Here is a 72,089-nt window from a genome sequence, read left to right on the forward strand (position 1 = left end):
AAATTTCATTGAAATCCGTTCAGTCGGGTAGGCTACAAACTCTAACAAACATCCATCTATCCATCCATCTAAACTTTTGCATTTATAATATTAGTATTGATTGTAATCAAACAGAAGCCTTTGAAGTTATTTTATAGACGAAGAAGACAGTGTACTATAATCTACATTTGTATAGAGAAATTTAAAAAATACATTTAAAATAGCCAAGTATTTAAAATACATATTTTGGTAAATAAATGACAAATACTTACTAATTCGATATGAGATCGAAAAATGTGTTTGATGAATGTAAAACCGCAGATTTTTGGCATGCACAATTTTATTAAAATTGTTTCCACGTTTTTATGACTATGACTATTAAATTATAATGTACCAATAAATACATGAAGATGTGTATTTATAATGCCGACTATTATTAATATATAATAAGTCTTGAAATGGTAAAATAATAAACGTATTATTACTTTTAAATGTTAGAAAGGAGTAATTGTAAATGCACTAAATCGATTGACATGCATTTTTTTGTTTTAAAGCATGATTAATAGCTAATCGAAACTTATTATAGAAAACAATTTATGTCAGGCAGCTTGTAAAAAAGAACATCACAAGAATATGAATAATCATTTTCTAATTTAAATAAATTCCTAAGGTTATATTACAATGTGAAAAATTGCAAACAATAAACAATCGGCGAATGGGAATCTAACTAACACTAGTTGAACAAGCAGAAATAGTTGAGCATCAGATTTATGTTACATTTTTTTTAATTCCTCACCACTTACTTTACCACATGAACTATATTAATTTGAAACGAAAGTATCCGATCGGTATTGCAAATAGAAGTAAAACGAACTTTACGCTTTCACAATTCATCCATTTTATAATGTGCATACATTTTTTAATAATTCATTCATTAACTATGTTATTAAAATGAAGTATGCAAATGTAAATTCTATCGTGGAATTAAAAATTAAGTTAAATTTTCATTCATTAAAATTTAATAGTATTACCAGATTTAATATTTAAATCGGAACACTTGTTTCAAATTAATATGTTATTAAGCGAGGTGGAAAAATAAGTGGATATGTAGTTTCCCCCTCTATTTATCCTCTTCCAGAAGAACCAAGTCGTCAGCCACGACGTCTGACACGTGCAGGTAAATAATCCAATACATAAGATTAAAGCAAACGAAACAAACTGGGAACACGATGCGTGAGTATTTGTCGATGTCTGATGGTGTCATTCCCAGAAGTTTGCTTATATCCTGTAAGAAGATAAGTCAAAATGTCAAAATTCCTTTATTATTTATTCAATTATTATCGCAGCCATAGGCATAGAAACCTTGTATATTTATAATTAATGAAGAAAACAAATAAAATGATGAATAAATAATAAATGAACAACACTGTAAATATTTAGAGTAAAACTTTTGCGCACGCAAAGCTGACACAAATTCATCGCGGGCACATGTTTTTCGCTTACAATTACTATTTCAGTTAAGTATTTTTTACCTTGCCAGGATGAAGAATATGAGGAGGCGGCCCTGGATTGTCCTCTTCGTTAGTTCTGCCTCCGTTAATTGTATTTTCCAATGTACCGCCTTTCGAGTGAACCTTAGGATCGTGGACTTTGAAACGTACCTCCTGAAATTACATGTCAAATGTTTTGGATGGACATGATCTGGGATTTCTTATTCCGCCTTATTTTTATACTTACCGATGGCCGTCCCGGAGGACATCTACTGATTGTACTCATTTTAGAAAGCGTATGCGGATCCCCTACTGGAGGACAATCAACGGGTAATTTTTTTTCTGAAGCAATTTTTTGTATCGCAACAAATCTTTGCTTTCTCATTTGTATTCTTTTCGCCATGTATCCCACTGTTGCGTATTCTGCAAAGAATTATAGTATCATATAACAGAAGCCCTACAGCGATTTAAAACTTACTGAGAAATAAACTGGTATATTTAATTTCGCTTTGCATTAAATAATGCTTTATAATGACGAAATCGCACTGGCATTTAAATACATCGTTAGTTTCGCTTTGCATTATAATAAAATAGATAACTTATAAACAGATATTTACCTAATAAACTGGCGAAGACCATGACGAAACACGTTCCCAGATATACGTCGATAGATTTGACGTAAGATATTTTCGGCAAAGCTGCGTTGGTCGAGGACATTAGCGTGGTCATTGTCAACACGGTGGTCACACCTAAAGCTACTCTCGCTGGAGTTGCGTTACGATTCAACCAAAACGATACCCAAGATATGATAACTATCAAACCAGATGGAATATAGATTTGAATAAGGTAATAGCCCATGGATCGAACAAATTGTATTTCACAAGCTAATCTTGAATAGTTTCCTGTAAGATATTTATATTGTTAAAATATTCACGTCGTTCAAAATTAACTTAAAGGAAAAATCAAAACTCTGGAGTACAAAAGTCATGTAATGTTACTTTTTTTAAAATAAATTTTACTTCTATTTACGTATAGTACTATATTAAATTGAAAGTAACTGGGGTCTATTGTTACCTAAATTTAAGGTACTGGAATTGATTTTACACACCACTCAGTGTTTAGTGCAAAAGTACAAAAGCAGGATGTGAAAAGAATAGTGACTGTTTCTGTCCAGTGTTTCACGTAATATTAATTTCAACAAGTACTATTAATCTCTCGTCGTGGTAATTGAATCCCCCTTAATTGAAATACCTGTTGTGAGTGAGATCTCCATTGCCCGTTGTCGATGACCGAGCACCTTGAATTGCGGCAGCGACACCTCATTCGAAACACCCACAGAGTTGGGCCCCTCGTTCCATTTGTATCGGATGTCTCGCATGGTGTAGCCGACTGTGCGCAGCGGACACATAAATAAAATACCCCAGGCCCATCGCAATGGGTTTTGTAACTCGAGTCGTCATTCGGTCGGGGTTTGTCTATATAATCGCGAAGATCGCTTACCGCGCTTTTTGGTGCGATTTTTGTATTGTGTTTTAGCGTGTGTGCTAGTGCCGCGGTATCTACCATCCGCACACGGGCTGAGGGAGACGGGGTCGGTGGCGGAGCAATAGATGGATGGTGCTAGGTAGGCGGACTATGCGATTCGTTACCTGTGGTGAGAGTTACGACCGTGGCTCGCTGCCGATGACCGAGTACTCGGAACTGCGGTAGTTGCACTTCATTACTCATGCCGACACTTGATAGCCCGTCTTTCCAATGGTATCGAATATCTCTCATTGTGTACCCGACTCCGGAGACATGCCAAACACACAAAACGCTATCACTTACGCTGAGAAGCACCGCGCATCCCGCGCTCTTGCAGCCGCGGCCCCCGCGTGAATCGCGGGCGAGATAACGAGCAGAATCGAGGTCCGGCCAAATGTTGATCGAAAACCTCGAGCCGGCTCATAGTGGATGATAGAAAAATATAAATCTACTTAGTCTACCTACTGAAATAAGGAAATTAAAATAAAACTCTTACTTTATGATAAGTACTATATATGGTATTTAAAGTTAAAAAGCACAGAAAAGTTGTTATATTACACAGTGAAATGCTACATGCAAGTGCGGTTAATAAGTATGCGGTAGGAAGCGAAGCAGCGGTAGTAATGCGGGATGAAAGGGTGTGTGTGGGCGCAAGGGCGCGCCAGCGGCGGCGGCTAGGCCCACGGGCGCCGCACAACCCCGCCTCCGTCGGCCCGCTCAGCTATCACAGCATCGATGTCTCACAATCCTTTCTGTAGCTTTATGCTCGTGAGGACAAAGGCTTACTATTTACGAGTCTGCCTTCTGCGGGTGCTGTATGCGAGAAGGAGACGTTCCAACTTATGACAACACGAGGGAAACCACAGCACGTGTCGGCCATTAAATTGTACGCATGTGCTCACAGGTTACCCTGAGTAGCATCTGTGATACAAACAAGTGATCACAACACAATATCATTAAGCCTAGTGATAAGTTGCATTGTGATAATAATTAAATCAATGGTGGCTTTGAGTGAGCACACATAAATACATATCATCAAATTACTGTTCATTATTTTTCTATCATCGTAATAACATTATTTGGGTATACATTACTATTATATAATATTAGACTAAAATTTAAACTGGATGACTATTCTCTAAAACAATTAAATTCTTGCACAGTACAATACATAACATATAAAGCTGTAAGTGCTCTCTTGGTAAATATTTCTGAGTAATTTCAAGTAGCACGGAAGATTGTAAACAAAATTGTCATTAATTTACTCGAAGGATCAACGGTTGAAGTTATATTTCCACTGAAACCTATGGGAAAATACTTACAACTCTCGATTTCTATATGACATAGTTGTCTATCCATTGGAAAATATTGAAGATTCATTGGACATGAAGCTGTGATTGTTAATCTGAAATATGTCATAAAAATAATATTTTCCAATTAACACAATCCCGAGAAATGCTTATTATACTTTTAAAATTACCTTATACTTCTCGTAATAGAACCAGAATGATGGATACGAATAAATTCATTACTAGTCGTTGCTATGTGAAAGTAAGATTGTTTTTCATTAACAAAGAACGTGTCAGGTACCCAAATATTCTTAATAAATTCAGAGCCCACTGATAAAGTTTCAACTCCGGGCCTTTTCTTGTAAGCCAATCGTGGATCTGTCCAAAATTGTCTGAAGTAAAAATCCAACGTGAAGTCCTGAGAAAGAAATTTACAGATTGAAATTTGATTTTTAACATTTAAACCTTCGTTGAATAACGTTTAAGTTCTTTCAAATATTGGAAACGTAACCTCGTTGTTTTAAGTTCAATTAATTATACAATAAAATCTATTAACTATAAAAGTACACGTCAACATCTAACATTGGCATGCTTTTTTTATCAGATCGTGAAATTAATTTCAATTTGGCTTTAGCAATACCTCGCATAACAATAACATTGGATGTTTTGGATCTTGAGACATTTTCTCGTTTATTATAGACAATTATGATATAAAACACAGTACTACATTTAATAGATAATTTAAACAGTAAGCGTGAAGTATCAAAAATGTGCATAGTGTGTTGTATGGCGATCTAATAAACACATGTGAATTCTATTTATGATGGGGAAGTTATGTGCTTCGGTGATAGGTTAGGACAATGTGAGCGGGCGACAGTACAGGTGGGCACCCACGGCTCGACTTGGAAGGCAGACCTCACCTACAAGAAGCTGGTAAGCGGGTACGAATTGCTTGCCCGAATAATGCTCGGATCAGGTTTGTGGATTATGATTGCGACCCGATCGCAATTTTGCGACTTGCGAATTCGACAATTATTATCCTCATGGGTTATGGGTCACGTCTCATTGTGACCTTCCCAACCTCGATTTGGTTTCCACTTCGGGGTCCTTCACCCAAACGTCTAGTAGCTCACACAGAATCCACTTTGGAAAACCGGATATTATGTCACCACGAATTTTAATCAATTGTAACTTTAATAATATAGATTTTCAATAGTTTTATATGAAACCGGTGTTCCAAGTTACTGGAGAGTATAGAAATTTGGCAATGTTAATAGATACACAAATACGTACAAACACAACAAGCTACAAATGATTCACAATAAAAAGAACAGTCGTCGCAAATCCATAGATTTTAATAGGTGTTAACTGTTCATAGTTCTCTCCTGTTATGTTACTTGGTGACAAGTTAAGTTGAAATTGTTATAAATCACGGTAATTATAATACTATAATAAATTCAAAGCGTTTTACGATATTAAATTAAAGTAAATTTTATTGGCTACGTTTTTTTTTTCTCGAAAAATTATAATTTGAATTAAATCGTATTTATCAAGCAATAAATTTCCGTCGCCTATATCCCAACAATTTATCTTTGGACTTACGAAAACTGCTAAACACACAAGAAACTGTAAATTTTAACATATTGCAATCCTTATTATGAATTGATTAAATCAGACGAACTAATCACACTGAGTGCGTAAACTAAAAGTCATAATAAGAAGGCAATTGGGCGGACGACAATAGGGCGTTTTGCTCCACCAAACGCGGACATGCTCGCAGCCTCGTGTCTGGGGCTGCTCGGTCGCGGCGGCGCCGGCGGCGGCGGCGCGCGGCGGACACCGCAGCGACCGAGACAAGCGTGAGCTGACAGTGGCGAGTACCATGAGCACTTCGGAGACGGAGCTGATAGAGAGCACATACATGGTGACGCCCACCTCCACTGGCGGACCTGCAATCAAGCCCAATTGTGAGTCGCGCACGCGCCTCGCGCCGTGAAAACCAAACCATAGGATGGTGACGTTACCCATCCCCGGAGGGCAATAGAGGGGGGCACGGGGGCGCGGAGTGCGTGCGGGTCGCGTAACGTTTCGCGGCCGTGTTACCGCCACACAATGTCGCACTCACACATCCACGCAGATCGTAACGATGCGATCGTCAGGTACAACTACATTGACACATCGCATCGAGCCTATTACTAAAATTGCGATCGAACCGTGGACACGGGTGCTACAATGAACGGTAAAATGCTGGTGATTGCACTAAGGGACAGAATCTTGCTATGTATGCGCTGTGTCTTTGATATTGCTTTGAAAATAAGATACCATTTTCACTTCAGATAGAGAGCTGATGGAGAGCACGTACATCGTTACCCCTACTTCCACGGGTGGTCCTGAAAATGACATAACACATACACACAACATGGTGGATGTTACACGTTTCCACGATCAACTGTCAAGTGTTACAATGAAACAATGTTGTTAATTACACGGGTCATCATAAATGAATCCTTTAAGGATCATATTTAGTTATTGGATAAAACATGTTTTAAAACATTTCGTCTGTTTGGATATAAAATGAATCCAGTTTCACGTCATCTTCGTCTTTAGAACGTGGAGTAACGTAAATTAATGGCGGCAAGTTACGACTTCATCCTTTTTATGGCCTTTATTTAATATTAAAAGCGGGATGAGATCAAAAAGGTACAATAGTTATTACTTGTATAACTTTATTAAATAATTAAATTTTACTTTATATCAAAATTTTGTTGTTGGAATAAAACATCATCTTAGTTTCGTTTCTAAATATTTTAAACTACGCCATTATTGTTAACATCAAAGCTATAGATAACAATGATCGCTATTGATAAAAACACCTTTTGATTTCGTAAATGTACTTTAAATTTATCAAGCAAATTCTAGACAAAGAAATTCCAGTAAGAAGTACTCGAAGTTTAGTTCCTTCTTATCGCGAGCGCTGAATCTTAACGTAGTTTAACTAATAATGAGTTAAATAATTTATTTAACCCCGGGCTACCCTATTTAACTTGGGTTCCTTTCAGTCTTGCCGACTTTGCACCTCGATGAAAGATCGTCTAACGCGTCAAAAGAATCTTGCTGCAGGAATATAAAATATTTAAAATGAATAATTTTAACACTCTTTAAATATTTACTTCAAAAACATTTTCTCTCGTATACAATCTATTTGTAAATATTATTTGTTTGTTTAAATTTGAATTAGATTTAAAACATTTGAGTTATTTCACATTCAGTTCTGATCTAATATGTACATATGCTTCAATATTTTATTTCCAACTAGCTGTTGCTCGCGACTTTGTTCACGCAATATTAAGATAAAAAGTAGCCTATAATATGCCCCTCTATTTCAGCTACCTTCAGTGAAAGTCCGGTCGAAATCAGTACATTCGTTTCGGACATTAACCGAAACAAACGCGGCTTGCGGATAGACAGACAGACAGACGAAAAAAAAAATAAATGCGATTTCTGTTATCAGCAACGCATATACATGATCTTCACGAAATCTGTAAATTTTCTTCTGATATTACAAACAGACACTCCAATTTTATTATATGTACATAGTTAGGTATATACCCTCTTAGCTTTGCTCGTTATCGCGTTTATTGTTAATATCTAAAAACAGCATTTTCGGAACAGAATAAAAAATAATTAGTTATTTATTTTAAGGTAGTTTTTTTTTTATTATTTGTTAAGCTAGCACTTGACCACGATCCCACCTGAAGGAGGTGACGATGCAGTCGAAAGATGGTACGAGCTAGCTTAATAGGTAGCTGTTCACTCTCCTTTTGTCATTTTTAATGTCGATATAAGTTTTAGTAATGCATTTACTTACCGAGATCGTATTCGTAAATGAAAAGATTATAAAACATTAAAATGGTTGATAGAAACGGTGAAGTTCTGTTTACTGATGCTGATGTAAAAATCATTATAATAACCAACGTCGACTTTATTTTCACACTTTAAATAATCAATGTTTATTTTAGCCTCTTTCAGGATAAAGAGCGATTGTAATTAGTTTTTTATTTCGTAAACAATTATTAACAACGCGGATTGATTCATGAAGTTAATTACCAGGCAATAATTGGAAGTAAAATGCCATTTTCATGAACGATAAACAAAAACATACGCTGTGGTTATTTTTCAATTTTGCTTCAACTTTCCTATTTGAAAATTGTCATGTCATTATTGTAAAATCGAATGCAACATTGTCAATCAAAAACTTAATTTAACTGTTACAACTGTCTTGTTTTTTCCTACATATTTTTTTTATGTAAATTATATCCATCGTTAGCTCTTAGCTCTTTGGTATTCGATACTGGACTGCTTAACTCAGTTTATGTAGAACCACGAAAACCGGTACTCAATCCGTATCCTTTAAAAGAGCAGCAGTGTTGGTGTTTTGTTTTAAAATATCGTAATAAATTAATTCACTAACCTCCATAGTTTGGTCTTACTCTTTTGTCGTAACTTATACTAAATGAGTCCAAAATGGCTGATATATTGACGTCTCCAAACATGCCACCCCCGCCGCCGGCGCCCCTGTGAAAGAAAATATGACATTAAAGCAAACACTAAAAAGTTGGAAGACGGTAAAGTAACATTATGTAATCTATACTCTATACTAAAATCATAAAGATTTGGATTTTTGTATGTATTTTATTCACGCAAAAACTAGTGGACCTATTTTAAAAATACTTCCACCATTACGAAGGTAATTTATTTATAAGTAACATAGGCTATATTAGATAATTACTAATGTTTCGGAGTCATCATTAAAGAGCGTTTTTTTGGGACCACAGCGTTAAAAATTCACTTAATTATAACTTCGGCTAACGCTGCCTAAGCCGTTAGAGGTATATAAAATTAATGTATCAAATATTTGTAGACCTCAAAAAGAAAAACTCAAAAATTAAAGATTGCGATAAATATTTTTAACTTAGAGAACCTTAGTTTTATTAGTTTTAGTTTCATTTTGCATATCTTGCTTCAGAACAAGATTATAAAGTAATTTCAACAGTAGGTACGTACGTTATATTCATTTTCTATCTGTTATGTAGTTAAAAAAAGGGTTTTTGAATTCATAGGAAATGTAAGCGTAATTTTAAGATGTCCAAAAAAAAAACCGCATTTACTCATGTATTAAATAAAATTAATGTTCCCATTGTTAGTTTTAAATAACGTATAATAACGGACTTATACCGTTTAAATTGATTAAATTCTTAATAGCATTTGAAAACGTGAATGTATCTGTAGATGTATGGATGGAGAAGAAACGGAGGCATATGTTTACCACAGCCGAGATCAGTGGTTTCTGCCTACCCTTCTGTGTTGGGATGAGTTGTAGTTTCAAAGATAATAAATATGTTACCACAAGTAGCAATCACGTCATCGGGTAAATTTCCACGTCAAATGTTTCAATAGTTACCGATACGTTTCCGTCTTAATTATAGGTACTATTTTGCTAACATGATGACAACTGTCAATTATTCTTCAACACTTTAACACATTCAGTGCTATTACAATGAAAGTCAACTCTCAAGGACAAACGGTAGCACTGAACGTGTTAAAAACACATTACACTTTAAGTTACTTCTTACATTAAATAAGTAACGTAGATTTTTAACAAAACCAAATTAAATAAAGTCAAAATGCAACATGTAAAAGGGTTAAATCAAAATATTTAAAAGATGCAAATTTAAAAAGTAAACCTTAAAGTTGAAAATTGAAAAATACTTCTGTGAATAAAGTTGTCCAGCTTTGTGAGTTGGTCGTTTTTCTCCGTATTTTACTAATGCTTTTCGTGCTTTTCCGAAGCCCGTTGAGAGACGGTTGGTCGGATTATAGCGGCCGGTGAAACGCCAGAAGCATCTCCTTTGTTCGCTTTATCTCGTTTTATTTATTTCGTACGAATTGTAACAGTCTTTAAAACGTTGCCAATTATTGGAGATGTAACTAAACGGTTGCTATTGACGGAACAAATGGTACTTGTTTTACACAAAGACATAAAGTGGAACTCGACGGACGGAATGAAATTCTATTTCTTATTCGTAACAATTTAAAATAAATAGTTCTTGACAGTTCGACTTCCAGCTACCATCAGAACTACCTCCATTATTCTCTGTTTCAATTTATTTTTCATTATTAGTATAAACTGGTTCTTGAATTTAAAGAAACAGGGATCAAGTCAGACGTATCTCAAAATCAGCCCATTTGTTGATGGTCATCACAGTAGAAATGACATAAATGCAAATAAAAGCCTACGAAAAAATTAAAACGCTTTTGTAGTTCATTAATTGTCTGATTACTGTCGGATTAACTGAGATTATGGTAGTAGGTTTTCACGTAATTACGCTATCTAATTCGACAATGTTAAATTTGTGTAAAAAATATATAAATTTAAATATTTTGCACTATACGGTATGACTCATTTAAAGTAACATATAACCTTTGCTTTACAGATTAGTAATCTTTTTGAGATAACTGGACTGCATTGAAACGCGGAGACATAATTTGAAAAACGTTAAGCTACATGACGTAAATTCTATTTCTTCTTTAATCATTATGTTAATGGCTTTCTAATCTAACTTATGAAAGATGAAATGATATGTGACGCGCAAACATTTGGTACCTGTTTTAAATTATGCAAACGTGTAAATGTGAAATTTGTCACAAATAAAGTTATCGTTAAGAAGACATGAATCAAGCTATTGTTAACAAAAATTGTTCATGAATTATCGTCGAATTTTGACCAATGGTCGACTAGTATTTGTATAACAATTTTCAAAACAACACACAATCGGTGGTTGCTTATTTTCAAAGCGTGAATTAATATAATATGATACATGTTTCATGTATATCATGTATCAATAAACAATCTCTCGAAAAGCAAAGCAAATAGTTCTGGATAAGTGAAATCCGAAACCATTGAATCTCTAAATAGTTGCATCAAGATATTTCTACGACGTTCAGAGTCAAAGGCCAAGTTTTAGTAAAACAACTTCTAGCATTAAATACAAGTAAAGTATCGAATTATTAATACAGAAGTAATTAAACGCAAAATATAAATTGCAAGTAAAGTACATATCACTAATATTAGACGAGACTAGTTTGAGAAATTAGTTTATTAACTAATTAGAGACTGCATTTCGAATGGAACTGAATGTACGAGTTAAACGCTAAAACATCCCCTCTATCAAAACAATTAGCAAGTTTTGCTTTGGTTTCGTGTATTACTTCCGGCGCAGTATTGCATGAAATTGAGTACTAAAGTGGAATACCTTGTCTAGTAATTCTATTACCTATATTGCTATTAGAAACCTACATATACACACGCTAATGGCCATCTAAAATGTTCAATACTAGATGCCATAACCTAAAGACATGACGAACAACAGACAGTCAATAACAAGACAAAAAATTTGTACATGTTATACAAGCTGATGATGTCCAACCTAGATGTATGCCTTTATAGGGCAATATTTTTATTCGTCTTCAGACAAAACTCTTTTATTTTTTACCCTCTCCTCTCAATACTCTGTAATTTAAAAATGCTTTTTAAAACTTGGTAAAATTAGTTAAAGTTTTAAATAAAAACGAGAATGAGAGAACCTTAAAAGGAAAAAAATTCAAAAGTTTAAAATCACCATTTCGAAACTCAGACATTATAAAAAGATTTTACTATTTAAATATGAAAGATGAGAAGAACTTCTACAGTAACTTAACTGCACTTCAAATATTTTCCATTAATCATTGGACTTTATTCAAGTGATAATTAAACTTTCCTATGCCCCGGAGCTTCCGCTTTTCTAAGTTCAGTTTCAACTTGATAGTTCAAAACAAACATTTGCTTCAAAGAAGGGGCCACTTACGAAACACTTTATACGTGGAGTAAAATGTAGGGTTTCTATTTGACATTTTCTTTTTCGACTTACTCCTATTTATTTATGGTATCAATTCAATTAAAAAAATAATGAATTTATATCTGTTTTTTATTTCTATTTAGCAAAACCTTTTTTTGAAAGCCCATAAGTTGTATTTTTTTTGTCTAATTTCTGAGATATCATTGTCCGGTAAAAACTGAACGTACCCAAAACTTTATCTCCGTCTGTGACTAAAAAAGGCTACAAAGTATAAGATCATTAAAAATAATAATTTTATTAAGCCTTTGAGTAAAATCCCTTTATTTACGTGTCTTACATTATTAGAAGTAATATTTTAGACTTACAACGCAACATATAGAAGTAAAATTTCTTGATGCTAAGTATTCATAGATTACTTTAGTAGTCAACTAGCTGTCGCCAGCGACTCCGTCCGCGTGACACAAAAAAAACAACAGTGGTAGAGCCCGCTTTAACATCTTCGCACGAATAGGCCAGCTCGCCCGTACCACGACCTCACAGAAAACAGGCGTGAAGTGGAAGCAATTCCGCGTTTCGTGTGCTAAGTGTGGTGCCGATGCCGGAGGCCTAATTTCAGTCCCTTTCCCTTTCCACCCTTTTATTAAGAGGAAAGGATGGGAATGAAAAGTGTATTTTACATTGGAAATGTCCTCTTTATGTGCGTCTCCTCCTCCGTCAATTAAGGGCTGACAACGCATCTGCAATTTGGATGTTTATAGCCAGCAATTGCTTTCCGTTACGGTGGATCCAGGTGGCCGCTTGCTCATTTGCCACTTTATATTACAAAAAAAAATTGTATATCTGCACGTACGTTTGAGATGAACTTAAAATGTACAACGTATGAGTTTAAAACCATTAAAAATGTCGTCTCAACTGGTAACTGGTTGACTCTAAAGCTCTTTACTTGTCGAAATGGCAGTTGAATTTCCATCCGCAAAATACTCAATAAATATTTTACTCTGGAAATTGAAGAAAAATATTTTCAAGCTAAATCTCTGATCGTACTTTAAAGAAGCTTTCGATTTTTGTGATTTTAGTAGCATCCATTATTAAGAAAATGAATTTTCTAATGGGTGGTATTTAAGTAACTTTAAAATAAACTTACTATCTTACTAATGTTATAAATGTGAAAGTTTGTAGCCTAAACTAAAGAGTTTAAAAGTTAAAGAACGTATCTCGATGAAATTTGGCATAGATGTAGAGGATAGACTAGAAACACATAGGATATGTACTTTGGTTTTTTTATTACACGTGGACGGAGTCGAGGGCAGAAGTTAGGCATAGAGTAAGATAAAACTAAAATTAATATATCAAAGTGATTATATTAAAACAAATTAAAAAAGCTGATTTTTTTTATTACGTAGCTTTGATTATATATTTCAGGTACAAGTTCTGTTAACTACTACATCCATTCAGAATGAATATAGAGTGAAAAAATTAAATTGAAAATTTACCACTTAAGTCGATAATTACAAAGCGTTTGAGAAAGTCGAGTGTTGCCTTACAGACTGATTTGTTGTTGAAGTGGCATGCCGTGAAACTTTTCCTTATTTGTAAAGATTATTTATGTTGTGTGTTCACCCACCTCGGTTCAGACGAGGTATTTTTAAAATTAACTTCAAGTGCCTTTTGAACACGCGTTCAACTTTTATTGAATAGAAAAATTTTATTGGCTTCTTATCTAAATATAAAATTGAATAATCGCAAATACCATACATATACTAAATAAGTTTATGAACCAAACAACACATTTTTATTAAATTGTTTTAATTTTTTAGATTTCTAAGACTCTAAAAAAACTGTACTTGCTTATTTTATAGTTACATGTGTAAACAAGGGGAAAGTGGCATTTTAAAATTAAATATAACACGCTCTATTGGAAAATATCCTGACGTGGATTATAAAATGAGCGCCGGAGGTCAGAGAGGCTAATAATAGTAAGACTTCGTATTAAAATGCTGAAGATATTTTCCCCGTACATGCCTCCGGCCACTTTATTAAGTCATTTTCCACACTTATAAAACGCTTTAGTGTATAACCGGGTTTATATAAAAGGAATTTATCTTTTCTACTTCACAGGTACATTTTAGTAAAGCTAAAAAGGTAATCTTGTAACGATCGAGATATGATTCTGTCTTTTATTTGACTTAAAAAACTCTGTTCTGGTATTTAAAAAACAAATACTAATTTTGTTATTAGGGTTTTTTTTCTCTTAAATTCAATAAACTGTTTTGTTAAAGTAATGTCTTTAAAATTAAAAGATCACTTTTAAAAATGTACGTTTCAAATAACATGAAATTTACATAAATAAATACTTTACTAGCAGAAAATAAGCGTCCATTTATCGAAATAACATTATTTCAAAAGGTAATTTAACCCGCGTTTAACGCAAACTGTCCGTGGCTCGACTAAAATGTTCTCAATAACAGTTCCTGGAAACGGTATTTCGCAGTGTTATTATTTTGAAAGCTTAATAACTTTGGTAATTGACTTTGTTCACACGTTTAATTTAAGTTATTAATTGTCCATTTAATTTTATAGTTTATAGTTAATATTTTACACATTTTGAAATACTAGCTTTTGCCTGAGACTCCGTCTGCGTGGAATTAAAAAAACAATAAAAGCGAGTAGCCCATGTGTTCTTCCAGATTATCCCTTACATCTATACTAAATTACATCGAAATCCGTTAAGGCATTTAGGCTACAAACTCTAACAAACATCCATCCATCTAAACTTTCGCATTGATAATATTAGTGTGATTATTTATAAAATTATGAGCAATTACAGTAAATAGAATAAAGACAGGGAAAGGGATATGTCCTCTTTATGTACATGTTCTTCTCCGACGATTAAGGGTAGGCATCTGGAATTGGAAATGTCTATGGGCAGTGGTCGCTTAGCCATTTTGACGGATTGCTCGCTTGCTCGTTCGCCATCTTACAATATATAAAACAAAAACGAAAGGACGGGGAAAGTCCCTAAAAAAAAAAAGGCTTATCAATATATCTGTTGCTCACTAGTCTTCTGTATTTATCGATGAAGACGTAAATTCGCTAGTTTAATCGTAGAAGACACTTCAGAACATTAGTGAAGGAATTAAGAAAATTCATAAATACATAAAGCAGATAATTCGATTCAAACTATTGAAAACTAAATGTCAATTCAATCAGGTCAAATATGGGGATCAAAAACTAACTACATCGTATAAACCTGACGAAGGCAGCGTATAAACAACTTTCACTTTCAGCAGATCCGTTAGAGAACCGACGTCAAAAGTTTTATCCCGATGTTCAGTTGGTTTTCCAATGGCCACTGCAATGTGAGAGTTTGGACAGCGCCTAAAAAAGATTACACAGAACTTTTGCATAGCGCCAACACAAACGAATCAACACTCAAAGGATTGATTTATTGGGAGGTTAATTGAATTGCTTTCGATTTCGTTCGGTTTTATTTCGAGTTTGTATTTTCAGATAGTTTAACTCGATGACCAAGCCGAGAAAGGTATAAATATTTTAAATCGAAATAAACGTGTGCATTTCCTAAAGTATGAGTATTAAACTCTGAAGATTTGAGTATATATTTATGATTTTATCCACCGTCGCTATTTTGCGAAATTGCAGAATTCATTTGGCCACGCAGTCTCATTGAAATTTCAGAGTGGTCCTAATTGCACCGCCGTTTCGCTATGAATAAAATGCAAAATATTCATCGTAAGATTATAACGCTATTTAAAATTTTAAATTCTGGAGCAAAAAGTATCTTTTTCTCTATCTTATTTTGTCACTTAATGTTGGAAATAAATCTAAATTAATATAAATCGTGGTTAGTTTTAAAGAGCATTTTAACCGTTTGTCTTTTAATTAATCTCAAAACTAATTTATCAATAAAAATCGGTTCGGCTTTTTAAAATTAATAAACAATAAGTAAATAAACATGTAAATGCAAATAAAAATATTTACAACATCATCCCATCATCTGCCTCCTTATCCTATTCCCGTAGCGGCGGCGCAACAGGTTTTTGTCCTCCGCATAACTATCATACATCATCTCAAAATTAAAAATAAAAATATTTACATACCCACAAAATGTAATGCACTCCTGTAAATCGGGTATAATATTTATGTACCCTATTCACAACACTTATACACTTAAGTTGCGTAGCGAGCTAAGATGTTAACGCTGTCTCGAGAACCTTACTTCAACTTAAGCTTACATTACCTTTAGTAGGGAATAGATTTCCAAACTAAATTTACTTTATAATGAAAGCTACGAGCTATTAAAAATTAAACTAACGGTAACATTTTATGTAAACATAACTGTAATCATGTAGATAATGCATTCTTAATATAAAAAAAAATTGTAACAATAGAAATATGTAGTTTTATTTTGCTTTTGTTTATGATTGAGAATAAATGTAAAAACAATGAACGAACGTGTGGAAAAAATAATTTAAATATACGAAAATAAACGAAGTAAATAAAAGCTTTAGTATGACTGTTCAACACAATGACATATAATTTCGAATGGATAATTTTGTACAGCAAAACGCACACATGTCATAAAATTGGATTGAACGAAAAATTAAAACGAAAATTCTCTTACAAGTTTTCAACGTGCTTTAATTTTAATAACATTTAGTTATGTTGTCGTTTACTGCTGAAACTCACATGTTTTAGCATAAGTTTGAGACTAAAAACTATTAAACAGAAGTTTTTGCATTATTTACGAGTGCTTTATTAAATCTTGTTGAATTAATAAAGTCATTAAAAACTATTTTAACGCCTTATTAATAAATCTATTTACATGTACAATGGTAGAGTCCGCTTTAACATCTTCGCATGAATGCGCCGGCTCGCCAGCTGCAATACCACGACCACACAGAGAACAGGTGAAGTGAAAAGGAGTGTGCGTTTCGGAGGTCTCAAAATGGTCCCTTTCTCTTCTCACAAAGGATGTAAAACTGGATTTTTGGGGTTGGAAGCGCATATACAGGTGTCGCATATGCGTCCCATCCTCCGTCAATTAAGGGTAGGCAACGCATCTGCAATTGCGGATGTCTATGGGCAGCGGTCTCTTCGCTTTTTCAGAAAGTATAGATGGCCGCTCGCTCTTTTGTAACTTAATTATTAAAAAAAAAATATCTATAAATTACTCACTACTGGTTTTGTGGCGCAATCCGTTAGGTTGAATTCACAAAGTAAGTGTATATTCACATTTATTTGTAGAAATGTGTACAATACCAAGATGATACCAAAGAAATGCCTAAACTATATTTTGTGAAGAGCTCGTGTGAGCAGTGAGTTTCAGTTTGACTAATGACTTTTTCAGTTGTATCATAAAAAGCTCCGTATTTATAAAGCTTCGCGCTATTGTATTTCGTTCTCGGTACCAAAGTGTAGCGTAGTATTTTTTTTGAGTCGTTGCCTATTTCGTACACGTAAGGTACACAATAAGTTGTATTTGTATGGTTTTCATCGTGATAAATAATCATTCTTGTAACTTAAGGCTACAGTTTTAGATACTAGGAGTAGAATATTTTCGTCTTCATTTTTAAATCAACGTTCTTTTGTTTTCACAACACATAGGCTATTATGAGTCAGAATTTGCCTTTTAATAAAAATATATATAAATACATTAAGAATATCTAATATTCATGTTCATTTGACGATCTACAAAAATTATTACGTACGCATAAAATAACTAATTGTTATTTGAATTAAACCTCTGAATTTCTAAAGGGATTGAAAATTTGTTTAAATTTTTTTTTTCAATAATGAGAAACTTGGCTTATAATTTTCATTACAAAATAACGCCACGTCAAAAGTACTTTTATATAAATTAAATAAACTACCTTCAGTATCCGAAAACAAAACACCAGGATACGTATTTAACATGAGATAATACACTTGACGCGAATTTCGTGTTTCTAAAAATAGACACGACCCTAAAGCAAGGGCGTAGCTCGCTACCGCGCAGGGCAGTCCCTGGAATTGGCATCTCAGGGAATTTTTGCACTTATTGTAGTCAAGATGCGGTCCAAAATTCCACGAATCGGGTAAAGATAGCCCAGCTCTTTAGAATCCACGGATCCCTTAACAACACCTCTATGAACGTACGTATAAACTTAAGTTATTAAATCAAACGCGTTTTGCAGTTTACGCTACTCTAAGATAAAAAGTTAACTATGAACGTACTGACACAAAAGCCAGAAACGTTTTGCGCAACTCGGATGAGCATAATACGCTAACGTAGTTATTTTAATCGATCCTTCACCCAATGCTATGCGGGCCGTGTGAACATCCGAGAGATTGGGACATACAATTGAAAGGGAATCTTACGAATTATTGAAGAAGCTAACTTGTCCTAAAGTACCTAGATTAAATATATTATATTTGCATTTTAAAATAACAGCAATGTTGAATAATAATATTTCAAAGTAAGGTATATTTTGCCATTTTGTATTCTGCAACTGCGTGTTAATATTTTAAGTAATATAAAAATTTCTAAATATTCAAATTAATATAAAAAAATGTTGTATTTAAAAAGATCACAATGCTATTTATAACTATGTTTGGATTATAAAATTGGAGTGTCTGTGTAATATCAAAAGAAAAATTCCAGATTTCTCGAATATGACGCATTTGCGTTGCTGATAACGAAAATCTCATTTAAAATTCCTCTGTCTGTCTGCGCGGCTTGCGGACCCAAGCCGCGATTGTTCCGGGTGACCTCCGAAACGGCTCTGTCGATTTCGACGGGACTTTCACTGGAAGGTAACTGACATAGACGGGCATATTATAGGCTACTTCTTTTAAATTCCGTGTTGTCAAAATGGCGTAACGGGTGGCTCAAATTTAACTAACGAAGTTTGCGGACGACAGTCCGCAAGACAATATTTATGTAACTGTTTGTGTTATGTCATTTTTATGAGTTACTAGCTTTCGCCCGCGACTACATCCGCGTGGAATTAAAAAAAAGTGAGTAGCCTATGTGTTCTTCCATAGTATCCTCTACATCTATGCGAAATTTCATCAAGATCCGTTCAGCCGTTTTGGCTACAAACTCTAACAAACATCCATCCATCCATCCATCCATCCATATAAACTTTCGCTTTATAATATTAGTAATAATTATGTACGTAGTCACAGTGGAATTAACTTCTAAACCTGCATAAAACATTATCTTCAAGCGAGTGTATCGAATTTAAAAAATGCTACATGAATTAAAAACGTTAAAGCAAAGGGCTTAAAATGTAATCCTCCACTCGCCCACTTCGACCGACTTTGAATTCAACAAAATTACCGACGAATTGATTCCCGCAACCTGTTCATTTCTCGCGAAGGCTTGAAAATCCGATCCAATTTCAATATAAATTTCTCATATTTAATATATAACAGTAATTTTGTAACTTGGTTATGGAATATAAACTATTAACACCCTGTAATATTTGTCACAATCTCAATCAATATGACATTAAAAAAATCAAACTTTAAGCACTTTGTTTTAATCGCCTATACCCCATTTCAGACTCCATGGGAGAATAATTCTCCAAAGTATCGTTTATCTCGTTAATGTTTTATTGTAAAATGATTAGGTGATTTATTAATAATTTTCGTGTTAATAAACAATGTTTGTCAGGAAATATGACAATATTTCGTAAGTTACTTTATAAATTTAACTTTTCAATTTTTCTCACTTGAACGTCTCGAGTCCTCGGTGTGTTAGTGCCCTTGAGGTAACTTTAAAGAAGTTAGGTTATACAGTAAAACTTTATCTTGCGTATAAAATTTTCAACCGGTTTTGAGGTAGTTTCGTCCCAAAAACTTCTCGAAATCAATGTAAAACAAACCATATATTAAAACGATATTTTTTAACGTTCAAATGATATTTTATGTTTTTTTTCGTTACGTAAAATTGAATAAATACATCATCATTTTTCCTTCCAGTAACTACTTTCAATGTCGGAACCATTTCAACAACAACCCATTTCGGTTTTAAAAAAGCATTAGCCTTTTTCCTTACCTAAGCGGTTTTGTCGCGAAGCGACAATAACGCCCCATAAGTCTAAGACTTACAAAACTCAGTTATCCAACTGCTTTCTTAAACAGATGTCGGCCAACTTAAACACTATCCCGGCCACGTCCGTAGACGGGTAAGCCAGGATAGTGTTTAAATGACCGATATTACATCCATAATGCTTAAAATAATTATGTCTAATGCCCTCGGTCCGAACACACTCCAATACAGGCATTAGCCTTATTACGCAAAAAGTATTACTAATATGAAATAATATTGTAAAATCTTTTAGCTATTAGACAAAAATCAGAAAATAATGATAGCAAAAGCCGATAAAAACAGGCAACAGAATATTGACTTTAAAATCAAACGTATACTTAAAAGCAATTGAAGTAAACAGTAAAACAAATGCTTGCGATTCCCCGTGTTCTGGCCGCCGAAGGCTATTTGATTGTTTTTGCGAGCAAATAAGACAGCACTCGACCACAACTGTGGTTAGAGATTGAATCGAAAAATAATCGGCTTAAAGTCTTAAGTTGAATAACGTTGTGATTTTTTTTAAATGAAATAAACTATGAAACTCGTGTGAGAAAATATATTTACTGCAGGCTTTTTCTAAGCAATGTGAATAAATAAAGAAAGTATTTATTATTCATAATGTGTATCATACTTTTCGAGCTCAATACAAATATGATTCTTGTGTAAAAGAATAATAATAGACTTATTCAAGGCATTAAAATTGAACGAATATATTCTAGAAATAGATTTTTAAATTCATCATTTGTGAACCATATTGCCTAGTAAATATAGAGTAGGATAGTTAATCTGTGAATACCAACTACAGACTAGTTATGTATGCAATTAAGCTAAGAGAATAATGCATATACTGAGTACCTAAAATTAACCTATGTGTACAGGTCTTATGTACACACAGAGCAATCAGATTACCACAGTAGCCCGAGCATTGCAAGACCGCTTACTGTATTAGCACATGTGAATAGTCAATATTTTGAACGCTAATGGCGTAGTGGAAATTACTGTTTAAATAGACCATTGAACTAATTTACGGGTAATTTTGCATTTAAACTCAATGTTGATGCATTAACAATTAATTTGTGTATCTATCCGCATCATATAAAAAAAAAGTAAGTAACCTATGTGTTCTCCTTTAAACTTTCCCTATAAATCGGAACGATAGTATACATTCAGTAAACATAGGATTTATAATAGAAACTACATATACAAGCTCGGATTTAGTTTGTCTGTCTTTTGAATGTTTGACGAGATTGTTACTAAAATTGAAACTAGCGGAGTATAAGTCTGCAGTGCTGGATATTTGATGTATTCTATCAATATGAATTTGAAATATCCTGCTTTTGTTTATAACAAGTCTATGTGTTCTTCCAGACTATGTTCTATATCTATGCCTAATTTTAACGAGATTACTTTAAGTATACCGAAGTTGTATAGTAAAAAACGTCCATCCATCCAAACTTTTTTAATACTAGCTAGGTTAAAAATCCATCGTACATTGAGATGTTCGGAAATTCCTATCAGAATTAAAAAAAATACTTCCCGCTCAAATACTGCAGCCAATCGAATGTGTTTAATTTGAATTTCGAATTAGTACGACATGAACAATTTATTTTAATTAGAGATATTTTGGAAATTATCATCTAACAGTAATTTTCGGTAATTACAAAAATGTTAAATAAATGTTGATATTGATTTTATGAGAAACTAGCTGTTGCCTTCGACATTGTAACCGTGGAATTAAAAAAAAAAGGAATTAGCCTATGTGTTACTGCAGACTATCGTCCAAATTACACCGCGATCCGTGCAGCAGTTTGTACTACAAACTCTAACAAACTCTAATAATTAGTACTTTTTTTTTTTTTTTGACTGATTTGTCCCTGTTTGCCTTGAAGAGGCATTTACAGATTCACCGGGCTTGAGGTGGCCCAAACCTCTTTTATGAGTAACTAGGCTCGAGGGCTCCCTCAGGAGCCTCGGCTCGGGCCTTACTTCGTTATTATTACCGGATTGGGAGGCCACCGAGCTCTTAGATCGCTTCGGTGGTCGCTCCATGGAGTGACTTAGCACAAGGGTCCCCGAGAGGGGACCTCGGCTTGGGCTGTCACTCAATACGCGTTTAGCATTCCGATTCAAGGGCGCCCGAGAGGGCCGAACCTCGACTTGGTCGGTTGCTGCTATCTGATTAATATTAATACATCTAACATTACTACCACTTCGGAAAGCGTTAGCGCTGGGAGAAGAAGTGGCGGAAGAAACTCCAGCAACGCTTCTATCATTGATAGGAGAGAACCTGCCTGCTATTAGGCCGTATCGCGGGAATGATTGCCGTAGTCGACAGCGACTACGGCGTTTTGTCTGTCGTAGTTGTTTAATCCTAGCCTGAGCGATTGTTGTTGCATCGTCTTGAAAGTCAAGAACGTGCTTAGGTCTGCGATGATCACGTCGAAATTAACCGAGCGCGATTGGGTTGTAGGTGGCGGCACCTACAACTAACGAATTAGGATGACCGACGGCAGAGTCAAAATAACGACGCGACGCCTGCTTCAGGTGTTGGGCTATGGTGGGTAAGTCCAAGTCGATGTGAAGATCACTATTGCGCATGTACCACGGGGCCCCCGTGGCTCTGCGCATGAATCTATTTTGAATCACCTGAAGTCGGTGTATTTGTTTCGGCGAGATGTGCGCGAATACCGGGCTAGCATACGTCATGACGGGACGCACTACAGATTTATAGAGTGTCACCTTATTCCGAAGGGACATTTTGCTCTTTTTATTAATTAACGCGGAAAGACGACCTAAGATGAAAGCCGCGCGGTTCCTAACCCGGGTCACGTGTGCGGAGAAGTTGAGTCTTGTGTCAAGGATAACACCTAAGTATTTAACTTGGTCTTCCCAGGGTATTGGGCTGTCCAAAAGCTTAACAGACGTGAGACGAGGTTCTTTGCTGCGTGAAAAGTATAGAGCCGCGCTTTTGGTAGGATTGATTTCTATCCTCCATTTCCTAAACCAGGCACCAAGGGTGTTTGCTGCAGTCTGTAGACGTCGGCATATGGCATCAGGCTTACGGCCTGATGTAAAAATGCAGGTGTCATCGGCAAATAACGCTAGTTCCACACCGTGTACGCGCGGAATATCGTTGGTATATAGTGTAAATAGGACTGGCCCTAACACCGACCCTTGGGGCACCCAGGCTCGAACGGGATGTGAACTAGAGCAAACTCCCTCGACGCGGTAGCGAAACGTGCGACTACTTAGGAAGTCTCGTATTATGCATACGAGACGATCGGGTACTCCGTACTCATATAGCTTGTATATGAGTCCGTTGTGCCATACTTTGTCGAACGCTTTCGCTACGTCGAGAAAGAGAGCTCCGGTGTTAAGGCCGCGTTGACGTTTAGCTAGTATGTGTTCCGTGATGCGGTGCACTTGATGAGTGCAAGAATGTTTGGCGCGAAATCCAAACTGTTCGGCGATAGGCATACCTTTCGTGGTCATAAAAGTACGTAAGCGGGCTAGTATTAGGCGTTCATAAATCTTCCCAAACGTTTTGAGAAGACTTATTGGACGATATGATGTGGGATTTGTCGGCGGCTTGGATGGTTTGAGGAACCCTATGACATCAGCGTCCTTCCACTCGCGGGGAAAGACACCTTGAGTCATTGCTATGTTAAATATGGTTACGAGAAGCTGTATAATAGCAGCAGGAAATAGTTTGACCACCCTATTGGTGATGCCGTCTGAACCGGGCGCTTTGCGGGGGCGTAAGTTTTTAATTAATTCCTCAACTTCATCGCTAGTTACCGGAGGAATGGAATCGAGAAGGGGTACGTTACTCCTCCGCTCGACCTCTCTGTCCACCTTTCGGAGGTGTTCAGGGTCGACCGGTAGGCTACTAGGGGAGCATTGGGCCTCGAGACTGTCAGCCAGGCATTCGGCTTTCTCATCGTCCAGCATGGCTGGTATCATATTTGGACGTGAGAGTGGCGGCATCGTAGGGCACGAGTCGCCTTTAAGTGATTTAGGGAGTTTCCAGAAAGCTAAATGCGATGGTTTTAAATTACTGAGATCTGAATCCCACCTTTCGTTCCTGAATGCAGCTATGCGTGTTCTTACCTCACGCTGTAGTTTACGTAGCTGTTTTCGGTTCAATTCGGTGGGATACATATCGTGGGCACGGGTAGCCGCGTTCTTGCGCCTCAATAAGTCTCTAATGTCTGGTGGTAGTGACCAACGATGGTTATTCATCTCTGGGATCTGCCTTGAGCAGTCCTTTATGACGTTTTGGACATGACTTGTTAGAGAGCCGATCGCAACACCCATGTCTTGTTCAGTATTTAACTGATCGGGGATGAGTAAAATAACTCTGTAAATAGTGTCTTTTATACTAATATAAATGGGAAAGTTTATATGGATGGATGTTTGTTAGACTTTGTACCCTAAACGGTTGAATGGTTTTCGATGAAAATTGGCATAGATGTAGAGGATAGTCTGGAAGAACACATAGGCTACTTGCATTTGTATATTTTATTTCCGTGCGGACGAAGTCGCGGGCGATACCTAGTTATTTATAAAGTTGTCGCATAATTTGAGAACACTAGACTACACCCCAAGTGAATATTTATTCAAATAAAGTTTCTAAGTACATACACGGTCTTGTTTCCAACGGTTGCATCTGAAATTTAAAACAAAAGTGTTTCGCTGGCAGCTTTAAATATTTGTTCTGTACACAAATTTAGATTTGAAGCAGTGTGGTGGAAAAGTGGACTTTATAAATGTACAGACAGACATTTCACGTTCAGACTAAAAACAAACTCGTTGTCTGCCTATTTCACATAAATGTTTGTAATAGATTTTTATTTATCTACAGAACTCCAGTACATATTTATATTGTAAACTAAATTAATGAACAGAGTATTTTTATGTTTTTGTGGTATTCATTACTAGGTGTTGCTACAACTTCGTCCGCGTGTTATTAAAACAAAGTGTAAGTAGTTAGCTTAAGTTACTCACTGATAACGTAGCTTTGTAATTGTAAAAGAATTTAAATCGACTACTGGGTTGATTTCAAAATTTTTGGAGTCACTTTAATACATACAAAAATCCAAAAATACAAATCTCTCCTTTTTATAATATTAGTTTATTCATTATTAGCCGTTTTATTTAACAAAGATAAATTACTATTCTAACAATGCAAGAAGTTTTAAAATCGGCCCTATATTTATTGAGTTATTATTACACAATTCTTACAAAAATACAAATGTTTCCTCTTTATAATATTAGTATAGATATTGATAAATCAGTTATATTTAAAACAGTTTAAAAAAGTTATTATTTCACACGCAACTTAAAAAGTAAAATCGAAAACAAAGTAATACAAACTCTCGGTTTCCCCTTTTTCAGGTTAGCTTCACACAAAAATGACCAAATTAAACTTCTTTCCTTTTAACTCTGTTAAAACATGACAAAATAATTAACTAACAATATTAAGCGTTGTCGCTACGAAATTTCATCGCACCATTGATAATTATACCCGTTAGAGAAACGTGTGAGCACACAAGATAATAGCTACTCACTTTGCATACTACACTTCAGAGCACAAAGGAAATCGATTGGCTAATAAGTGACAGATTGTAATGTCGAACTGTCTATCAATGTTCTCAGAATATATTGTATAGAAGGCGCATTTTATGAGTATATTGAAAACATTATGAATTAAAAAAAAACATCACATTTTTTAGAGAACTTTCATTTGCGATTATTTAAATTTTTACATTCCATATATCTTTATTTCTTATTCTCTATATAATACATTTTACAAGATTTGTATAAAAATAAAATAAAATATGTTATATAAAAAATAGAGCACCACCGGCTGCGGAATCCGATAACTCAAGCAACCAGTGGTCAGGGCTGCAGAGACAGGAACCTCCTCACTATGCGTGCGGTTTCTAAAATAACCGCCTTTGAATAGGGCCCTTAAGCCAACTGTCTAGCGAGAGCTTCTTAAGATGTTTGTCGAAGCTCTTCGCTAGCCTGTGCACCGAAACGACTATCGGAATAATGGTAGTCGATTTCATACGGCACATGGCGGTAACCTATTGAGCCAGATCTAAATATTTTAATATATTTTCATTTTCGGCTTTCACGAGATTCTCGTCATGTGGGATTAATTATTTAAATTATACATAGTAAATATGATCTCGTAAAAACGATAATTAAGGGTCGGTACATACCAAACAAAATACATATTTTGTTATTTCATTTCTAGTTTAATAATCAGAAATTAATTTCAATAGAGACAAAAAAGTCTAATATTAAGTTATGAAGCCCATTTCTTAAATACATTCGTAATTATTTCTTATCTTATTTTAAACATAATTTATTTTACATGATTTAGAAAAATGATTTTTTTTTTCATTTTTCTTCTAATTCCAATTTGTAACTACAATTATTCCAAAAAGTTATCGTTCTTTTGTAGATTACTATCGGAGTCCAATTAATTGTACACGTATATTAAAGTAGCACATAAAATGGTTCCAAGTTATTATAATAAAAGCTTGAGTGGTGTCATACAAACGCGATTTATGAACGTTAGTCATCAAAGGATTTTCCAGAATTTTAATACCACTTTTATGTAACATTGACAAATTTCGTTTCAACACGATAATCTGTAATAATCTTTTGAGTTTTATAAATAGGATATGTTAAATTGTTTTCATAAACTATTCACTAAAAGTAAGCGACAATAAGCTTAAATGTGTTAATACAGAAAGTATTTTTAGCAAGAATTTAAAAATCATTGTATAATCTAACATTCTTTTGGGTGCATTCATTAACATTTAAGTTCATCTAAAACCCTCCGTTAGAGTTGGAGAGCTGATATTATTATTACAAGTTATTCCTTGTTATTCGAGCTTAGTGACATTTAAAGCTTACTAAATCGAGGTTACGTAATACCATCGAGGTACCAAAACAAATCGCAAATAACGAAAGGAAAGTTTTCGCTTAATGCAACTTTTTAACTGTGAATACATTGTGGTAAACATCTAGATATAGGAGAATACCGCTTTGTTAGCCATGAGTGCTGGACGCCATTTTCTTTTAAAAGTAATAATACCAGTGTGCTTTGAGTACGCTAATGAAAAGCCGCTCCCATACCAAAAGCACTATGTAGGGCACGACCGCTTATGCCTCCAATGTGTTCTTACACTTAAATAGAACTTTGCGTGATTCGATGAGGCTGGTCGCGTGAGCGCGTACCCTAGTTGTACCCTGTATGCAAATACGAATAGTCAACTATTGGAGCAGACCTTCGAGCACCTAGAAAAACAAAAAATGCTGGTTGATTTTTTTATTCAGCAACGGGGTTTTAGAATCGCATGCGAAGGAAAATTGCTCTTTGATTTATTCCTTTACTTATTATTTTCTTTCGCTTATAATATACACGCAATGGTTAACATAACGTAGCTCGGGTTACATTAAAAACCTCATTTTTATAGTTATAAATTACATGATATTTTAAAGTGCGGGAAAGCTTGTTGTAATAGTAATCAGTATGAGTTTTACTAAATTAACTTACATTTAGCTACGTGTTTTATTATAATAAACCATTTATAATAATTCTGCCTGAATGACAAAAGGTTGCTTTTCGTGGCCAAGGGCAGGGAAAATTTAAACAATGTATTATATTGTTCCGTGGCTTTATTTTACCGAGTTTGTCAATGTGAGATACAATTCACGTGGTTACAGTATTACAAAGACTTTATTGGACCAAAACATCGTTTTGTAACAATTGTATAACCCTTCCAACAATTTCATATTAAAATTACATTTCAGTTAAAACAAAAATGTGATAAGTGATTAAAATTATATTTGATAAATTGAAAGCTTTTATGCCAACATTGTGTTTCAATTATCTTGATTGAATTCAGATACGCCGGCTGCATTTTACTTTGTATTAAAAGTTAATAATCGATAATTAAAACGGTATCTACATGAACACAGCGCAGTGTACGCTGAAGGTAAAAGAAAGTAATTAAACACTGCAGCCTTGCATCGAGCTATTATAAACCGACCTTCAAATGTAAAACCCTATAATGTAATAAGTTAATTGCGAACTAAACACGTGTGACCTCATAATAAATTCTATTTCGACAAGAAACTCAAGTATTCCAGTCAATATTTATTATCCTAATGCAGTATGAATAAATGTAATTGCTTTTTTAAATTACTTGCAATATTTTTCATATTTACTTCATACAATTTTTTTTTTAGGTCGAATCGAAAATCTGAAAATAGACGATTTTAACAAACATAACCATTGTTTATATTTAAAGAAAATTCGCTTACTAATTATAAATGCGAAAGTTTAGATGGATGGATGGATGTTTGTTAGAGTTTGTATCCAAAACGGCTAAACGGATTTCGATGAAATTTAGCACAAATGTAACCATTTAATTTAATTTTTTAATACCACGCGGACGAAGTCGCGAGCGAAAACTAGATCTTTAACAAATATGCATGGAATGTAATGGAAACATGTTTGATGTTTTTTTTTTAAATAGAGAGTGCTAACAATAAACTCTTCTGTTGTTGCTTCGACAGAAATTCTCGGTAATAACACTTGTTACTAGAGTATGAATTCAAATAAATAAAAAAATAAAAATTCGCTGTAGCTGTGAGAAAATACTTCAATATTGCACATTTACAGCGCTCACCTGCTGTCCAAATATGATTTCGCTTCATAACAGACAATGGTTGAGCGACTTTCATTATTGAATACAATCAAACAGAGTTTAAAATCGCACGAAATTCCGATAAAATTCATAGCGCCCGCGAAAATTCTCGGAATCCATGCAGTTGATGTACGTGAAATTTAAATGTCAATAATTAATTTACGTTAACGGCAACGTTTCAATTAATTGCGAATGTGTATTTACCGCTTCCGGAAACTTAAACAATTATGTTCTGATTGATGTGTACGCTTTACTGTTATTTTAAAACATTTTATTATGAAACTTTATGATTCTTTATTAGATAAATTAGACATATTGTACAAACATTATGGTGGTAAAAATATTGATTTTAATGAACAGATGTGAAAGGCTTTACGCTCCTGTTTCTTTTTCTTTGTTATAATAGTTCTATATTGTATAATACATATCATCATCAGCTCACTTTACGTCCCCACCGAGGGGCTCGGAGCCTGCCCTAAAGTTAGGGTGACTAGGCCATAGTCAACCACGCTGGCCAAGTGCGGGTTGTTTGACTTCATCTTTGAATTTCTTCGCAGATATGTGCAGGTTGCATCACGATTTTTTCCGTCACCGTAAGAACGTCGGGTAAATTATGTACATATGAAAATTCGAAAAATCGAAAATCACATTGGTACATGGCGGGATTCGAACCCAAGACCTGTAGATTACAAATCAAGTGCTTAAACCACTAAGCCACCGACGCTCCTATTTACTGTAGTATTTTTTAAAAATGACATATTAAAACCTTTCGACTAACTATGATCTAAGATATATGCTTTTGAATAATAGATATCTTCTGATATTCAATTAAACTGACCGATGTCGTAGTCAGTAGAGAAATTTACTGCTAACACTTGACTAATATTCCCAATCAGTTATCAAACTGCATACTCTAAAGGTGATTGAGTAAAGCCAATCCTTAACAGCATGAAATGTTATCGATATATGTAACAGGCAGTTGATTGGAGGTGAGGATTACGTAGCTAACTGTCAATATGTAGCATGCATTATTAATATGTGGTGAGATTTAACAGTGGCCTATTAATCAAGATACTTGAATTTAGAACGCTGCATTTGTTTTTTAAGATGCTATTATATCGCTTCTGTCATCTAATTATAATAATTTCGTTATTACTTTATTATTAGAAAAATAGTGAAAGTTTGAAAATAAAAATGTAACAAAAGATATAAACATTTTAAAACAAATGAAAATTGAAATTAAATTATATTTAACCTTTTGAGTAGATCATATATATAAAGTAGCTTACGCCTGCGACTTCGTCAGCGTGAAATGAAAAAGAAAACAAAAGTGTAGCCTGTGTGTGCTTTTAGACTATCTTCTACATCTATACCTATCGAAATCTATTCAGCAGTTTAGGCTACAAACTGTAACAATCATCAATCCATCTAAACTTTCGCATTTAAAATATTAGTAAGATATAAAATTGTATTGCAAAGTATTTATAAAATTGTAATCCGAATAAAGCGTATTATAAGAATATCGCGAGGAAGACTGTACGGAGCGTGCAGAACATGACGTAAAACTACTATATAAGTGCCGTTCAAAGGAAAGCCGCGTGAGCATCGCTTATCATTTCATTTTATATAAACTTTGCTATTAAATTCTAGGAACCATTTTGATATTTTTCGTATATTTTAACGAGATTTAATGGATCTGGCTCATAATGTGCTTATTGTAATGTTTTAACCGTCGCCGTCTTTTATGCTATTACCATGAAAAACGACATATTTTATGTAATGTACAAGAGTTTCTCTGGTAGCGAATCAAAATCAATATTCTAATTATGTTTGCCTATCGTCATCTGATGATACTTCTAACAGTCAGCTTTGCGTCTAAAAGGCGACTACATCTATACTGATGTTATAAAGAGGAAACATTTGTCTATCCGGATTTTTGTTTGTATTGAAACAACTCAAAAAATTTTTGCACAATCAAAAAGGTATCACTTAGTAACATAGGCTATATTTTATTACTTTTTTAATTCCAACGAAGTCGTGACCAACAGCTAGTCAACAATATAAGGGAGTCTATTACAAATCTTTCAAAATTCAGTAGCATTCTGGTGCATAGAATTTTTTCACTACGCTCTGAAATCGGTACGGCAAAGGTCGTTGCTCTGTTGAATGGCTCTTTTTTTTCATTTTGGCAATAATGGGTTCTACGAAATACGAAATGGATGGTAGCCGACTATTTCCAATTTCTATTTTTACTGGTTTTACTTCGTGTTTTTGGTCGGTACATTTTTCATACATATATCGTACATACACTACTGAAATATTTCTTAATAGAAGAAATTGTTTTGCATTGAAAGAGCTCTTAAAATTACCGATTTGTTAATGTATTTTATTTTGGGAAGCTACACTACTTTTGGGTATGTGTATCCCTATTTTTTATTTATCAGTGGACAAAGTCGCGAGTTAAAGCTAGTATTAAATAGATGTAGAGTAACACATGTATCTTTCCCTACGGAATTGTGTCAGTAGGAGAATACTGTTAGAACTGTAGTTAAGTAATACCCCAGAGTAACATTTGTGGTAAACGAGAATTTCAACTCACATGCATATCCTATCAGTGGCTTCATTTTCAAGTCGTAAATATAATGTCATATTTATATTTCATCGAATGCTCATTAGCATAGCGACATCATCGACTTGCCCTTATCCCTTACGGACGGACGGCACAGTATGTGCTGCTCTTCCATACATCTCCAGCAGTCGCCATATCTGAATCCACTCCTTTCTTAAGCATATCCTCTTTCACACAATCCATCTATACTTTCTTCTTTATTAGCATAGTGACGTCTAACAATATTCAGATTTTGTTAAGGTCAGTATTTATATCTATACTAATATTATAATGAGAAAAGATTTATAATTTTATATTTTTGTATATACCGAAACAGAAAGATTTTAAAAATTCGTTTACCGTTAGAAATGTAATTTATCTATGAGTAACATACGTTATGCTTTTTATTATCTTTTAATTTCACGCGGACGAAATCGCGAGGAACAGTAGTAAATAAAATGTGACGATACCTTTAGACAGTGTCGGAATTATACATCATTTTGTTGGATACGCAATTCGTCAAATCAATACAATTTTTCTAGACAAATAAAAAAAAATTCTGTATACACGATTTGTCGGCGACATGTATAATATCAGGCGCGAATTGTGGCACTAAAGTATTCCTTCATTTGAGAATATTTTATGTTTTAATTAAAGTTCTAATTGTATTCTCGCTACAAAATGTTTTATTGTTGTTTCTATGAATTCTTCACTTATTGCGAAATGTGCAACGTAATCTCTTTTCCTTAGCTTGGCGTTCCTACTCAAGACTTTCATTCATACCACAATAGCACTTCTTTGAATTAAAAATAACTGTGGCGAGCACTAACAAATAAGATTCACCTCTTTACTTGATGGCGCTACCTTATTTTAAACAGCTTATAATTAAAACTGGCAACGTTAACAAACAAACTTAGACATACAGTGAACTTTCAGCCAGCCAAAAGAGAAACTAAAAAGGTAAAAGTATGCTTTTCATTTTCATTACTGCGTACAAAGTTAAATTTTTAGTAATGTATTTTCAGTCAAATTCGTTTGCATTTTGTGTTGAAATTTTAAAATTAAAATAGATTTTTGTTCTTTAAAACTAAATGCGTAATTAAATTTATCTAACATAAAAAATATTTATATAACAAACATTTATTAAGCGTACAATTAGCTAAGTATTCTTTAGTATTTGAGATGAATAATTACCGACTGACCCTTACCAAGGGTTGGTACACGTAACCACAAACGAGACCGACTACGTCCAGACTCATTAGACATGTGTAGTCTCTTGTTCCAACGTTAACCGGTTAATTAAACTCATGAAGTACTTACCTGCAGTTGGATTTACTATTACTATTATTAAAATAAATAGCTGTTCCTGTGCGACTTCAACCGCATAAAATTATGAAAATTTTATTTTATTGTTTACATGTGTCAAATTATCAATTGCAAATGTCAAAATGACATGACATGATGACAAAGCATGGCAACCTTGCTTCCTTGATGTTGGCAGCAATTTATGGTCTCTTTCCCACATTAGGGTTTTTATCCAAAACATTTATCCCCTAAGTTTAATGGCGTGAAAATATATAGCCTGCAGCGTGACGTAAGTGTAGGGCTTTTTATTAAAAAAATAAGTACTCAAAAATATGCTGTAATTGCTGAGATCTTAGGCAACAAAGAAATGTGTGTTTACGCTTTATTATAATAGTGTAGTTAAATAAGTATTTTTGCATCATACACTTATAGATAACATTTAAAATTGTAATTTTTAGTATTGATAAAATCTATTTTGACGGGTTTTTTATGCGTTCGAGTGTTAGTGTTGGCCGATAGAAATGTTTGGAGGACACATTGTTCCTACACTCCGTAGGGAAAAGGGCAGGACGATACTGAATTATTTAATAGTCTTGTTTCAAAAATACAAAGTGTCTTGGACTTGACAAAGGCTTTGAAAATGTGACGAAGATTTCCGAAACTACATGGTTTGAAAGAAGGGCAGGAAATTGTTGTCAGTTGTCTTACTTTTTTGTCAACACTAAAAAGATTTCGAATACTTTTTCTTAGCGTTTTGTATCGTGTGAAAACGTAATGACGATAATATAACAGTGCATACAAATTATAATTTATACAACACTCTTTTAAAATAAAATGAAATTATTACAAACAGGTACCGAGAGTGGTAAAACTTTACGTAGATTGTTTCACGGGAACGAAACGAGCTTTGCAATAAAGAAAAACTAATTATGGGCAGATGTTACTTTGTAGAAATCCATTAAAACATGGGAAGTAGAAATAAAGTTAATTTGTAAAGTGGCGAGACTTAATAAATAGACCGGTGCTAGATTAGTTTGTTTTGCGTTTAGATCTACTTCGTTGCAATTAACGTAAAAGTGTAAGTGAGAGATATTTCGCTAACCAGTGCTGTGCATTTGTTTATATGAAATATGAATATGTTTTTCTCATTTGAAATCTCTATTAAATTAAAGAATTTTAAGAAGTTTAAACGAATGATATTCCAAATTGTTGTTTTGATGAAATTGTTGTAACAATTGAATTTAATGTCGCGATATTCAGCGTCGAGTGAGGCGGAGCGAACAGGGTGGTGCATCGAGCAGGCGGAGTCGCAGTTGTTAAAGCTAAACAACTCTATTGGCTGCTTTACAATGCTTCGATTGTGTATGTGTAAATACAATTTACAATATCTACTGCTTCGTGACACTGAAAAATATTATTAAATTTGATTTCGTGTGCACATACACGTTATTAACTTTAACTAATTATTAAAAAAGTATAAAGACAAAGGCCGCAACGTTTAATAAAATTGGAACAGCTACTAAATATTAAATGTGTTTATACGTAGAAAAGTGAAGGAATCATCATCAACTGACTATACATTCCTATAGAGGGACTCGGAACATACCCTACGTTAGCGGTATTTAGTCCATAGTCAACCACGCTGGCCCAGTGCGGATTGGTTGACTTCACACACATCTATGAATCTCTTTGTCAATATGTGCAGGGTTCATCACGACGTTTTTCTTCATCATAAGAACGTCAGGTAAATGATGTACGGGCGGAATTCGAACCCAGGACCAGGATTACAAGTCGTTTGCTTAAAGCACTGACCACCGACGCTCATGAACAGAATGATGATACAGAAATTATGACTATAATGAAATAATGATGGCTTACCATCAGCACTTCAATTGTCACACATATCGCATAATGAAATAGATTTAGGCTATTCTAGAATAACGCGATTCATTCTTCAGTTTAACACATACTGTAAGAAAAAGGAAACAGTTTGCTACGAACGGCTACGGGACGGCTACGAAATTTTGTGGTAGCACTCAATAAGTACTTTCTATTCGTGAATACGATGTAAAAATTAAACCCTATTTCCCTTGGTCATCGCATCACACATATCGAATAATTTTGCTGTTTTTGTTGTTTTTAGTATAAGACAAAGATTTATATAAAAGGGAAAAATATTAAAGTTGAGCGGAACATTTGAATTCAATATTCTTAATTAAGCAAGCAACGTCGATCGGGTCAGTTGGTATTTAATAAATTTACCGTTATTGAGAATTTCATCCATTTAAATCCGGAAAAGCTCCAGGAAAATACGACTCAAAGGTAGAGAACGTCTTTGAAAGACGATATCACATAATATCGGCATCTGGTACAGGTATTGAAATTTCGTCGTTCCAATAGTTGTATTGCGGGACGTTCAAATTCACTACCAATTCAACAACACATCTACATTTCCGTCCGCTATGTCGTCCGTAATCTCCTAACGTCATCGAGCTCTTTTATAGCCGTGATGTGTTAATGGAATTTTCAATGGAACTTTTGAATAACAAAAGGCAACTTTCAGCTGCAATGCTCTGTATAGCTAAAGTCTAACGTATTATTTTGCTATTGTGGACCTGACTAATACCAGGAACAAACCCTGTCAAACTTTAATAGCATGTTAGCTTTAGTAATGGTGCTGCACAATGTGCAAGTTTTAATAGATTAGAGTTGTTCACTGCAGTCCTAACAAGCAAAAGTTATTAATGTCCGATGCTGATGGAAATTTTAATTAAATGTTTACTAAAATAACATTTTTAAACGCAACTATAAAATCGAATATTTGTGATGTTGTAAATTTGAAAAAATTGCATACTGAAGTATATACGCGTAGAATATGTATTCAAATTAGATAATTGTTATTAATATTACACGTTCTATTAACATAACACGATATTTTTTTACTTTTAATAAAGTCTAAAATTGTACTGCTAATACATTGATATTACTTTATAATAAAGATGTTTAAAGTTATGTGCTGAAGGTTTCCTGTTTAAAATATTATTTATTTTTATTTAGTATAATTTTTACAGATATTAATTCTTTACATAATCTTAATATTATAAAAGAAAATTTTTAGACGGATGTATGTTTGTCTTTGTATATCTGCAGAATAGTAAAACGATTTTTGTTGAAATTTGCCATACATGTGTAACATAGTATGAAATAACATATAGACTACAAAGTTTTTTTTTTATTTCGGACTCAATCGCGGGCTACGGCAAGTTTGAAATAAATTCCTGTATGGTACTGTTGCATACATTAGAATCATTTATTCAAGACTAGCTGTCGCCCACGACTCCGCGCGGTGATAAAACAAACTTTGTAAATATCATTGTTGTTCTTCCAGACTATTTTTTCACATGATTATCCATGACATTTATCTATGTCGTTCTACAGATACGTTGTAACAAAACATCTATATATCTAAACTGTCGCAATTGTAACATTAGTAAGATTTTTTGTTAACTAACTCTAAAAGTTAGGGAATTTTTAAAATGTAACTTCTCTACGATATTATCCCGAGGCTTTAAATTATCTATTTTAGACCGAACATCGAGCCGTTGGATCCACTTCAGAGCATAACCCTATCGCAATCTTTTTTATGGCTCTCGAGGCACCTTATTCGAGATTTCGTACTCTAACTATTTCACGGTAATATCGACCAAAGGGGTGTGACTACTTTTAGTATTAATGAAATAGAATGAAATGAAAGCGATTTTACTTAACTACTAGATTCGTTTTTGCAATTATCCACAGCAAATTAATTTATGACGGAGATAAAAATGATGTGACTTTTTAATCCAAGTACTAGGGATAAGGCAGCGGTTAAACATGACAATTACTATTTGTTATTTATTTATTGTAACTTTTTATCAAGAATTGATTTTGTATGTAATAGTGAAATATACGTAGGTTTTATTTTGTATCCAACGGAATTGATTCGGAAATTGGAATTCTTTATGCGGGAACTGATAGGTATAAGGGCCGCTATACACGGACTGCTTTGGCGCAATGCCAACTGCATTTTATCGGCGACTGCAAACTGACTAACGTGAACTGCTGATTGCCCAACGCCAAAGATTATTAAAAGTAGATATTCAGAAAAAACCGCATACGTACGCAATTTGCGAGGTGAAATTCCTTATTATTTAAATATACTTCGTAGTAAAAAATATACATTTAATGCATTGTGGATGAATGAATTTTTCAATGACTAAAAATTATTCCATGTAATATACAATACAAAAGATACGCGCATAATCATTTCTAAATTATAACGAAAAATTCGTTTTAATAACAGATCTCTATTAAAATGGTGTAATTAAAATAATGTAGATATTGTATTATAATTATAATTTTATCTAATAAATGTATTTTTTTTTAATTCAAATGTCATTATTAAATTTGTCTTGAAAAAAAAAAACGTTTCGAATATTTAAAAGTGAAAAGAAAAGACGAAAAATTTAAAAGCAAATGAATACGTGATTTCACCGTTTCATTTAAGTACATTTTAGTAATTCCTATTAAACAAAATTTAGAAACACTATTAAGTATTCAAGTTTCTTAAGCATAAACTTATTAAAGTTAAGCGTAGTAAATTATATAGTACAAGCTTTCAGCCAACGTATTCACCCCAAATATTTGTCGAATCGATAAAATCAAGTCGACATCCACGCATCGTACGTACATTTGTGTTAAGAAAATTTGGTAATCCGCCAAAGCTTAGTGTTAATCCAAGAAAAAAAAATATCTCATTAATAATCAACTCAAAGTAACCTTTATCAATTGAAGACAAAAATAAAAATAATTAAAATAATACTATTTCACTTTCAGAACATCCGCAAATGGTCGTGCGTAAATACGTACGTAAATACGTAAGCAGACTAAAACTTTATAAAAGTAGAAATAAACGAAAGTCTTTTGATTTTTACCTTGTAATAATTTGGAATATTAAATAAAACAACGAATCACTTATTAAAAGTTAAAAAAATTATAAATTCCCATGTAAACAAAACTTTTTGAAAGTTTTAAAAGTAGTTTTAAACTTATTTAAATTATTTTATCCTTTTTAATTAATACCTACATAACTCAAATAATTATTTTAAAGCTGTAAAATATTTTATTTTGAAAAAAATAGAAAAAAGTCTTAAAAAGTTTTAAAAGTTTTTTTTATTTTTTTATTTTAGTTTATGGTATGTTTTGTAATAGTTTTATGTGTAATGGGGGGGTAGTACTCACGCGACATGGATGAGTTGCGGGAGCAAGACAGCCGCGAAGGCGAGCAGCAGCGGCATGCCGCTCATGGCACGGACGGTGAGCGCATTGAGACGCGGTCCCCGCCGAAGTTGCCGTTTTTCATACGTCGGATTGCCGACGGCGTTCGGCTCTGCGACGCGCGCCATGTTTCACATCGATCGCAACACGACCCAGTCGACACCGCCTGTCGCTACACTGGCCCTATCGACCAACGCGCCGCCGCAGCCAATGCGACGATACTCGACTAACAATTACGGCGCGCACTATTCAAATTAAAACTTAAAAAATGCGCGCGATCCTTACTTTTGGACCTTTTGGACAGAACCATTGGCTTCGATACAAACCACGTTAAAACTAAACTCGGTTTAAACGTACTTTGCGCAATGTTTAAAAGTTGTTTGTCGCAGTATCGAAAACTTTTTACGAGTTTTCGCGCACTTATATTTCTGAATACTTTTTTGGAAAGTATTGAACTTATTTATTTTTTCATCATTTAAAAATAACATGTGAAGTATTGTTTATTTTTTTTTAACATAACTTTGTTAAATGAACTTTTAATAATGACGATTTAAAAATTTAAAAGTTATAAAAAGAATATTTAACGACTGACTTTCTTGCTTATTATTATCATCATAATATTTTGTTACTTAACTATCTTCTATTAACTTTTCGCCGTCTTATTTGGGATGTAAATAAAGCGCAGTTTTGCCCGCGGCGTAATGCGCATGTCTACAAATCATGCTGTCACTTTTCCTTATTACTCTTACTCGTATTTGATATTTAATAACGGCTTTCGAAACTATTGGAAAGTTTGTATAGGCATTCCGATACCTTCAAACTTTGTAACTTGAATTATTTTTTTAATATCGAAATAGATTTCTAACTTCTACAGAGATTTTGAAGTTCAGATTCAACACGAATCGTAAATTTAGTACTTTGGTTTATATTTAATGGTGTTTAGAATAATTGTAATTAAAAATAATGATCGTTGCAATTGTTTCTTTTATTTTTAAGTTATGTAGTTATACTTATTGAGAATTTCGTTTGGGAGTATAAGTTACATTTTAAAATCTTGGTAAATACTTGGTTACACAAACTCCTTTTATAACTTAACACTATTAATACAGGAAAAAAAGCCATGAAGATTTTTAAAAGATTTATTTTAAAACTTATTTATTGGTTTTCATATTAAAATATGTTGTACAAACCAAATATAGTTAACGTTTTATTTTTTTGACGTTAAAATTCGATATTCGAAATGTTTTGTTGGTTAAATTTAACACTTACTCGATTACTAAAAGTGACGAGGAATAAAAACATTTCCCGTGAAAAGCGGATTTCGAAACATTTAAAAATTCCATAGGCTTGAATTTTATTTCGTTGGAAGCTAAAGTGTATTCTATGATACATGTTTATAATTGATTGCCTCTTTTTAATAAATTCGTAGCATTAGTTCTTTAATCCTTTTTAATTTTTATTATTAAATTTTTAAATTAATCCTTTTTATACTTGTTGAACTTTTCTGTTGGTAATAAAATCTTTTTTTCTTTATCTACTCAAGTTCAAATACTTTTTAACATATATACATGGGTCCTACAAAAAAATATTTAAAATGAAAAAATGACTATTTTTATTATTACTATTAATTTTTGTTAATATATGTTTTTTATTCAGCCACTTGTGTCAGAAGCTGTCCCCACGAGTGTCGTCAATCGTTATTCCTTTTGTAGGTTCTGGACAAGGCTATGTTTGCTTAATTGCTCTCTCTTTTCAGTGTATGCTGAGTGGGCACTTCACCTTTGACAGCGGCGTCCCTGTGTGCTGAACAACACGGACAGTGGCGGTTACATCCCAACGAGATGCTTTAAATAAACGTCCATTTCAAATACTCCAATTACAGGGTATATTAAATCGTTACTGTATTTAAACGTTTAAGCAGACATACACGGATTGTTTTAAGCATTTACCGAATGTTATAATTTATTTTTTATCCTCGGTGGTACGTCGATTGCCTGATGGATTTGATCTTTATAAGTAAGTTAGTAAGTTATTCGATATCTCGTGTAAAAAGAAGACTCTTTAACCGTTTTTTTTTAAGATTTATTGTTTTATGAAGAATAACATTTTAAAACAAATAAAGTGAAATTCCGGATATCGCAGCGTTAGTTTCATGTCAATATGCGGAAAATGTGATAGATTTTTTGAAAAGGTTTCAATGAATTATCAAATTTGTTTTTAACTATTAGGTAAAAGTATTACGTAAACGTATTTTATATTAAAATTGTTTTAAAAAATTGTTTTATTATTAGACAATTTCCGAAGTTGAAAGATCCTTGTTCTCCCATCACCGCCAATTATGACCAAGCACCATTCGAGTTTAATTCGAGAAGATATTTTCTGGCCTTTTATAACCGATCAAAGCTTAGCTAATTGTCTGTGATATTAAAGATAAAATATCCACAAGTCGGCCCATCATGCAAACAAGAAAGTTGAGTGCTCTTCACTATTAAGTGACATCTTCCATCAAGTACCCAATTATTATTCAACTTTGAAAAAATGCCTTTGACATTCGAACGATTTACTACGATTTACTTTTATAAATGGCTGGCCTGAATTCTCTTATATTATTTAAGAAAAAAAAATCCGTAACCTACTAAGCAAAAGCCCTGTCTCTCCGATTTGCGTGGAGATATCATTGTTCATAGCTGCTGTTAACTTCATAAGACATATTTGCTTTTAAAATACCTTTGGAAATAATATACTTAGTACTTAGTTTTAGAATGTTTTGTGTCACTAGTAGGTTGTTCATTAGTGATAGGTTGAACTAAGTTTGAAGGGATAAAACTCTAGTTACGTAATTTGGAAACGCGTTTAATGAAGTTATCGAATTAAATTGATTAACGAATTGTTAAAGGTTGCTGGGAAACCCGCCATAAGACACAGGATTATATAAAACTCCGGATTTTAAGGTGAAAAATCTCGCAGAGTACCGTTGCCACATTTTGACTCAAAACATCGTTTTATCTTTGGTTTTGTCACTTGAAATAACTCTTTTATAAATCCGGTTAACCTGAATACAAATTTATTTCTAGTCCGTGCACAAATGGAGTTCCGCTAAAATATTTTAGCATCAATGTCAAGACCTTGTCTTGCATATTACATAGAAGCGGCGACTTTGACTTTGAAATCTGTATTAGTTTAAACTTCGCTGCAAGCTGCAAATAGCTCATTGATATAACCAAAAGCGAGATGTAATTTAAACGAATAAAGCAATAAGCTGTCGTAAAAGGATATCTGTAAAATTATGTCCATTTGAAAAACTTGTTAATTAAAAAACTGACAAATACCAAATCAGATTTCAATCACATAACTTTATAGTTACATATGAACGACTCCGTATGCGAGTTATAAAAAAAAAACAAAAGTGAGTAGCCTATGCGTTCTTCCACAATATCCTCTACATTTATGACGAACTAAAGATCCGTTTATCAGTTTAGATTACAAAAGTCTAACAAACGTCCATCTAAACTTTCACATTTATAACATTAGTAAAATTTGAATTAGATACCCTTAGTTCAAGCCTTTTTAAGCACTATAGTCAGTCTTATAATCTAGAGCAGTAGACAATGATAAAGCATATCTGCGATTTTTTTATGACATTTGCTACGATCTTAGCGTACTTCTCATACCCATATATTTGTGCTACCATTTGAATAATTACAAACTCTCAATAAAAATTAAACGATCACAACCTTTTTTTATACCTTTTAATATAGTGTTTATTCCTAATTTGTTATAGCAGACAACAGTTTAATATTCCGAACGACAGGATAAAAGACACTTACAAACCATTTTCCTTATTTCTTTCATTATTATACGAAGGTGATCATGCGTGAACAATGACAAGCTAATCAAAACAGGAACGAAACGCTTAGGTTGGGGGTGAATAGTTTGTGGATATCCACATCTCAATCAATAAACGATAGAATGTTACCGCATGGTAAGCGTTCATAACACGCTACTACAGAAGAGCGTTTTTAATTTCATTTTATAGATGTTTCTTTAAACTCTCTGATAATAGTCAATCAGAAGAAGAAATCAATTAGAACACGAGCGCCGCTAAGCGACTTTCGAGAGAGCTTAGAGTCATTCTGAATATAGGGATCGTTGCGAGAACATTGTTTGAACGATATGAGCTTGGTAGATCGATAGTATCCTGACTGAGGAGTATTGTGAATGTATTCCTCGAATCCGACTTTACTCATGACTGCCCACATATGTTCTTGAGAAGTAGTAATTCTGATATCGTGCTAGTTCAAGCTGGCATACATATATTCAATTTTAGACATTTAAAAAGCCTTTATTATATTTTTGTATGCTTTTTGACCATGTTATATATAACCTTAAATGTTCATATCGTAAGAACAAAATTAAGAAGAAAAAACTTGATTCTATGTATGCATACTTAGGTTAGTTTTTGACATCACAGTAGCGTTTGCTTCATTAAAAAAGTCTGGCATAATGAGCTTTGAAAACGTGAAAGGCACATCATTAACCAGAAAAAAGTGTAGTTGTTTCTTTCATAAAACTTCTATGTATATCAGGGACATTGTTAGGACTCCGATGACTGTTGAAAGAGGGATAAGATTTTCTTACTTTTGATTTTAAATAAATAAATGAACAAACTAGTGAGCTCGATATATAAAACTAAAAGCTTTTATTACAAAATTTACGCTATTAAAATTTTCAAGTCACATCCCTTGCCAAGGCGTAAGGCTAAGAATGTCTACTTAGTAAATAATTTCTCTTTTCACTACGACAGAATTGCACGTGCCAGATTTTTTATGCTCAAGTTAAGGTGACAAATGAGAACTCGGTTCACTTTTACTAGAATTGTTTTTTTTCTCTATTAAAATAAAATAACCTCAAGACCATAAAATTGTATTTTAAATCTAAATTAGTGTTTTTATGTTATATTTAAATACATTTTAACATTCGATACCTTTATATAAGCTGTCAAATTTGTTGAGAATCCTGTTCCTAAGTTTTGGACTACTAAATGTATTAAATAAATCAAAGATTACAAATATTGTGTTAAAATAAATGGTGAATGTATTGTTAAATAAATTGTGTATTCTACAATATTCGGTATGAAAATGTTCCATAGATCTACGTTGATATAGACTAGACCAATTATTATCTAGTGCTGAATAGCTGTGGACAACTAAATTGTAGCGGTATACCGCTAGACTAAGGCACCGTGATTGGCGCAGTCTGCGTGAAATTCCGTCATCTGAGGCGTACCAGGATTTCAGAAATTCACGGAAGCTTGTTCTATATCACGCACTAACTGGTCAATTTATTAATACACTAGCTTTCGCCCGCTACTCCGTCCGCGTCGTGTTAAAAAAAAAAAAACAAAAGTGGTCTAGTTATTCTTCCAGACTATCCTCTACATCTGTACTAAATTTCATTGAAATCCGTTTAGCCGTTTAGGCTACAAGTTCTAACAAACATCCGTTCATCCATCCATTTAAACTTTCGCATTTATGATATTAGTAAGATTTCTTGTTAATGTTATGAAAAAAAGATAAAAGATGAACATTATTTTGTTCTCCTTCAATTGTTTCTTTCAAAGACGATAGGAATTTTGTCAGTGGTGTCTGTTACTTTTACGCATTAGTTAACCTTACGATGTATGTTAAAGATAAGTTAATTCTTAAATAATTATCAAAGTTATTTATTAAATTTAATAATTATTTAAGAATTATTATATATTATAACATTCAACAAGTTTAAAGTGAAGATACTAAATAAATAAGGGTAGTTTTCTTCGACTTTTCGTTGTACTCCTTTAAAAAGTATAAGCAGACTTGAATTGCGTTCGGAATTCTAGAGGATCAACTTATTGCCTCAAGCTTTATACCGTTGCGGCAAAAGTTTGTTTCACAGTATATCTTACTTTAGCTCGTATTTCATCTTTGCATTGCTTTAGTTGTAACAATTCTTTATGTCATAGATATATTGTGTATGGTTTTTAAATAAAATGTTTTGGATATACTCAGATATTTTGAATAAAATTATATTGTAAAAACTGTTAACAATGTTTTAATTTTTATTTTCGCAATGTTCTTTTAGAAATTACATCTAAATTATACGAAATACTAAATGTTATTTTGAGGTATGTTTATTGTAGCATAAAGTCCTTTGTTAACGTGAAAATTAGCGTATGTTTTCCATATTATTAGGATCATACACCGTATAATTAATTAGTTTGTTATTCCACTAAGTGAACTAGAACTTAATTATAAAAGTGAACAAACTCTCGCTTAACATTTTGCTGCGTCTTTTGTGCACAGGTTGTAAATTCATTATTATTTTATTCGTTATTTTTGCTAATAACAAATTATTTTAAACGGCAGTTAATTATTGATCACAGACGACAATACTAGATGTCGCCAGCGATTAAGAAAAAAATGAGACTTAAAAAAAAAAACAATAGCCTAATCGATATGCCTAATTTTATTAATCTACTAGCTTTCGCTCGTGATTCCGTCCCTGTGGGATAAAAAAGGGGGAGTAGCCTATGTGTTCTTCCAGGCTATCCTCTACAGCTATACCAAATTTCATCGAAATCTTTTCAGTCGTTTAGTCTACAAACTCTAGCAAACATCCATTCATCCATCCTTTTGCATTAATAATAATTATTATGAGTATGATTAGTATGAAGTAAGTATGATTGCATGATTTCCTTTTATAATTTATCCAGCTTCTTTCTGAAATTACGTTGTATTATATAAATATGCAGGTGTTTTTTGAGTTTATCAACAACATACAATCTGTAAATAAATAAAAAATTGGAATTTTAAAATTTCAATTTCATACAAAATATCTCTTATGATTTCCTTCACTAATAATGTTTCATTTTCTGTCGCTAAGTTTTAAATGTTACTTATTAACTTAATTCGTACTCTCTCACTTTGGTTCGCACGACCTTTTCGATGCAGTTTGCTAAGGAGCTCAACTCCCTTTGTTCCTCGTTCCGCGCTTTTAAACTTTTAAACTTGTTCAAATATAAACTACGACAAGGAGATTCTTGTTTTCCAGCAAGTAAATATTACTGTATATTATTCTTAAATAAATTCCTTGTACTTTTTTGCTGCCACTGCCATTTTTTTTTACATTTTATCGCATTATTTTATAGACAGGTTGTAGAAATGAAAACATTTGTCTTTATCATTATTTGCTCACCTTTGTTCTTTTACCTTTACAAATGTTAAGGTAATTGACGTCAACAATATAATAGTGCACAATGTAAGAACTCAATTACACCGATTGAAAATCCACGTAACTAATTGTGGTATGGATTCTTAATGCAAACACTCGCCGGCTGCACTTCGGTGTGTACTAAGTGAATTCTTTATGTGACAGGTTTTATATCGGGTTATTTACGACTACGCTTTATAACTTCACATGATGTTAAGAGGATAAAAGGTTCTGACGATATTCTTGTAATCTAGGGCATGTCAAACTAGACATTGGGAGGCCTTTGTCCAGTGGACTGTTACCTGTTGCTGATGATGTCTTATCACCTTAATCACATGATCGTGATGAGAATTTATGTGTATGGAAAAAGTAGAAGAAGGATGTATGGATGTATTGTGTGGAAGGAGATATTTATGAGAGATAATTGATGTACAATAAATAGAGATGTAAAGAAAAGTTGCCTAATAAAGTGCCGACTCACCATAGTAGCAGAGAAATTAGGCCACTTTATAACATTTTTTACAAGACAAAAGGCATAACGAAGTGATCTATGACGCCTATGGAAATCCGCAACACCATAATAACTACAAATTAAATTGTAATATCATTACCCGCCTGTTTGATGGGTAAAGTTTACATAGTGTACTTTGATAGTATTCTACAGCTCATAGAAAGGAATCAATCCATGCATTTCTTCATCAATATTACGTATTCGTAGTAAAATGTTTTTAATTATAAATGCAAACAGCGCACCCTGTTAGTTAATGGATGACTCATGATGTAGTGAAGTCTATACCAACTTTAATTAATTTACCTTGCAAGTTAAATAGTGTTTTTTTAATGCTCAAGGTTTGTTGGTATTTAATTATTGTAATCATCTGAAATTTTTACTCTCGAACTAACATCAGGTCTATTGGCTGGTTAAAGCAGTAATTGTGTCATAGTTTACAAATGTTTAAGATTACCGGTACAATAGAATAAAATACACATCTGCACGATTTTTTATATTATAAAATTTACCAGTAAAACAACAGTGTAATTGTGCTCGAGAAATGTACACATTAAGAAAACCTTTTACGGTATCTTGATGCAATGTGTAAGAAGACGTCAGATTTTTTCCAAGATATAAAATGTTACACTAGAAAGAGCTGTTGTTCTTAACGTATACCCATGTGCCCTCGTTTCTTAAACTGACGGAACATGGAGGAATTTAATCCCAGTCCTTTATTCTCATTTTGTCTTTCTTCCAGGACAATGCAGGCGAAAATAATAACAAATATTGGGTAGACATTTAACTTGTGTGAGTTATTACTAAGAAAGTGTATCGGGGTCATTACTTGAATAAGATTTATGAGAATTTATATGAAACAAACTATACATAATAAGAACTAAGAAGTCAGCGTTGGGTGAACAGCAATTGTCTTGCCATACACGGACTATGTTTTTCAGTCACTGCTAAATTTCACCCGGCCGCTTATCGCTACCGATTATTAGAAACCGTCTATTTATCGGATTACTTATGTTTCTATATTTATTATTAAAATAATAATTTTACAATAATACCTCGATATTGAATTTCAGCCCTTAATAGATACGAACACGCAACGCTACACACGCTCAGTTTTATATGAACAGTCGAATCATTCAGATAAATCTTACGTGTGCCGGCAAAACTAAAAACTGTGCCGTTTCTAGTTTTTTTTTATATAATAACCACCAGTAACCACCTAAATCGACCGAAATGGAAAGCGACCGCTGCCTATAAACATCTGCAATTGCTGATGCGTTGCATACCCTTAATTGACGGAGGAGGAGACGCACATAAAGAGGAAATTTTCCCTTTCTATACGTCTCCTCCACCGTCAAATCCACTTTTCCTTCCCATATTTTCCGCTTAAAAAAAGGGTGGAAAGGGAAAGAGACTAAAATTAGGCCTCCGGCACCACACTCATCAGATGAAATGCGGAATTGCTATCACTTCACTGTGTGGTCGTGGTATTTTACAGGGCGAGTGCGAAGATGTTAAAGCGGGCTCTACCACTGTTATAGTCCTGTCCTAGTTTGCTAGATTTGTCTGAACGAACGAACTGTTCACATAAAACTGTCAGTTAAAGTCTTGTGATGGATTTAGGTAAACAATGTGTGAGATCAGCTTAGTTATCAGTAAATCTAATTAGGATTAATATGTTCAATAATGGTGTATAAATATAACAATACGAGCTGTGCCCGCGACTTCGTCCGCGTGGTATTAGAAAACATACGAACTATATAAATTACAAAAAGCTACGTATCCCTCGGGAACCGGACATTTCTCGGGGATGAAGCTTATCCCATGTGTACTGCAGACTTTGTTTTATATCTGTGCCAAATTTCAAATGTTGAACCGTTGCAGAATAATCGAGTAAACATTAAAAAACTGAATTAATGAATCCCACGGGAAACGTAACTATTCCCGGAATAAAAAGTTGCCTATGTGTTCTTCCAGACTATGTTCTAAACCTGTGCCAAGTTTCATGGAGATCCGTTCAGCCGTTTAGGCTACAAACGCTAACAAACATTCATCCATCCATCTAAACTTTTGCATTTATAATATTAGTGAGATTCCTAAGGTAATTATTGACAGTGATACAATTGGAATCTAATTGTATCAATAAGCTAGCATTAATTAATATAGATTAGGGCGATGTGATTAGTACGTAAGCTTACAGTTATAACTGCTTAGCATTGTAACACGTTAATTAGTGGCACTAATTGAGTAATCACTAGTTATGTCTGGAATTCCCGTTCGTAACGTGTTCAATTATGTAATCCGATTACCATCTACATGTATGCAAAATTAGGTATTGTAATACATATATAGAAGGTTTAGTAGATTTCAACATAATGGATAACGCGGAAAAAGATTTTAGTTTAAGTTATAAAGTATTATAAAGGGGAATGTGTTTTATTTTCATATTGTTTCCTAATTCGTAACGATAAAAAAATATATGACGAAAGTTTTTACATAGTATTATGTAATACTTTTGACGGTAAATAGTGACATTTTATTACTAATATAATAATGTAAAAGTTTAATATTTTTATGACTTCCGAAACGAAAATAACCTCACTAAAGAAATCTAATTATAACTATCTAATTAAGGAAACCACAATCTTAGTTTAATAGGAGACAGATTACTTTCATAATAAAACTCAAAAGTTCTGACAATATTGCATTTCCCGGGATACAATGTTAAAAAACGGAACATATCCGATACGTTATTTTACGCTTTTATCGATAACACGTCACACAAAATACCTGAGCTTGACATACCGGCAGCGAGGCAACCGGGAAATTTAAAAAACCTCTGAAAGCCCGCAGCGGGAAAGCGTTAGCCGGCGGGAAAGTCGATTGAGCTTTTTTGATTTATTTTACATCCTCGTATTGGCGAACGTAGATATGATTTTTATTGTGAATTTTACAGTAATGCTACGTATTCGTACTAGTGATCTGTTAATCGAATTACGATCTATTTTATTCATTCATAATCAATGAAATCTTCGCTTTAAATTCAATAAGACGTAGGAGAATAAAGTAGACAAAGCTTTTAATATATTGTCATTCAAACATTTGTTTGTGTATTATTTGTTTTCACGTTTTTTATATCCAATTCAGTAAAAGATTGATTGTTTTTGTTTTCCATGATTAAGTTTACATTTTGCACAAATATTTAATGTTCCACAATAAGCAACAGTGGTAGAGCCCGCTTTAACATCTTCGCACGAATGGGCCGGCTCGCCCGGTGTAATACCACGACCACACAGAAAACAGGCGTGAAGTGGAAGCAACTCCGCGTTTCGTCTGATGAGTGTGGTGCCGGAGGCCTAATTTTAGTCCCATTCCCTTTCCACTCTTTTCTTAAGAGGAAAGGATGGGAAGGAAAAGTGGATTTGACGGTGAAGGAGATGCATAGGAAGGGGAAATGTCCTCTTAATGTGCGTCTCCTCCGTCAATTAAGGGTAGGCAACGCATCTGCAATTGCGGATGTTTATGGGCAGTGGTTGCTTTCCATTTCGGTGGATTCGGGTGGCCGCTTGCTCGTTTGCCGCCTTAAATTATAAAAAAAAGAAAAAAAAGCAATCTTTTAATAACCATTACGACTAAGTGCTACTATAAGGAAAGAAAAAATATTAAATTTTACTAACAAGACTTTATAGGAAATAAATAACGTGATTACTATGTTCAAAGTTAACAGGGAGTCGCAGGGCTTCTGAGGAACATGAACCCTCTTGTATCCTAAGTAGTAAGTAGTTTCGTAAAGTTAGAGCTTCTTGTATGAAAAGTTTTGACGCTAATGTTTCAGGTAAATTTAAACGGTTATTTTAAATATCGATATCGTGTATCGGAAAATTAAACAGAAATTGTAAACTGAAGTGTTTAACGATACTCGTTGACATAATTACTTATTATTTATCAATCCAATAGTTTCATACCAAATGTTATTTTCTAATATCGGGGCCAGGGAATGTCTTACGAAAAAATTTCACCTTACACTTGCACATGTTGTTAACATATAAATACTTCTGAATCCGTTTATAAGCACGTTCTGTTAACAACATGTGCAAGTGTAAGGTGATTTAGCACATAAAAGTGGTTCTTCCGTGGTCATTTAAAAGTCGCATTGCGGTATAACAGAAGCTTCACAACGTGCCAGAACTCGCTTGGGTCATAAATACCGGCTCAAAAATGTAGAGCCAGTCTTACGTTTTATGATTAAAATGTACAACTCACCAGCATATAATAAGCCGGCGATATCAGTATTGTTGCGTTTACGAGTACTACATTTGGTGTTCAATTTTTAAAATGTTGCGTAATTCAGAACGAGTCTCTGGTTATTTGCTTTTATATAAAAAATACAGCAAGGACCTCCAGGTAGGAATGTATCTATATTTAATATGATAAAGAGGAAATATTTATATTTTTGTATGTATTTAATCTTAAAACTATTCTACTATTAGAAAGGTAATTTATCTGTAAGTAACATAGGCTGCATATTTTTTTTTTTATTTCACGCGAATGAAGCTAGTAACTAATATTTTGTTATTCTCAATGTATCCAAATGTAAGCAAATAATGCTATAACTATTATTTTAAAAAGTATCAGTTAGAAATATGTTATAGTTATTTCAATAGTCTATCCTAGATTTAAAAAAAAATATTATAAAACCCTGATCCGTCATAAAAATAAATGTGTAGGATTACTATGAAAATATCCCAGGGAACATCTCTTTTATAATGAAGTAGTGGCGAAACGCATTCGTGTGGAAAATAAACTACTGTCTCTGGGGGTTTCGTAAAAATTGCAGCCTGCAATATTCACCTTAGTGAGAGCGCGCGCACGCCTTCGACTATCGCAGAACTGTTTAGTCTCGCTTTGATTCTTATGACCTTATATTGTGGAGCTCACACCACTCGATTTTTAGTTGTCCAAGTAAACAATTGAATTGGTTGCGAAACAATCGACAATTAATAATCGTACAACCGTTGTGCGATAGTTTAGTCAAAGGTGTATGCCGGCTCTGACTTTTAAAACATAGCAACATACAGTTCATTCATTTTAAAAGCTCTTTTAAAAATAAATAAAGTTGTATAACGCTTGCTTAGTACGACGATTATTTTAAATTTTTTATTCCTTGAGTTAAGTGAATTTCCTGGACCGCTAAGAAATGAAATTGCAACGTTACTATTCGAAATAATAGTATTTAATATTTTAGATACTATCTTACTGATATTTTAAATTAAAAAAGATAGCATGATGTTTTTATCACTAATAAACTAATAATAAAAATACACGAGCAATTTACTTCGAGCGCTGTATTTATAAAGGCGTTTAATTAAATGTTATACTGCTAAATCTCTGTTTAATTTGAATCTGAAATCTGAAATAACATCCTTGTTCTATTATGGTTGGCTGTCGGGGTGATTTCAGAGAACTATTTTAAGCCACCGAAACAAACGTCCATTGTTGTGATGCAAAGCCTCGAGTACAATGCATTAACCGAGGAGCACGGATTATTTGTCAACAAAACAACAAAAGGCACGTCTAGTTTGCTTTCGTATTTATAATAAGAATATTTAATTTCTTTACATTTCTTTAAAACAAATCAAAAATTATGCATTATGAGGACTTGTGAAGCCATCATCTCATACTGTAGTTAAAAATAAACTAATTTTAATTATTAAGAAATTTAGATGGTATATTATAATATCGTCATCATAACCAGCTAACTAAACGTCCCCACCGAGGGGCTCGGAGCGTACTCTAAGTTAGGGTGACTAGGCCATAGTCAAAAAAAAGGCCATAGTCAACCACGCTGGCCCAATGCGTGATACTCTGTCTACTTGTGATAATTGGAAGCAAGTTTATTACAGACTAGCTGTTGCCCCCGATTTCATCCACGTGGAATTATAAAAACTTTGTTTGATTGTTTACATGCGTCAAATTATTAATTGCAAATGTCAAAATGACATGACATGATGACAAAGCATGGCAACGTTGCTTCCTAGATGTTGGCAGCAACTTATGGTCTCTTTCCCACATTAGGGGTTTTAGCCAAAAAATTTACCCCCTAAGTTTGATGGCGTGAAAATATATAGCCTAAAGCGTGACGTAAGTGTAGGTCTTTTTATTAAAGAAAGAATTATTCAAAAATATAGTGTGATTGCTGACATCTTACGCCACAAAGTAGTGTGTGTTTACGCTTTATTATATTAGTATAGTTTCCATATCTAAAACGTTAGTGATATTGTCAAAATATTGCGGTACTATTAATTGAAGAGGATTGAAATGCCGGGAAAATTGCCACATAAGTTAATACGTTACGGATTTACTTGCAAATAAATTTCTAAAAAATACTGTTTAGTTTTTCTCAAAAACTATTGTTAAAACCTGCATTAAAATGAGAATGCATTTTAATGATAAGAGCGAAAAGTGTTTCTTTTGTTTCGATAAAACGACGTTGCCATAAAATTCCTTTTAAAAAATAATCTTCTTTCTTTGTGCAAAAATGTTTTCCAATTCAAGTAAGACTTTTCATAAGAGAGACGCGTTATCGTCCACAAGTAGACAATTATAAAATCTTAAAGACGCTATTGGCATAGAATATTTACTTTATTTAATAAAATAATGAAGGCAAAATATTACTTAATATAATAAATTTAAAATAAAAGGTTCACTCATAGCCATTTAAATATAAAAAAGCCTAAGCTTTAAGTAAACATCAGTTAATGGAAAAATTGTTCAAATCAGCTCCCACATTACTGTGTCAATATTATAGTAGGTAAAAGAAATCTAAAGTGCCACTTAGCTCGGTAATTGTCTAAGCGTAATATAAAATGCTAGTTAGGTAGCAGATGAGCTTTCAATTATCCTGTCTGCCATGTCTAACTGTTGACATGTGCTCGTGAATATTTAATAAATCAATCTATTTTTACTAAAGCTTTTTTTTACTTTTCTCGATTTTTTATAATCACGAACGTCACAATTCAAGACGAGTTAAAATTATTTCTAGTATAACTAATGTATATCTGTACGGTGGTAGACGAAATAACAGACCCTGATCGCCCGATAATATCACGACCACTTTTAAGAGGGACGGGAAGTGCTGGAGGCCTAACTTTAGTCTTTGTCACCTTAATACGAGGAAAGGATGATAAGGGACAGTGGATTTAGATGTAAAGCAGATGCTTAGGTATGGGAAATTACCTTTTTCTGTGCGTCTCTTTTTTCCTTATCTGTAGATTAAAGGTAGGTAACTCTTCTGCAACCGGTGATGTCTGTAGATAGGCTCTTCCCATAGCCATTTATGATGGGTAATATCCTTTGTTCCTATATCCTTCTTTTTACCACAAAATGTATTTTATAACTACTACCGCAGTAGTACATATATCTTCTATTATATTATACATCTTAAATTTTCATCAAATATTTATCTAAAAAGACTTAAAAATTAATTTTATAAAAATAGATTCAATAAGGTACTTTAAATGTGTACTTTGAAGCCGTATCATAACCTAATAAATTAAGACGCGTCGAGTCTTAGTAGTTTACTGGGCAAACATTCGCCGCAAACTTCGTAAGACGTGACAAACTTTAATACCACTCTTGATGCAAGCGCCAATCATATTACCAACTTCAGTTACAAGTTCAACTTGTACTTCGCAGAGATCAAATAAATGTCATAAAGTTAATATTACATATAAACAAATCTTTATTCATTTAATAACTTCATTTAGAATTATTAAAATGTCTTTTTTCATTGCAATTTCATTGGTTAAGGTTTTTTAATGTTTACTATCGTAAAATTGACCGTAATTCTATTCCATTTGTAATTTATTTAATTAAATATATTATTTATTAACCACTCAAAGGACAATCGTTATCGGTTAGAGGACGTTCGGTTGCTGAGCAATCATGCGTTTTGGCACGTTAAATTCTACCAGTTCTGGCATCGCCTAATTAGATGACTAGGTTATTCAGTCTATTTGTAGCACTATGTATTTATTAATCTCTGGAACGACTGGACTAATTTTGACGGAACTCTGATCAGTACACTCAAAATATTACAAGACATTTATTTTATCTTCTGATATTGATACTGCATCTAAATACCTCCGCATCCTCAATAAGTGGATAAGTGTTATAATTATTTTAGAGTTATAAAATTCAGTAGTAATCGTGTTTGAATAAAAATTAAAGTCACAACTGCACATATAGTGGTTAATAGAATGTCGTATTTAGGTTAGGGACATTTTTCAGCACGCCATACGTCCGCGACCTACTGAAATAATTCGTAGTAAATAATAATGGATATGATTCATTTATTTATTTGATCGAGTTGTGTTAACTGAAGAGCAACCATTAAGCATTTATTAAACTAATGAATTAGTGGCAATAGTATAATATAGTCAGTCTCATTTCGTTGGCAATTAAGTAGTCTTTATTTTTCGCCTAGTCGATAATGTAATAGAGTAAACTTTTTGGTCGAGGTAATAAACTTAATTGCTTTGTAAAAGGACAAGATTATTTATAAACTCTGTATAGAATAGAAATAACATTATATTAAAATTATTTAAGAATGAAAATAGTGTGAGGCTTTCATATGGCTCAATATGACGAATGTGTTTTAAAATTTAAATTAAAAATGATTTTTTTTAAAATAATGACAAGTTGTAGTTCGCGACTTCGTCCGCGTGGAATTAAGAAGTGATTAGCCTATGTTTTCTTCTAGACTTTCTTCTATGTCTATGCCAAATTTCATCGATATCCCTTCAGCCGTTTTGGCTACAAACTCCAACAAACATCCATCCATCAATCAAAACTTTCGCATTTATAATATTTGTAAGATTAGTATAAACAATTGTGTGTGTTTTTAAAAATAAATTAAAACCAAGTTTTATTTTATTTATTAATTTAAATTGAATAATCTAAATCCTAATAACAGATTAATGTCTTGGTAACATTTCCGCTAAGGTGTTAAAGCATGTCGGTTCGCAGAACGCCAACCTCATTTGCATATGCATTTTAATTACTGTCGCCAAGATTTTAGATTAGTAATTTAGACTAGACGAAATATTAGTGTGCGATATAAATTTGTAGTTTAGGGATCCTCTTTGGATGCAGATAGTTTTTAAGATCAATATTCCTTTTTTAAATGAGACATAGTGTGTGTTGTTTGACTGTATTTATAAAATTTCATGCAAGTACAATCGTACCAAATTAAAAAAGACTTTAATTCTTATATTATAGGTTATGTATATACTCGTAGACCCCAGTTATTAACCAAATCTGGAAACAAATGTATCGAAATTAAAAAAAAAAATAAACACATATAAATTCATATTAAACTTACTACCGACGTTGTAACAAACTTGGAGCCAAGTTGTAAGACCCTCTTATAATAAATTCAAATATCTAACTTGTTGCCAAAACTGTGAATAAAGTTGCCTGTAGTTACGTAATTAAATTTGTTGCCGCTATATTAGACTAACTTTAACAAGTGTGATCTAAAATATAGTTAATAATTTTAGTAATAACCTGGACATGGTTTTTCCACAGATAAGAATTTATAGTTTTTTACTATTTTGACTTAATTTTTACTTCCAACCTGTCATTTTAGTCCAAAATATTCATATTATTAATTTTTGAAATTCCTAAATGAACAATGCAAGAACTGTGTCCACAAAATACAAGAAAATGTTCCTTAAAAAAATATAAACTTTAATTTACTACATTGAGACGATAAGTTCTTTCAGCTAGGCACGTTTTGCTCACCCAACGTATTTCCTTTGGAGCACGTTTTGTCAACAAAACTGTTTATTTTCTATATGATTTAATTTATCTTTGGTAATAGAAATAGCAATTGTTTCCGATTTGTCCTGTCAACTCTGCAATCCTTTGTTCAAATATACGATCCAATTTGTTAATTGTTTGCTCATTGGCAGACACATAAATCGAATAAAGCTTGATATACAGCAACAGCAAAGCTACGTAATAAATAAATTACGACTTAAACATAACATTATTTTTCATAAACAATACAATTTTTATCGCTTCTTTGAAAACCTGACTTCTTTCAACTTCTAAACGGAAGTGTTCTAGACTTGTAAGTGATTGAATATTTTTCTAGGCGCTCAGAATGCACTTACTTCCGATATTTCCGTGAGCGTAGCACTCGATTTACTCCCTGTATTTTAAAAATACCGAGCAAGAGCTTGCCGTCGTCCTGAAGGATTGAGCAATACATAAATCTAGTGTTGTGAAATTTAAATGCTTTTATCAATATTAAACCAACTAGCTTTCGTCATCAACTCCATCCGCGAGGAATTAAAAAAACAAAAGCAAGTAGCATTTGTATTCTTCCAGTCTATCTTCTACATTTATAACAAAATTCGTCGAGATCCGTTCAGCAGTTTAAGCTACAAACATCCATTCATCCATCCATCCATTCGTCTATAAACTTTCTTATTTAAAAGTATAACATTATGGAGATATACTGTTCAAAATATTGGCATACAATCTTAAAAGCGTAGCTTGTAAGCTTTTAATAATATTATGCTATTCTAAATATTTGTTGCAAATTTCCAGTTTCCAAATACAACGTAAGCGGATTTCAAATTTATCAATTCATTCGGTAGTGTCGGACATTTGATAGACCGTTTTAAACACAAAGCGCAATGACGATGTTAAATTTTCACCGATTAAAAGCAGGTATATTAAATCGGAAATGTGTTATTTGTGCGGATTAAAGATAATTGAATATTTCGACGTGAACTATACTCCACTTTTCTCTTTTCCGTGGTTATGAATTATGAATACAATCAGATTGGACGTAGATGGTTACAAACGCAGATTAGTACCGAAGAAAGTATTGTATTGGGAGAAAAAGTACACATATGTATCTTACTAATATTATAAATGCGAAAGTTTAGATGCATAGATGGATGTTTGTTAGAGTTTTTAGCGTAAACCGCTGAACGGATCTTGGTGAAATTTGGCATTGATATAGATCATAATCTACAAGAATACATAGGCTACTTTCTTATGTTTTTTTTTAACTCTACGCAGACAGTCGCGAGTGGAAGCTGGTAAGAAGATAACGATTTATGGAAAAGTAGAATAAGTGCAGAAAATAAAAGCATGTAAGCATATAAAATTATTTGATCGATACATTTAACTGGTATTATATTGTGATATATTTCTTAACCAACGCATAACTTTACTATTAAGATTAAATGCAGTGTACGCTGCAATGTATCTTGCTATCCGAGCCATTTATCACTATTGATTTTCTATTTGTTGGTCAATGGCTCGTACGGGATTTGCTTTTCTACAAGTTTTATTCAATAAACTAGCTGTTCTCGTGCGGCTTCATCCGCATGAAATTATAAAAACTTTATTTTATTGTTTACATTTGTCAAATTCTCAATTGCAAATGTCAAAATAACCGTTATCACAATTATCTTGCTTCCTTAATGTTGGCAGCTTGTAGTTTATGGTTTCCCTTTCTCATGAAGGCTTTTTACAATTTATTTAACCCTTAAGTTTAATAGCGTGAAAATGTATAGCCTACATCGTAACGAAGATGTAGGGATTTTTATTAAAGAAATAATTATTCAAAGATATAATGTGCTTGCTAACATTCTACGCCACAAATTAATGTCTGTTTATGCTTTATTATATTAGTATAGATTGAAAAAAATCTATACTTACTATTATCGGGAAGCAAGTTTAAAAAAAGGACAACGATTTGATCTGACTTAATTATTAACTATAAATTGTATAATATGCTTACCATTGATTGAGATAAAAAAAAATGTATTACAAAAACTCAAATAAACATATTTTGTATACTTAAGTTTGTTTGAATCAGTCAATCAAAAAGTCCTTGAGTAAAGTGGCTTCGACCTGTATAACAGTTTTTATTTCCATTTTGAAAATAGAAATGTTTATTGCTTATAATTTCACCTTGGTCACAAAGCACTATTATGTTCAAAGTTTAATTTTGTACAGTTGAAGTGTACACCTTTTGTTATGTGGAAGTAGTTTATTACAAAGTTTATAATCCCTGTTAAACTAAATGGTACACTATGGTTACAGTGACCCGCTTTCCTCAAACTTTATAAACTGTTTGAACAATTCTGTAAAGTGTTATTGTTAGATATTTTTTTATAAACCCTATTAATTGTTAGCGTTAAATCTTCTATCTATACATATAATAAAATTGGAGTATCTGTGTGTAATATCAAAAGAAAAATTCCAGATTTCGAGAAGATGGTGTATTTGCGCTGCTGATAGCTAAAATAGAATTAAAAAAAATCTGCCTGTCTTTTTGTCTGAGTGTCCGCAAGCCGCGTTTGTTCCGGGTAATCTTCGAAACGGCTGGGCCGATTTCGATCAAACTTTCACGGAAGGGTAGCTGACATAGACGGGTATAATATAGGCTACTTTTTATTAATTCCGCGCTGTCAAAATGGCGTAACGGGTGGTCCAAATTTGCATTACCGAAGTATGCGGGCGATATCTTGTGTTTAATATAACTTAATTACCATTATCTATTCATATAAAATGTATGTTTGTAAACGAAAAGTGCACTCGTAAATTACCTTTTAAATTTAAACCATTAATTCAACCAATCTGGATGACGGTCTGGTGATAATTTTCCCCACCTTACTTCTGTCTTGACACGTGTCCAGTCCACATATAAGCTCCGTCACCCAGCTTAAAAAATATATGTTCTTTGTCAATATACCTACAATATTAACGTACATAGAAATCCATTTATATCACACAATATGTCCCGGCGTTCAGAATCCCGATGCATTTAACAAGGCTCAGAGGAGACATCCCAGCTTCAAATGATCCAACGCTCTAAAGCCGACAGTGACGATTATTGAGTTATCTCTCTGTCTTTGTGCTAACGTGCGAGGTATTGATAGAATGACTCAGTGCATTTCAACAATTACTAAGGCGTCTGATGGATATCTGGAATCGCTTTGAGTATGACATTCTGGTATGGGATTGTTGTAAATGTCTGGAGGCGTTAATTGATTAACGAATATGCACCTTTGACTAAAATATCGCACAACTGTTTAGTCGCACTTCGATTCCTATGAGGTTGTATGCAGGTGCGCATATTACTCGATTTTTAGTTGTGCAACTAAAGAGTTGAATGGCTGGAAAACAACCGACAATCGCACAGTTGTGCGATAGTTTAGTCAAAGGTGTGCGCGAACTCTAAGAGAGATCGAGTACGTTAATAGAACGATGTTTTGATAGGGATTTAACTGTTTTCATTAATTTTGATGTAACAAGGAACCCTTTTAAGTCTGCTTCAATTTCTTTAATTATTTATATTCTTAACTATAGGACCATTTACGTTGTTTCAAAGCGTTTAAATTACCTAAACAGGTCTTTATCGCCACTAGTTTTTTCTATTTTGATATTATCTTCGTAAATTTCTTCATTCAAATATTAACAGCCACGGAGTTCCGATTTAATTCTTATTCATGTTAACGACAAATCTGACATTTATTTCTGATATTCATATCAGTAAGTAAAACATGGTACTTTTTAATTCATGGAAAAAACATCTTTACAGATTTTTTACCTGTGTTTTCAAATGTCTAACAACACTTTATGTACGGTGAAACGCTTTGGAGGCCTTTAAATTCATTCGCATAGGTACCTTGCTGGATACAGTCTTAAATGGTGAGAGAAAAATGCTGAAGCCGACGTGAAACAATTTAAGGAAATAACATCCTTAAGTATGAGTTCATACGGAGTACAATTGATTGATATAGGTTTGGTATTTGGTATTCTAGTATTTTTATTCAAAAAGCCGCACGCTATCGCTCATGAATAAGGAATATTGGCGAAAGGTGTTTCATGAATACTTTGGTGACCAACTAAATAAGTTAGAAGTAAAAGAGTTTTCTTAGAATTATTTCTAATAATATGATTGCGAGCGTTGTCCGTATTTTTTCACACTAAATTTATTTAAGCTCATAATTGAATTTCATGGTATTAAATTGAATAATCATTTTAGTTTTTAGTATATTTATGTAAACTATTTTTTTACGACAAACCGCTACGCTAAAGTTTTATGTAATTTACAATACACTTCCGATTTTCGAATAAAGTAATTGAATTAAATTAAAAAGAGACTACTAGTTTAAGATCTAGGCTAAGATTAAATTAAGAAGGCTCTAAGATTAAGGTTTAAGATCATATCGGTTATTACTTAATAACTAATAAAATCAGTATGATTACAGTAGTAGTATTTGAGAAGTTAAATTATATTTTTGTCAAATATTCAATTTTATAATATCACTTGTTTATATGACAACTCTTCAGATAGATGCTGCGCTTTCCCAAGCTGTTTAAAAGTCATGTTTGTATTTCACATCCTCTCCATCGACATGGTAACTCCATCTATCTCATAAAAAAAGAAAACATAGGTTACAAAGTTACGATTTAATGTGTTGGTATAATATTGTAAGTTTCCATTATGTTACATAGATGGAGTTATTATAACGGAGAAATACCTGAAAATGTACCATGTTATGACTTATACATATTATTATAAATATTTTTACTATCTTATATAAAAATAATAATGTCATGTAGTTATTAAAAATTTATCTAAAGTTTAAAAACCTCTCTTGTTGTTCGAAAGCCTGTTACTTCATGTAAGTTGTAATGCTTATTCGTAGAGTCGAAAGATGGCGCTAATTTAATTTTTATAAATATGTTAAAAATAGACCAGATAGGCTTAGAGTCAAAATCAAGAAAAAATATTTTTGATCTTATATGGAAAAACATTTCAGAGTTAAATTTTTTACATTATCCTGATTTCAGTGGCATTGGTAGATGATGATTTGTTTATTTTAATCTTATCCTAGAGATCACTGTGTCGTCTTTGAGGCAAATTCACTTAGTACATTGAAATTGTTACTACAATTTAAGTGTTCAGCTAAAATTCTTTCAACTTTTTTTTTATACTACTGATAAAGAGGGTAAAGTTTTTCGACGTATAGGTTTGTTGTATGAAGATTTGTAGGTATTAAATTCCGTTATGACTTGTCTAGAGCCTGTCTCTGGGTCAATTTTACATAGTATAGTGTCATTCAAGTCTTAGTCTTTTCTTCAGAGTATCACATAATACATTGTATCTTTCTTTGTTGTTTAGTAGAAATAAAACAATAATTGGATGTGCTAGGATTAGCAAAAATTTATTATAAGTTTAAGAAGATAAGAACGTGCTAGTAATAAGTTTTAAAAATGTAAAATTTATAGAATAATTATCTAATGGCAATAAACAACTGGCAATATTGTACATTGAATTTTTATATTCAAATGGAAGTTCCATACAAAAAATTGACAAAATATAGAAACAATTAAGAGAGGTACAAATTAAATGCATCGGATTTATAATAAGTAATTACTTTCATACTTATTGCAAATAATAATTATTAATGTTAAAAATAAGTATACAAGTAAAAACATAATATCTACGAAGTACGAGTACTATGGGATTCCAGTGACAATTTTATTTTCAAACATAATGAAAGATGGCAACAATGTTTTGCACAAGTATTTCGGCTACAGAAACCCGTTCTAATTAACACGTATTATAAAAATCACTAATAACATGTGTTACTACAATTATAATAAAACGTTATTTTTAAATGTTCTGTTTTCGTACAAATGTAATAAAAATATTTCAAATTGAACAATTTTTATTTTAACAAGGAACTTTTGTCAAAGCTATTGATTGACTATCGTATCTATTACATGGCATTTTAAGGCAAACATTTGGCACTTTTTGTGATTATTTTTTTATCAGAACTTCGTACTGGTAATCTAATTCTATTCTTATTACTATTATAATATTTACTAACTTTCTTACAACTATCATCTATCAATCATTACTGATTCAAAAATGCATTTGCATATTTTACCGACAGCTAAAACATCCGTACAAAAATATTGTTATCTCTGTTAATTTACAGAGAAATAAAGAGAGATAAGAATTATATTGTACGAATATTTCGGCAGTGAATACTTACGGTTAAAGCTGAGTACAAATAAACAAATCCCTTTACCACATGAGTGACGCACACATATACGGCATATGTGTCTAATCCCGAGATACTGGGAAAAACCGGTTCACACCGACGTAGCTGATGATCGACCGGTATAAGAGCGTGCGCACGCCTGAAACTAAACTATTGTAAAACTGTTTAGTCTCGCTTTGATTCCTATATGCTTATATGGATGTGTGCAGTTGAATTTGCTGCAAAACAATCAACAATCGCACAGCAGTTGTACGACAGTTTGGACAAAGTTGTGCGCCCGCTCTAAAGCTTTGTCCCTATACGGTTTTATCTGCTCTGTGCTATTAAGTAAAAGGAAGTACTTTTAATAATAAAACTGTAACAGGCTTATGTAAACTATATAATGGTAATTTTTATTTTTTTTTTACTTTTAACACTTAAATTTAACATTTCTTAATTATTTTTTGTTTCATCTTAATCTATTTTTGTTCTACACTAGCGATTAACTACGAATTTATTTATTTTGTAGACACGTGACTGTAAGCTTAAATATGAGTTAACTTCTTTAAACATGGCATATAATCAATTATTTAAAATATTATTTTTAATATCCTCTCATAATTATAAATTGGTTAAATTACCTTATAAAATTACCGTAAGTGATTTGATTAGTTTGTGTATTGGAGCATTCCTTTAATTGTACTTAATTTTCATTTGTTTATTATTCTTACTTGTAAACCTTATAATAATTAATAAATGTAATAGATTCTTATGTAAATGTGATTTTTATATACTATACGAGGAAATCTAATTCTAAAAATTTAACATTAAAAAGTTGCGAGTCATATATTAGGTTTTAAGAAAACGTTTTAAATACTTTTATTATTAAAATATTACATTACATTGAAATAGAAACTACGAATGAATACAAGCTTCAATAATTATTAAGCTTGTGCGTACCATCTTTAGACCACATCACTTTACATAAGGATAGTGGTCAAGCGCTTGCTTAACAATTGTAAAAAAAACTTAACCTAGAAAACATATTTTGACGCAAAAATCCAAAATACTATAAGACGTGGCAGAGATATTAGATAGAGAGAAGGTATGTTACAAAGAGATCATAGAAACTAAGTAATATTATGCTAATTTAAATAGTCCGTGCAAATTTATCGAGAAAACACTTTGTTCTATAAGAAAGAGTTAATTCATAGATACAAAATTAAAATATTTATCTTAAGATGAAATAGAATAATTTAAAAAGAGTAAAATAGCGATAAGATAGAAAGGGATTTTTATAACGAACTAATTATTTCTAATGTTATGTTACACACACGTATAGACTTTTAATATACTACTTTAATCATCTCCCTTATCTTATCCTATGTCCCGTAATGTCGATGCGCCGGGATCTCCTCCTCCAACCAACTATCGTTCGTAGTCAGTCATCACTCCCTTCTTGATCATGTCACCTTTCACGCAATCCATCCATCTCTTCATAAGTCTAGTAAACTTACAGGAATATACGTTAAATTTAAATCTCTTAATATTAAAAATGTATAAATGGATTATAATGTCAGGCACCAGAATTCAGTATATCTGTCAGCAATAAAGCTATATTTTAAATGTAAGGCATCTATTTAAGATTTTTCACCGCGCGGCAAAACAATTACGGTCTCCGTAGTTATTCCAAATTTTAACATAAGATTTGATAGAATTGGTCTTCTATTCTATTTCTAAGAAACGCTAATAAGTAGATAAACTAGATTTATTAAAAAAATCCAACAATCATGAATACATGGAGGTAGAAAAATGTAGTTTATGGAAACAGTAGAATTTTTATATGTTGTGGTCAGTACCATCGCACTAGGCGCAGCCTATGTAACATCTACTAAAGAAACTAGATGTTAAAAGATAATTAAAAAGAGTTTAATTGCATTTTCCTCCGCGTGGCAAAAAACCGTAAATAGGTAAGTGTGTTTTAATAATAAGCATATAGTTGAATATGATAATAAATAATTTATATATTATAAATACAGCTCTCCACAAGCCTTCTTTTCTATAACAATGATTTTAAATAACATTCAAGCATATAGACTTATTTTTACTTAGATAATAAAATTATATTCTTCTCTGTTATATGAAAATCTATTAGATCTTGTTATTGCTTCAATTCCAACAGCGTTTCGGAAGACAACTTACATTAATGATTATAATAATACTAATCTATTTTAAATTTTAACTTAACTACTGAAATTTAGAAGTGGAGAAAAACGCTTATATAAAGATTATATTTAAAAGATTATAAGCTAACTTAAATAGATTTAAATTGTTTATAATATTTTTCATGTTTTAAATAAATATGATATAACATAATGATGAATGTAAAATATTATTTAAAGAAAAAGTTTAATTTTTTGTAAAAGTACATAAATTCATAGGGACACACAGAAATGTTTACATTGTCTTGAAATTTTTTGATTTTTGCATCGATCAATATCGTCGCAATAAGGAATATCGCTATTTGTTAAAAATTAATGAATAAATTAATACAAGCATTTACAAAGGATAAGCTAAATTTCAAGATTGTTTTTGTTGTATTAATTTATATAAATGTAAAGGCATGTTAAAATGACATATTAAAATTAAACGATCGTCGCACGGAGCATGCATCATTGTGTATCAAATAAAATAAATAAAACGCATTTAATTGTAAGATTCCACTGCCGCCGAAACATTTGTAACATCTTCATATAGGGATATAAATATTTTTCGTATAATCTTAGAGATTACAATAACGTACGAGTGTTTCGTCAGTGGAAACTCGCAATTATTATATAAAAATAATGAGATACACAATTATAATTGATACAAATCTACAGCGTTATTTTGTATTTTGGTGACAGATGAGCGACGTATATGTACGCCACCCTTCTCCCCGGATCAGACGTGAGTGAAACTGGCATGCACAGCTTCCTCTTGAGAGATCTGGTTGCCAGTCGCAAAATACTGAAAATAAATTAAGAAATACGTTATTAAACTTTAAGATACATCATTTATTTTACCATGAAACATAAAAAAATATTGACGATACATCAGGCTTGGTTTTATAACAGAACGTGGCAAACGAACAAGAGGCCAAATCTCGGTAAGCAGCGAATTGTCACCACCTATAAACATTTGCAAGAAGTTGTAAGCAAATGCGTTGCCACCTTTAATTGACAGTGAAAGGTACGTAAAGAACGAGGATATTTTCTTTTACTATACGTCCTCTTTGGCTAAGTAGACTTCCCCTTCTCGTCCTTTATTTATTAGAAGATGGATTGGGAAAGAGCAATCAAATTTGACCATCGTTTGCTTTATTGCACAATATACGAGTAGGTGTTATGTTTATTAGGTAAGACATCACAGTCAATAACTACAACAATACAGTTTGAAGACATCACAAATGTAAATGATTTCGTTAGGGTCAAACACGGTGTCAAAGTTTAACTTACACCTTAGGAGTAATTTTCTAATAAATCTTCCGATGAACATTTCCCATCATTTCTCTTCCTAGGAGGAAGTCAGTGTACTATATGGAAAAGAGAGAATTATTACATAACCAAGAAAATTATGATCGTTTTAAAAATGTTAAATATTCTTTCCTTCTTAAGATTTAATTTGTTTTTAAGTGACTCGTTGGTTACTTTTAATCTGGTTAAGGGAAGTATTTACTTTTATTGTTTAACTTACTGTGTCACTAAGGTTTAGTTTAAAATAAAATTTCTTAAAGAGAACAAAAGAAACAAGGATTCCATACAGGTATACAGAAATATCTCGAATGTCCATTAAACTATGTTTATACAAAATGCAGGTGCTTTTGCCTTCTAGCAAATGTGCAAATTCGACTAAACGACCGAAGAGGTGTCGTATAAACGGCTCTTTTGGTATTGTGCATATTCGCCCTTTAATATCGTTACAGTTTTACTATTTTTGAAACTCTAGTTTTGGAACAAAACAAAGAATATTTTCGACAATATCACTGATACTGATATCACTGTTGTATCAATATCTGTCGGCGAGCGTGTAAAATCACACAATTAAACATATTTTTTAAACATGTCAGATACCCACATTCATATGTCAGGCCACACATTCCTCTCAGCAAACAATCATGCTTAGTACATTGTAACTACTGACCCCAGCAAATGCAGATCCATTCCATCCCAGACGATCGTGTTCTCGCTGCGGTGTTCGTTGTGGCGGTGTCTTATGCTGTGATCGAGACGCTAGCCTTGCCTTGGCTCTTAGCGCAGCGCGGAGAGTCACATTAGCTCGAGCCGCTTCCGCCCGACCATGTTGGCAGAACTCCAATAATGCTACAGTCAGAGCTAACGCCAATCCACCAACAAGCACGTAGAATATGCCCGCAACTTGACTTAGAGTCATTTCAGTCACTGCGCTTTCCTAAAGAATAAAATTACGAATTTAAAAAAAAATATTGAAAGAAGAGGTTTGCTAAGTCTGTAATCTCTGCCTCTGTGTTATTTTTGAGTATCGTGTCTTTGTTTTTGGTTTTTAAATATCAGTATAACAAAGTTGTATTAGATTAGTTTGGTATATTTCTAATACGCACCTCATTTTTAACATTTTCACATTCCGGTTTGTCGTTCATGGTTATCCATTTCTGCCACAGTTTCGTGATAACTCCCTCCCGTTTCATGTTTACAATTGCAAGATTTATACCTTCTCTGAAAATTTAGTATGCGTTATATTACTGTATAATCGAAGAAATACAGTCATCCTTCTATTGTCAAAATATCAAAAATGTATGCGGTAAATTAAAATTGTGAAAAGGTAAAAATTACAGACGAGATGCTAATAAAAACACGTGCTCATAAATTCCGAGTAGGACCTGACAAAGACGTATGAATTCCATTTCGCTTCGTGAAGTCCCCTCGTCAGCGTCACAATTCTCGAATCATAAAAAGACATCCGCGCATATAAAATGGAAATTTTTAACTTGTTGTTAAAATCACGTCCACAAATCTAGTACCATAAAATGGGGTGGTATAAATTCGAAATACGAAGTGTATCCACTTTCCCTACTGACGGGCCCCCCATGTAAATTTACGACTATTCAGTATTCAACAGGGATTTACCGTGTAGAGGCGAGATTTCAGCCAGATAGTGGGTACTCTCCTGCGTACTCAAAATTTACGCTACAGTTTGTAATTCCGCTTTTTATCCGCAAATTACACCGTGCTGATGTTTAAACAGTTTTGTTACATTATTCCGAATAAGCTTTTCCGAAATTCATTTCGAATTCAGATACAGTTGTCGAATAAGAGTGGTTATAAAACAATACCTTCTTAGATTAATGTAGATTATAACTACAGAATATAAATTTATTGTTTGGAAGTGCTTGCTGAAAAATATTTTATATACTTCTTATAGGAATCCGCAATAGGTAGCGTATTTGAAAGGCTCTCTAAATTCCAATACAATACTGTCTCCCCGTGCCCTTTTTATGGATCACGTTAAAAAATGGTAATGGTTATTTGATGTCAACACAAACCATAGAGGCTTTCGCTTCGTAAAAACTGTTATAAAATATATCAACTGCTTTTTTAAAACAATTCAATATCGAAATCGGATTTCAATTGTTTCATGAAAAATGAATTGATTTCGCATACCTAATACAATTTTTATTTCGTACCACAATGGGAATCTAATTCTATGATTATAGGTTTTATTTTTTTTTTAATTTATTGGAATTGCGATAATCTTCTGAGTTGTTTACTATCGATAATACTTTCAAACTTTACCGAGTTTAAGCTAACACCTGTAAATGTATTTATAAATGCAATCTGTAAACGTATAAGGTTCAAGTAAGACGCAGCAGTGTAAGACACGACCTAGATAAGACGGAACGACAGGCTGTTCAGATTTGCATTAAGGAATTGGATCCTATATCCAATATCGTAATCCGAATCGAGACTTCGAGACCGATTGATCTAAAATAGGTTACTAATTAGAATACGGGTTATTACAAAACTTGATGAAATAATGTTGTGTATCAAAAGACATCTTCATTTATATGTCCTTATTCCACTTTAAGTAGAGTTGTCGCATCTTAACCGATCTATCCATTATTTCACCCTTCTTAAGATATTTAAAGATTTATTTATAAGTTTGTTACAAGAATTATTTATGTAGGAAAGTGGTGGAGCACCAGGTTCCAACACTAGGTTATAGGCCCGTTTTTGAATATACATACTCGTAATAATGCAAATTTCAACTCTGACAGTAAATTACGAAAAAAATCTTTGAACAACTGTTTTGTAAGATAAGATGCAGCATGTTCGTGGGCGTCGGATCAATTCACACTAAGCGATACACTGCTCTTTTGCCCCAATTTATTATATAAAGAGAAAAAAAAACAAAGTACGACTTCAATAGTATAAAAAGCTATTAAATAACTGTCTCACGGAAAGCATTTGTAAAGAATGTCGTGTGATTTGTTGGCTTCTAACACAAGGCAGCCTATTTTATGCACGTCTGGAACCGCTCTTAGCTATTTTAACTCGGTGCATATAATGAAACGGTGATTGCTCTGCCTGTGTTTGCGTCGTATTTTTTTCTTATTCCCATTACATTCAAAAGACCCACTTTTCTACGAGTTTAATAGCAGATGTATTTAGAATATTTTTTCTTTCTTCTTTGTAGGTTAAGTGATTTTGTTTTAGTATTTATTTTAACTATTTAGTTTAATAGTCGTTTTGAAGTTAGATTGTTTTATATTCTTGTACAGCAAAACATTTTTTATTATTTGGATTTTTAATTTAAAACTTCCCATCTTTTATAAAGTGGAAAATAATGCTAACCTAAATTTAAAACGGCACGTAGTTCAAAATTTATATTGTTTATAAAATGTAAGCTTATATGACTGTCAAATATATTCAAAAATTACCACACAAAACGTCGCCTTTATCGCCTAGTCTCACAATAGGAATGGACTAATCAAAGCCTTTACTGAATGAAAATGTTCTAAAGAATAGAGCTTTCACGTAATATGTACAATATGCACGTGTGTAGGCCATAGCAAGTAATATACTGCGAATGAGTGATCAAAGCTTTAATTGTCATTGAGCAAAGCACAAAGAATGCTGGCAGGACGCAATAAACTACGATTGTTTCAATGTTTTATTCACACTTTTTAGCTAAACTCGGTCCAAAACAGATTAAAAATTATTCATTTGAAACCTTTTTGCACAGCCTTTTCATTAAATATTTAAAGTTATTGCCAAGCTTTTTAATACAACTTATCTTATAAATTCCAAAGCTTTTAATATTAGTCTTTTGATCTGTAATAAAATAATTACACTATTTTCTTAGTACATTTAAGGAACTAAACACGTTGTTGCTGACAATTTTAAAACATTAACCTCTTGATTCGGTTGGGAAAACAACACAATGGGTTGAGTTTATTTATTTACTAGCTGTTGCGCGCGACTTCTTCCCCGTGAAACAAAAAAATGTATACCCTAAGTTAATCATAGATAAATTACCTTAACGGCAAAAACTTTTAAAATCGGCCCAGTACCTTTTAAGTTATTTCTATTCATACAAAATACAAATCTTTTTTTTATAATACTAGTACAGACATATAAAAGAAATACTTAATATTGCGTTAAAAGCATATATTGAATTTATTTGCATCGACATATTGAATTTATCTCGGAAACGCTTCATTTTCACACTAGTAGGAAACGAGTTTTGCCCTCAAGACTTCCTCAGAAATCAAATTGAAGTGAAGTAGATTGTAACCAATACAATTACATTCATCACAGCTAGGCGAGAAAAATTCTCTACTGTTATTGGTTTATTTGATTCCTCCTCTCAGTGAAATGTCAGCTATTCAACGATACGGGAATAAAATGCTGAGAGAAAATTATTGTTTCAAGTTTAAATTATTCAAAATACATTTCAACTTTTTCCTCTTTGTGTTTTTTGTCATTTCATTGTTGCAATTCTCTTAACGGATACTAATATTTGCTTGATATAGAGTAAATGAAGTATATTTACCTCAATGGTGATCCTTTAGGCATGGCGATGGCAAAATTCACATGTCTATATCGGCATACACGAGTCAACGTGTTACAATTTTGACTGTTAACGTTGTCATTTGGTTGAAGGAAAGTATCATCCTTTGGAATAAGAACTGGATCGTTCACTAATGTGTATAAAGTTGATAGATAATTCTGAAAATATTGTAACACTTCAATACAACATATAAAATTATACTAATCATACTAATATTAATAATATAAATGCGAAAGTTTAGATGGATGGATGGATGGATGGATGGATGGATGGATGGATGGATGGATGTATGGATGGATGGAAGGATGGATGGATGGATGGATGGATAGATGGATGGTTGGTTGGTTGGTTGGTTGGTTGGTTGGTTGGATGGATGGATGGATGGATGTTTGTTAGAGTTTGTAGCCTTAACGGCTGAACGAATCTCGATGAAATTTAGAGGATAGTCTGGAAGAACATACAGTCTACTCACTTTTGTTTTTTTTTTACTTCCACGTTGACGGAGTCGCGGGCGAAAGCTAATACATTTCTAAACTAGCTGTCGTCTGCAACAACGACCGCGTGTCATTAAAAATTGTTAAGCAGCTTATGTGTTCTCCCTGACTTTTCTCTATATTTATATGCGTTCTAATAAACATCCTTCCAAACGTACAAATTTCGTATTTATAACACTGATTGGGAACATACATTTAGTATCTAAATATAAGATTTAGACGCGATATGTACTATAGATTTAGATTTAAGTATTTTTTATTATTGTATTTAAGAGAGTTTTGCATTTAAAAATACGTATCACGTGGAGATTTTTTTTCTCATTAAAATAGTATTTTCGTTGGCAGTAGAGTAGAACTGAAACATACTTCGGTGTTTTAATAACTGGGTGATGCTCCACAAAACGCACACTAATTTTATAAATTACAGTTTAGTTTAAAACAATCGATTTCAAATCTACAGTCCTTTTATAACATTAAAAAAAACATGTCTGCTGATATATTTTCGTGAACAAAATCCCTTCAACATGAAGACTTGATGATAAAAAATTTATTTCGCTTCAGCAGGCGCTTCGCAAATTCATCACCATTTGGTTACCTGTGTGTTTTAAAATTGTATGTGTCGCTTACTTCGGTATGGACTTTCGATGCGTATTGTAAAGCTTGAGTGGGTTCCGCAATACGTTCCACGATAAGATAAGCAGCAAGATTGGCGGTGTACGAGCACACGAGGATGAGGGCAAAGAACCACCATACTGTACCAACGATTCTGCCTGATAGGGACCTGTGAAATTATTTACATCAGCAAAATACCTATGTGCCGAATGTCCGGTTACCCAGCTACATTTAACCATTCGATAGTCAATTTGGTTCGGTAACTTTATGAAATTTCTCTCCGAACTACTTAACTTGAGTTTTACTTCCTTGAAATTTTGGTCAACCTAACAATAACGAGTCGCTAAGTAATGATAAAAAAATGGAAACTTCAGAAACCCAGCGTAAGTCAATAACCTATTTTACAAAATATCGGCCGGGAGTAAATATATTAAAAATAATCTTTGTAAAAATATATTGTGTCACAACTTTAAAAATTATTATACTCATTTAAAGTACTCGTAAGATACTCTGAATGAAAAAAGTAGATCCATAAATTTAAACAGTAAAAAAGCAACATGGAATTGTGAAACTCGACAATTTCTTAAGTTCCGCTTGAGTACACATAACAAGGTGATTATCAAGCATTCTCCTTACCCAGCGTTTACTTGTACACACAATAAACTGTCCTATATCTCAAGCACGCACGATTTAACTCAAGGCATGGAATTTAATCTAGGAGTTCTCCGTCGACTTCGCAGAGTAATATTGACCGGTTTGCTTTAAATTCAACAACATCGACAGACTACATTGTTGTAACGCTTCTCAAATTTAGTCAC

General features: G+C 33.0%; 2 protein-coding genes across 2 annotated transcripts in view; both read right to left on the bottom strand.

Moving 5' to 3' along the window:
• Window positions 1-1,066: 1,066 nt before the first annotated feature.
• Window positions 1,067-38,261, bottom strand: LOC106099359 (gamma-aminobutyric acid receptor subunit beta-like). The gene is made up of 10 exons (XM_013277888.1): window positions 38,198-38,261; window positions 8,754-8,857; window positions 6,605-6,672; window positions 4,474-4,700; window positions 4,316-4,398; window positions 2,721-2,858; window positions 2,087-2,371; window positions 1,717-1,892; window positions 1,512-1,643; window positions 1,067-1,264 (listed from the first exon to the last, which is right to left on the bottom strand). Exons 1-10 carry the CDS (start codon window positions 38,251-38,253, stop codon window positions 1,100-1,102), a joined length of 1,434 nt encoding a protein of 477 aa, XP_013133342.1. The 5' UTR covers window positions 38,254-38,261; the 3' UTR covers window positions 1,067-1,099.
• Window positions 38,262-64,999: 26,738 nt separating this feature from the next.
• LOC106111955 (glutamate receptor 1-like) overlaps window positions 65,000-72,089 on the bottom strand; it is a 53,661-nt gene continuing 46,571 nt past the window's right edge. The window contains exons 14-18 of the mRNA XM_013294168.1: window positions 71,287-71,440; window positions 70,148-70,323; window positions 66,696-66,810; window positions 66,260-66,526; window positions 65,000-65,086 (exon numbers count right to left, since the gene is read on the bottom strand). Of these exons, the coding sequence (XP_013149622.1) occupies window positions 65,021-65,086; window positions 66,260-66,526; window positions 66,696-66,810; window positions 70,148-70,323; window positions 71,287-71,440 (778 nt within the window). The 3' untranslated portion in view covers window positions 65,000-65,020. The remainder of the gene's footprint in view (window positions 65,087-66,259; window positions 66,527-66,695; window positions 66,811-70,147; window positions 70,324-71,286; window positions 71,441-72,089) is intronic.

The sequence above is a fragment of the Papilio polytes genome, unplaced genomic scaffold, assembly GCF_000836215.1.
Source record: "Papilio polytes unplaced genomic scaffold, Ppol_1.0 DF824381.1, whole genome shotgun sequence".
Classification (NCBI taxonomy): domain Eukaryota; kingdom Metazoa; phylum Arthropoda; class Insecta; order Lepidoptera; family Papilionidae; genus Papilio; species Papilio polytes.

Bases quoted from the DNA above. Each gene is read 5' to 3' on its own strand.
- LOC106099359 (XM_013277888.1), bottom strand. From the start codon at position 38,253: ATGCCGCTGCTGCTCGCCTTCGCGGCTGTCTTGCTCCCGCAACTCATC. The intron at 2,859-4,315 runs GTAAGTATTTTC...CGCTGCGCACAG, and splicing joins TCATATAGAAATCGAGAGTT to TCGGCTACACCATGCGAGAC. The intron at 1,265-1,511 runs GTAAAAAATACT...ATCTTCTTACAG, and splicing joins ATATTCTTCATCCTGGCAAG to GATATAAGCAAACTTCTGGG.